The following is a 59310-nucleotide window of genomic DNA, read 5'->3' as shown; positions in this document are numbered from 1 at the left end:
TATTTAAATTGAAGTCACATATTTGATATCCCTCTGGTTCCCACAACTGCTGTTTTATGGCATAACTGCACACAGTTTGAACTGTTTAGATTGAACGTAGGAGAAACAGCGTATTCAAGCATAGTTTCTTATTGGGGGCAATAAAGCGTCTAGACAACACTCCCCTCTTTTTCACCTTCGTCCAGTCCGGCCCCTTGAAGAGCATTTGTTTATCTGAATATAGCGGATGGCCTCAGCTGTGACATTATATAACGCATGCTGAGGCATTTTGAATTGGACAATGACAGAAAAGACTTTTGAATACAGTATATAAAGGACAATGGAGGTTTATTCATGCAGAATTGTCTGATTTTGTATAAAGTCTTGATTGATCTTTTGATTCTGCTTTTTATTACGTAAAAAAATTATCTATAAAATCCTATAAAAAAAAATTCCAAGATAATGACAGGAACTAAGCCCATGCTACTAAAGTGATCAACAGTCGTTTGCCTTATCTCAGGAAGAACAAAGAAGTATTCAACTTACAGTCATATGATACACATTTGAGTAGCAGCCATCAGAAATGACTGCATTAAATCTTTGAACATCAATTGTCATCTATTGATTTTTGGTTGATTGATTTGTTTGTTTTGTCTGAGCCAACTCTAAAATGTTTATATCCTTAAATATATGCAGAAATATATTTTCTTGCTGAGGGCCAGAGGGCCAGAGGTACAGGAATATGTTTTGAATATGTTACAATATATAGTTTAATTCTTTTGACATTATCATTTCATATATTTCAACATATTGTGAGGAGCATGATAAATGTATTACTTCCATACAGAAGTCCTCTTTCCCTTGAATGGAACTTAAATGACCCCTCAAAGTCTGTACAGTAATATTAGTATACAGTGACAATAATCTGTATGTGGTAATCTGAGGGAATATGAGATAAAAGCCAGAAAGATTTTACAATATGTCCCACTTAACTGCACACATACATCTTGTTATAAAGCGCTTTTCCTAAAATCAGTGAGCGATTCGGTGCTTGAGTTTGATTCTATGTAAAAATGTAGCTGAATGAATAGAGCATCAGATAACTGCAACCTCTCATTGTGTGAGGGCAATAAATACTTTCTCTAAGATTCACAACAATCCCAGGGGCAAATGCAAACAAATGGTTTCAGCTTCTGTGTGAAATAAACTGTGGCATGTGAAGAAAAATGCAGATTATCACTGTTGCGTAAAACATCAGTATTTTCCTCTATACTTTTTGCAGTACTACTTGTGATCAGTAATTACAAATAATGATTTTATATCTCACCTGTCTAATGTAGTGATGAAACTGATTTTAATAGAGCTAAACATTGTGACTCTTCTAGTTGGTTTTTCTCAAAAGTCTGAGTCATACTTAGCCATGTTTGAGTACGGCTTCTCACATACCAGTTCGATTTCAGTTGATGATTATCAGTTATTGATACCAGAGATCTATTGAAGAACACTCTGATTTTTATCATTAAAGTAACTATGAACATACTATATATTGCTTGTCCTCAAGAAGTCGTATATTTCAGCTAAAAGCCATCAATGTGAATATTAATGTGAAGCTGTATCAACATTAAGTACTCCAGTTGTGACTCGGTTTCTCTACTGTTTGTTACTTACAGTCACATCATAAGTCACATAATTTATACCCAACAGTGGTGAAGACTTTCTTGAAAGTATGGAGGGGCCACATTGATTGCAGCAAAGCTTCCAAAACTCAAGATTGGATATTATAAATATATGTTTTTAATAATAGGCACAAACATTGTCAGACAGGGTTGTTTTAATGCAGAGGATCTACAGCTTTCAGTCAGAAGTCTGTGAGACAGTAAGATAAGCAACAACCAGGCTGAAACAAGAACGTGTTTGTCCTGTAAAACACCATCCTGACCCCCCTCTCAAGTTTGATACAATATGCTGTAGTGGCTGTAATACAGACTGTGAACTGCAACATCAGACTTATCAGTCTATAAAACACTTAAACACACCCTGTTTACACCCCAGACAATAAAAGACAAAACTACTCTGTCTAATATCTTAATTTGGGAGACTTGTGATAAAGTAATACTAATACTTATGTTATATATGTCGGCACAGCCTCCTTCCAATCACTGAAGCCACTTTATCTCCACAAAGCCACTTTAAAGTTTACTTTGTAGTAACCTTATGTGTTTGCTGCTTTTCTAGTTTTTTAAATCATGTAAACATAATTTTATTTATAAATATTGCTTACTTTAATGTATCTAATTTTATCTATTTTTGTTGTTAAAGTTGCACAATATCAACCAGCAAGCCTCTTATTTCTCTACATGTATGAATGAAAGTTTATACAGGTATGTGACAATTAAACATCTTCAGTCTAAAAAGCATGAGGTAATCAAATTGATTCAGTATCGAAACTGATGTACAGTGGGGAAACATTAAGACAATTCGAAGTGCTTCACATTATGAAACTGTAAATAAATAAATAATTAGTTAAACGGAACTGAAATATAGCAGTACAATAACTCTTTGTAGACGTATAGTATCATAGGTGTCACTCTAAATATTACTTCTGAATAGTTTGAACTCAGAACACCACGGAGTCGCGACACTTTCAAAGGACAAAAGTGTCGTGGGGTTGCCGGTAGTTTCCCCCACATTAGCAGCAGTAAAAGTGTGGCAGAGACAATGTATTTCCATGGAGGAGGACTGGAAAGATGAGTTGGGTGTTATTAACCCTCCTCCGGCCAGCGCTCCGTCCACTCGCAGGCCTCCCCCCGCCCCCTCACGGCGCCGCGCTGCGCTCATCAACAGGGACACATTTGAATAATGTGTGAGCACTTGGACTGGAGCCAATCAGCTGTCAGAGCACCGTGATAAATCGCAATGCATTATTGATAATAATAATTACGTTGACATGCGCATTTCTACTTCAGGGGCTAATTTTCCAAGCCGAAGATTTTGTTGAAGACGGAGAGGAAAAATAGTTTGGAAGTCTTTTGCTCCTGATGGTTGTACCATGTCGAGGCGCAAGCAATCTAAGCCGCAGCACATCAACTCCGACGAGCCCGGGTCGTCCGAAAATGGTAAGTTTACCCACCAGATAATGGAGTGTTGCTTCCCCAAAACCTCTACGTGTAACCCCCCGCCATACTGCGGGGCGAACTATCGATGTTTTATCTCTTAAAGTTACTGCTCCTGACTTCTACATTGTTCCCCTTTCGCTCTTTGACCTGTTTGATGGGAAGTGACCGGGAGTAAGAAGTTCATTTTCGCTTCGTGATGTAAAAAACGACGAATTCATACGAGATATTTTGAATTACGTTACGGATCTTCAACGAGGGTCGCGGTACATTAAATGCAACATCATAAGCCTGTACTTTTCCCATACACGAGGTCCAGTCTGGGGCTGAATCACATCCTTTATTTATAACTTTGCGTCCGGTTATGTAGCCTGAGAAACATTTCAACCACAATATATTAAATGTTAATTCCGGATTCCATATTGGTGAATTAAAAGAGTACAGGGAACTCTGATCTTTGGTTTCAGAGGCATTAGTTTCTACCTGTTGTGTTTGTTGTTTCGTAGACTGTAGAATATTGGAAGCTGCGCATCATAGAATGCGATATTGAATTGTGATTTCATGCTGGCCCTTTCTTTCATTCATATATGAATGACTGGTCTCATGTTAGCAAACTTTTAATTCATAGTTAGTTTCATTGCTCACTTGTGATTCGATTGTCATTGTTGCAACTGTTTGCATTGTAGTTTTGGTTCTCCTAATTCTACTCGGTGCTCAAGAATAAGCCATAACTTGTATAACTTTGAGGTTATGTATGTTAAATGGTCGAATTGCGTGTTTTGTGTTGGCTTGAGTTAATTGAGGTTTTAAACAAAGGCACCTAGAAAGTGTATGAAATGTGAGTCAGGAGTAAGCTGACCTAAAGGCAATAAATCCCCCAGTTTAATGCATGACTGTTTCCTTTGGTACATATGTGCAGAGGTGGGGGATGGAGCCCTGGCCTTTTTGTGGAGACGAGGTGGGGGTGCGTTTTTGGTGTTTGCCATATGCAAGTTCCGCAGTGCCAGTGAGCACACCTTATAATTAGAACGCTACGATAACGGTGATTACGGAGTAGCACTGTTGATTGTGATTTTGTCTGCTCGCGTAGATGCCGTGTAACGTTTAATGTCCCACACCAGCACCATGAATTAAATGTGAGGTCTGACCTCGTGTCATCTACCCCACCAAAGGTGATCAGATGCAGGTCATGTGCCGGCGAGCTGTAATCCAGTGCGCTACCTCCTTATATTAACTATGGGCCAGAAATTATAAATCATTTTGTTGCAACGTAACGTTCAATGTATGAAGTTTAAAGCATATTTCTGAATCAATGGGTGCCAAAAGAGTTTTTTAATCGCCAGTTGTTAAAGTTGTCCTGATTGTCCTTTATGGCGTCAAAATGGCCGCATTTTAATGTAGCCATGGCTTACTGTTTCTAATGGATGAGACGACTGTCTCTGCAGTGTAATTTGCAACTTTATGGCACAGCTTCGTGCTTCCTGGTGAGCAATTAACACGTCCAGCAGTTTCGTTGTGAATGCAAACAGGTGGTCTGCCCCCCACTCTCCGAGGCATTAGCATTTGACAATACACGCAGTTGTGAAATGGCCCCTTGGTTAGCAGACAAATTAAAATTCAGACTTTGAGCACCTATCGGACTTATAACACCTTTTTGAAAGGGGGCTATGCATAAAAGAGAATGCTCCAATCTGAATGCAATTTGCACTGATTTACCTCAAGAGGGATTATGATAAACTGTGCATGCCTGGATTTGTAAGGATTTACCCCACATGTTGATTTACAAATAAACTTGTTTGGCTCTATGGATTGCAGTTTACTTTACCAGGAAAAAGAAAAGTTGAAAGCGTTTTGTCTCTGCGGACATTGTCCCGGGTACAGCTGAAGGTAGAAGTTTGCCCTCTGCTGGTCTTGTGGACAATAGGCAATACAAAGGTGGTTCAACAGTTCAGTGCAATGAAACACAATGATATACCAGTTTCAGCAGAAGTTTACACAGGTCTCTCAGGCAGTGTGTTTTGCTGGACTATTTAATTCATATTATGACATTGTAAAGTGGTCCTGGTACACAATTTTTTGCCATTTTGAAAAAGTAGTCCATTTCAAAAGCGTTACAATTTTGCTGAAGTGTGCAATGCTCTTTATTACTTTGATCATTGCTGCTATCTGTTTTTTTCTGATGTATTTAAATCTCAATCTATCAAATGAGTAAATGTAAACTTGTCGTCCTATAGGGCTTGCCCGAGATGACCCAGGGGAGGAGAGCGGGAATGAAATGAAGAGGTTCCGAAGAGACGAGACCAGGGTCTGCAACAAGTGCTGTGCAGAGTTCTTTGATGAAGCTGATTTTCTAGAACATGAGAAAAACTGCACAAAAAGTCAACAAGTGGTGATCATGAAAACTGGAGATGGTCAGGAAATGCCTGAGGAGTACACAGGTTCTCCCGAAGGGCTTACAAGTGACCATGATGACAGTCAGTCCAGCAGTCACTCTCTGTCAAATGTCCATATAGACCAGCTGGACCGGACCGAAGAAGAGTCCAGTGTGAACATGGACTACTCTGGCCACCAGGATCAGACCGAAATGCCTGGCAGCCCTGAGTTTACATTCCATCATTCATCCAAAATGCAAGATTCAAGTGGTACTCATACCATGACTGTCAATAAAATGGCCGTCACCCACCATTCTTCAAGCCGTTCATCTCTGATGTCACAGGAGGCCATGCAGGTCATCCCTATGATCTTGGAACAGTTGGTGTGTCTCCAACAGCAGCAGCTACAGCAAATTCAGATCACTGAACAGATTCGTATCCAAGTAGCAATGATGGCACCACAGAATCTCCATTCATCAGTAGGAGCAGTAGTGGATCCACTCAAAGCCCTTGGCGCTCATCTCTCTCAACAGCTCTCTGCTGCAGCAGCTCTGATCGGTAAAAGGACCGGCAGCCAGAGCCTGTCTGTGGAGACGATAAAGCAAGGTAAACTACCTCCGGCCACAGGCATGTCTTCCTCTCTGAATGGAGGGCTTGGGGCAATGAGCACAAAAACAGACATTTTGAAGGGCATTCCAGATCTGGCCAGCCGTTTACCAGCACTGCTGCCCCAGTCCCCAGGTGTTGTGGGTTTCCCCAGCACATTCAATGGTATGCAAGCAGGGATTGATTCCTCTAAAAAAGTGAAGACAAAGATGCTGAGCATGCAGACGGAGTCAAAGAATAGTGAATCCTTATTCAAGCACAAATGTAAGTACTGTGGAAAGACCTTTGGCAACGACAGTGCTCTCCAGATTCACCTGCGTTCACACACAGGGGAGAGGCCCTTTAAGTGTAACATTTGTGGAAACCGTTTTACAACCAAAGGCAATCTCAAAGTGCATTTCCAGAGGCATAAAGACAAGTATCCCAGCATCACAATGAATCCTCACCCTGTGCCAGAGCACCTTGACAACATCCCCACCAGCAGTGGCATTCCCTTTGGCATGTCTGTGCCCATGGACGAATCAAACCTGACAGACATTAAACCTGTGATAGGCCACCCATCCACTGGGTTCCACTCATCCCTACCAGGGTTCAAGACCAGTTATGATGGCTATGGAAGTGACGCATTTTCCCAGAGACCTTCCCCATCAACAAGTGACGGCTCTCCATCAGTTCCCTCAAATATGTTCAGTCAAGAGACGGTACTGGATCCAAATCACAAAGAATCTAAGGAATTGATTGGAGCGCTACATCATCTGAATGGTAGTTCTCTCTCAGGAGAACACAGCTCTGGAACCGCCAAACTTCAACAGATGGTGGATGGCCTGGAAAAGAGAACCAATGACCCCAATGAATGTGTGATCTGCCATCGGGTGCTCAGCTGCCAGAGCTCACTCAAGATGCATTACCGCACACACACTGGCGAGAGGCCTTATAAGTGCAAGATCTGTGGCCGTGCTTTCTCCACCAAAGGTAACCTCAAGGCCCACTATGGAGTGCATAGAGCTAACACTCCTCTCAAAATGCAGCACTCGTGTCCCATCTGCCAGAAGAAGTTCACTAATGCTGTTGTTCTGCAGCAGCACATTCGCATGCACATGGGCGGGCAGATCCCCAACACCCCAATGCCAGAAAATCAGTTTGAGCCTGCTGAAGCCATGGATTCTCCTTTACCTGATGAAAAGTCAATGGATGCCAACTCGTTTGACGCAAGCATGGATGACCACGAGGCAGAGCTGGACGCCCTGAAGCCAAATGACAGTTCAGAATCTCTTCCCTCTACCTCTGAGGAACAGCCACAGAAAAATGATCCCCCAGCCGTGTTTTCCAGCCTGGATGTTTTGAAGAATCTCACCTCGGCCCTTGCACTGAAACGCCAGAGTAGCACAGCCTCAGAGAGTGAGGGCACACCCAAAGAATCCCTCTCAGCCCCCAGGGAGCAGGAATATCTGAATGGTCGTAGCCCTGCCATTTCTGATTCAGCCACGTCATTTCATGCCTCCTCACCAGTCAACACCATGGGTAGTGCCAAGTCTCCTGAAACTCCCATAACTGAAGATTTTGCCCACACTGGCTCAAGACCCGACCTGAATATTGGCAGTCAAGATGTTGCCGAGGCAACTGGAGCCCTTGACCTCACAGCCTCCAGCAGCTTCACTCCTAAAGCGATAAAAGAAGAACCTGGTCTGTCCTTCACAAATGGAGATTACGGTGAGTTTCTTACTTTGTTAAAGCATGTGTGATGTTGAAATCTTATATCATGCTTGTATCTAATCTTGACCTCTTGTATCAACAGCTCCAAATAGCATGGCCTTCATGAGGATACCTTCAAGCCTGGCAGGTCTGGAAATGAAGATTCCTCCAGAGAATTCTTTGGGGCCCCATGGTTTGTTTAGCTCCCACTTGCCTCAGGGAACAGGCATGTCTTCATCCATGTCAAGTGCGTCACGACGATCGAGCAAACAGCACATGTGTAACGTCTGTGGCAAGAACTTCTCATCCGCCAGCGCCTTGCAGATCCACGAGCGCACTCACACAGGGGAGAAGCCCTTTGCCTGCAATATCTGTGGCAGGGCTTTCACCACCAAGGGAAATCTAAAGGTAAGCATTGAGTTGACATTGCATTGGAAAATCCTAACTATGCCCTTATGCTTATTGTGGAGAAATGCAAGAATCTGGGTCTGATTATGGGAGAGAAATCACTGTTTTTCTTTTTTAAGGTGCATATTGGTACGCATATGTGGAACAACTCGTCGCGCCGTGGCCAGCGTCTGTCTTTGGATAATCCCATGGCCCTGATGGCATTGAGCGCCGAAGCTAAAATGATGCCAGAAATGATGCAGCCTCCCCAAGACATGACCACTCCACCTATGAACTTTGACACCTCTCTGTGGAACCAGTACGCGGCAGCATTCAGTGGAGGCCTGACCATGAAGACCAATGAAATCTCCGTCATCCAGGGCGGTGGGATTCCCATCCCCGGAAGCCCCGCCGGCGGTCCTATGATCGGATCCACTGGAGGCCTCATGAAGATGGACGGGTCCCATTCCGGCCTGCCTGCTGCTATGGCCGAAATTGAGAAGAGCAGCTCAGAGAGTGGGCCCAAGTCCCAGTTCCCACATTTCATGGAGGAGGGTAAAATTGCAGTTAATTAGACAGTAACTGGTTTCTTGTGAATTGCATTGGATGTTTTCATTTTGAATAAGGTACAATCAATATTCAGAAGACCTTTTTTTTTAATAGAAAAAAACTTCTTAGATTGGTGAAATCCAGTGAGAACTTTGCAGGTCCCTCTCTTGTTCGGAACAGTCAAGTGTTATATTAGTTGAACTTGATATAACTACTGTAGTTGTATTTTATTTTTTATATATATATGCGGGTATTTCTTGTCTGTGTTTTTGTTCGTGTATCCGGAAGCTGAATGTATAACTTACTTGAAACTGCTTTAATTCCAACTCTCCCTGATACATTTTTTTGAAGGATTTTTGACTTTGATTGGAAAAGCTTCAGGGATGCCTCTTTGATGGGCGCCATGTCTTGGTGTTCTCGGAAGAAAATGGTGTAGTTAACCATGTCTGTTGATACAAGACTACTTATCCTCTTGTTGTGTGCCATAGATTTTATAACATTGTACATTTTTGCCGTGGTAAATGTAAATTGACATGTTTCATTTGGAGGATTTTGATCAGTCTGGAGGCCTAAGTTGTTTGAAATGCCACTTAATTGTGTCATCTCAACGGGCTGTAGCTCACATCACTTTCTGTGAATGCAGACTGAGAGGCTTTCATGGATGTTGCCTGGGTGTTGCAATTCTTTGCCAAGCGCCGAACCCTGAATTGTACACATTTCTGTTGTCTTTCACTGCTCCATAAGGTTGTGATGAAGGCCCTGTTGGTGATAATCTAGTATGTTGTACTTTGTAGCATCAAATTTTATATTGTCATCCAAGTTTACAGACATGTAGGATTTTCCCCTCTCACATATTCCATTTGTAATCATGCAGACTCGTTAGTTGGCTGAGCTCCGAAGGCTGTCGATGCTTAATTTTCTCATGCCTGCACTTTATTTCAGGTTTTTGTTACATCTACACTTTCCAGTTGCATATGAAATCATTTGCTTTTTATATCATGGTTATAGTGGGGAAAATAGCAAATCTACAATTTTGCCATCTTCTCCTGTCTCTCTTCGAAATCCGTTTCTGTTTGACTGTTTTTGATTTAGCATTTCAGAGTCTGAGTAATGCCAGACAACTTTCTAGGTTACTTTATTAACTGTAATAGCATAAAGTTATTTATTTATAATACACTGCTTGAGATTTTGGGGGTCACTTCTACCTCGTTTTAGAATTTAGTTGTTTTCTATGCCTCCTGATCTTAATGCAATTCTCTGTACATTTCCGATACATTCTTTGGTGTGCGATAAATGTCTTTCATTCTCAACCTGCTGAGTTGAACAGTAATGAATGTATCACTGGACACTTTACACAACTCAGAATAGTCAGAGTATTTGTGGGCTCCTGCTGTACATTCCTCATCGATATGCATTTGCCAAGTTGTGCCTTTCTTTACCAAACCATGTCAAAACTGCTTTCAAGTTGTCTCTTCAATTCAAATGTTGAGCCAATTTGGCCTGAGCCAATTTGGCCTGTTTACAATGTAAATGTTGTCTTTCAAATGTTTCCTTTGCATTCATGTTTTCTGATTTTGAAAAATAAAATCAGGGTGACTTTTTCCAAAATTTGTCATACTTGAACCACTGAGAATTATTTTAGTTGAACTTGATTGTGTCTGATTTGAGGTTTGTTGATCTAGGGTTAGTCCCTGCCCTGATGTTGATGTATTACAGAGACGGCTGTAAACAAAGACAGGCTTCTATGTTAGTACAAACAAGTTTATTTAAATGTGTATAAAAATCCCTCATTTCCATGAAGGCACCTTCAGATGTGCAACTGCTTCTCATGATCCGAGTATCTCCCAATAACATGCTTATCCATTAATCCCTCTTATTTTTGCATCCTCAACGAAAAATAATTTGCATCCACAGTACAAACCAAGCTATCTGCTCATGTCTGTCACACACACAACCAAATGTGGATACTCAACTACGATGGCCTTTGCTTTTCAATTTTTTTTAAAGCAGTCCATTAGGTAATAATTGTTTAGGTGTCATCAGCAGGTCATCTCGCATGACACGGGGGATTTGAACCAAAAATGAAAGTCAATAGAGATTCACAGGTATTTGAAAACACATGGCACAAAGTGTCAATGTTTGGATGAGGAAGGGTGTTGTTACTTGTGCCATGTCGTCAATGTTGGCACTGTTCAGAGCAAGAAATTAGAGATTTCTTTCTGATGTTATACTCTAAACACAACCTGGTCTGTTCCTTCATCAGTCCCTAATGTTGGGATGATAGTGTCCCTAACATTCAATTTAAGGGACTAGAGCTCACCCTTGCGTCTCTGACTGAAATGATATCAGTTAGTTTATAGATAAACATTATTTGATCCATTTCTTCACTACAGGAATTAAAGTGTAATGTCATGAATAAGTGATGTCATGTGACCTCACACAAAGCCAGTAAGGGATGTGATGTGTGGATTCATTAAACTTATCGGACTCCCTCTTCCCTCTCTCAGTTGATGTTACAGAGACAATATTTTGACTTTGTTTTGGTCTGTTATATTTTCCATGGGTTTTCCTTTAATTTGTCGCCAGTGTGGTTGCACTGAGAGAGCTCTGTGTTCTGAGTGACAGCTGAAAGCCTCCGCCCAGCAGCACCGGGACATCCAGGCTTGCTTGCCCATGATACAGCGTGTGTCCCCTACTCGGCCGCAGGAATGACCGACAATATCCCTCTACAACCCGTGAGGCGACCGAAAAGGCAGGACAGTAAACACAGGAATGGGTAAGGACGGTGAACAGCGCGGAAATGTTCGTAGCAAAACCGTTTGTTTTCGTATTTGGCTCGTCGGCTTCTCCTAGCTGCCTGTCAGTGTGATGCGTTCAGTGTTTACAATGCGCGTCGACGTTATTGTCTGTAAAAACCGAGTGGAGGCGCGTTTAAGGAGGAAAAACGTCAACTGGAACAAAACAAAAGCTCAATCATAGATGCAAATATGTTAGCGTACACGATTAAATCGTTCCTTGGAGCGAGCTAGCAACGAGAGCAGCGGGACACATCCTTGTTCCGGGGTGCTCTGGAGCAAGTGCAACTGACGCCCATATCAATGTTTACTCGGGATGACTGTCAAAGCACGAAACACGTAGGAATGTAGACAAGAGGTCACAGGAATGAAGAAGACTTGTTTCCTTAACGACATGTCTCCGTGCCAACACGGTGGCTCTTTGTTTCCTCGATCGGCATCGATGCAGGCCTAGCTAAAGATGATGGAGACATGCAGCCCACAGTCTGCCATGATGATGACACTCCCTTATCAACCACGTACACATCCACACAACAACAAAGGCATTTAAAGTGTGAAATTATTAGATTATAGACATTTACATATACGAATAAAGCACTAAATTAACCACATCTGCGGGGGATTCTTCAATACACCATATTATAATCTACCTTTCTGTCAGTCAACATTATGACCTGGCAAACACAGGTGTAATAAATCAGTAGGATTCAGTAATTTTATTGTTATATACGCAACCACACTGCTGCAATCAACCCATCTGGACTTTGAGCTACCCTGATCAGTGTGTGGCAAAAGGCAGTGGTTCTCAAGCTGTGATACTTGTACCACCATTGTTACTTGAAGAACCCCCTAGTGGCAGATGAGCCCAACCAATTGAAATGGATGGAGCTGCTGCATTTACAGGAAGAAATAGCTTTGTTGTTGTGCTTTAGATAGGATGTTCCCATGCTGGGGTGACCTGCCTCTCTGACATATATGACATTGAAATCACCCGGTGTGTTGTGTGTCTCTCAGCCCTCCAGTTTGACACCCTCCTCCCCTCCGCCCTGGGCTTATGCATTGGCAAACCTTAATGGAATGGAGCCATCATTAACGTCATTAGTTCCACCAGCGTTTTTCCTACTAAGATCATTTTCGTCCACTTCACCTGTCCATCCTATTTCATGTGTTGTATGTGTTTGTATATGTGTGTGTCTATGTATGTGTGCATCTATATATGTTACACGATAAACATATCAACAAACTAGATATTATACATGTTTAGATCATCACATTCTGAACACTGAAGTCCAAGTCTAGTTCAAATACCAGGCCTGAATGCTTCTCTACATGATGAGGCATTTTTATTTTCAAAATCACATCTTTATGATTTTTCTTATTTTCTTATTACTTTACATCATATTCTTTATTGTAACATAAAACAACCCACATCAGACTTTGTGTCGTCTGATACTCATGTACAGCACCTGTCCTACTGTACATTCAGTTTCCCTCTGCTGTTTGTTGTCTCCTACACCGCAGGGCAATCACACTGTAAAAATTAATTGCAGCAGTCACCAAGTTATCGGCTCTGGCAAACAACCGGCTCCTTCATTGTTACAGCGTACAAGAAAACTGAGTCATCTATCCCTCAAATGTGACGTTGCCTTAGTCGGTAATTTATTAGAATCATTTGGTCAGACTTTGAAAAAGTCAAAATAAATGCCAGAGCTGTGAGAGGCTGTATTTTGTTCACAATCAGTTTTTGAATGCTCGCACAGTAAGGCAGTTGTTGATGGGGCAGTCACTGGCTCTTAGTTAATTAATATAGAATGCTCTGTTTGGATAGAGCATAGGGAGTGACCAACCGTGTCCAGATGTAGTTAATATTTATTCTGGAAGGCAAAATCTCCCTGGTCTGGATTGTCCTGAACCTTTAGCTCAGCCGCTTGTGAAATAAGCAACACATTAACAAAGTTAAGTGTCAGGAAGTTCATTAAGAATGGAGCAATTATCGCTAGAGATATACAGTACAGCAAAGGGTTAATAGTACAACTAAGCGTCAGAAATTTAAAAATATGGAATATGTTAACTTAATCAACATGATTTCTATTTGTATTGTGTTATTATGTTAATGAATTAGATGACATGGAGTTAGTTAACCCTCCCCGCCTGTTCCCTCAGGTGTTGCCCGTGGTCGCGATGCTGTGGCATGGGCGACTTCCGTCCCCGCACCGTGTGGCTCGGCCACCCAGAAAAGCGGGAGCAGAGGTACCCGAGGAATGTCATTAACAACCAGAAGTACAACTTCTTCACCTTCCTGCCTGGGGTGAGTGTCAGTCACAGGTCACCCACCCTCCTCCACACTCTCTAACCTCAACAGCACCACCCACCTCTATCAGCCTGCTCCTGATTCACTCTCTACATGTACATGCACATTAAAATAGATGACGCTCACTGTAGTGTAGTCTGGATAAGAGCCTGTCTCAAAAGTATATATGAACCTTAACAATTCCACCACATATTGAAATATTTTTAGAAGCACACGTCTGATTTTAGTTATAATTCATTACCACACAAAAGATTTCATAGTCAATACACTTTTTGAACCATTCATGATTAATGGCTACTTAGTCTGATATGTCTGATTATTCTTGACACATTCAGATCCTCCGAAGAGAAAGGAACAGATGGACAGATGTGACAGTGGTTGGAGATGCATGCAACACAACATACAGCTGTAACTAAGCTGTGTGTTTTAGTCTTCGAATTTTACCAGACCTGATTTACATATCCATTTGTTTTCCAGACATTCAGTCGTCTTAAAGTCTTATGGCTTTTTTGTATATATGGTCTTACATTGAAAGTAGGAACCAGATTTTTGCATTGCAAAAATGTCCTGCTTTTTATTTTCTTCGCGTCATGTCAAGAAGGTCGTCTACACAACATACTACTCTGCATGTTTATGGGCATGGTTTGCTCGTGCTTTAGTCTCCTCTTGGCAGCAGTTTGGGAAACAACATACAGGAGCAATGAGAGGACTCAAGTTTTCCCTTCGTAGTAATCTTGCACCATGGTGGTAATGAAATTGAACAAAGGTGCGGCACGAGTGTTAAATGTAAGCCTGATGCTAGTGCAGGAAATGTGCAAATATGTCTTCCATATGTCACAAGTGTGTTTGGTTCAGTATGTGAGGAAATAAATGGGTTCTAACACTGACTTTGATCCCACTGTTCCCTGCACTGTGATGGCACATTGGGTGTAATTATGGTCCACATAACAACTGCACTGCAACTGAGGTTTTATGCATTGTCAGTGATTTCCTCTTGAATTTGCTGATTAGGTTATGATTTGTACGTGTCTATGCCAAAACAGAGATATGCTCATTTGATTGAAAGAATAAAAAGGTTGAGAGGATGTCATAAATAGATTTTATTGTATGGCAGTTTTAATAGTTGTTTTTAAAAGTTGATTAATTAACTAACCACACACAGACTTGTTAATTTGTGTAGTCAAAATAATCTCTGATACCAACAATCAAATGAAATTAAAAAAAATATGGTTACATGTTTCCCTGCTCTGTGATTTTAAATGTCCTTGTTTCTGTTGACAGGTGCTGTTCAATCAGTTCAAGTACTTCTTCAACTTGTACTTTTTGCTGTTGGCCTGCTCCCAGTTTGTCAATGAGCTGCGCTTAGGCGCTCTCTACACCTACTGGGTCCCCCTGGTATGTAACATGTCACAAAGCTTTATTTCCCATAACTGTTTTAATTGCACATGTTGATGCATATGGTGGTAAACCTTATTATGGAAATGTGCAAGCATTTATTTATTATGTGTGAAGATGTTTTAAAACTGAGCTCCTAATTGTGAGTTTTCTCTCTCCAGGGCGTTGTTTTGATTATTACTATAATGAGAGAGGCAGTTGAAGAGATAAGATGCTACCTCCGGGACAAAGAAGTGAATTCACAGATTTATAGCAAGCTTTCAACAAGAGGTAAGAATGAAAATATGGGACTGGGGACTTGGTTGTATTTTGTCTGAGTTGATATATAAACCACATTGCTTATTTTTTGACATAAGCGTCCATTAACTGTAGGAGGTTGGTCCTATTAAAACTTATAGGGGCCAGGGGAAATGGTGGGTAATTCAAAGCAGAGATGTAAAAGTGTACATAAGAGGCCTTGGTATAAAGTGCTACCAGCAATAAAATGCTGGAGACCTCTTGTGGTTTCCATCACTTTGTCCCTTTGATGTGGCAGCTTGTTTTACCCATAAACACAATGACTGGTTGCCTCCATGATAGCGCCCCCCCATGCATAACTTGTGGTTTATGGAAAGTTTATGGTGTCACAACTTGTTGTATGGTGTTCTTAAGTGAGGACCTGGTAAAGCTCTTTGTCCTCTGCTTAAATTTCAGATTAAATCCAAAGCTTTCCATCTTTTCATCATCCATTTTAGAACAAGCATAAGATGTTTTGCCATATTTTCCCCCTGAAAGTTAGCTGTAAATTTGGATTATTTTCTTAGTTCAAGAAAAATGGTATTGTTAGTGGAACAGAGCACAATGTGAAGTCCCCTGATCCTAATGCACAGCAATATTAATGTGCTTTAATGTCTTACATATGCAAAGCCCAGAGGTCATGGCAGAGGCCAAGGGTCAGTGATCTCTTCCAAACAATTTTGCCTGTTCAGTCCAAATGGAATGAGAGAAAAGGCTCAACTCCCCCAGCATTCTTTCAAATCTGCCAGGAAAATGACTTTCCCAAATCCAGCGGGGTGACTGGTGGGGCACGCTGAGCACCAGTTCAACCATTTCCATGTTAGACAGACGATGCCTACATATCTGATTTAAACAAATAAGAGTCGTTTTTTTATGTATCTAGTTGAACTCAACAGTATGTGTGTGTGTGTGTTTGAAACATGGTAGTGGTAACAGTTGTAACCATTCTCAAATGTTTTACTTTACACAATCATCCATCTAAAAGCAGATTACTTACTGAGTTGTTTAATTTGAATTGCACATTTTACAATACGTAATGCATAAAATACTGTTCAATTATGAAAAATTGCACTCTTTTTCTGTATTTCAGGAACAGTCAAGGTTAAAAGCAGTGGAATTCAAGTGGGAGACCTTATTATTGTGGAAAAGGTAAGCAGAAAAGAAGAAAAAGTATCAATTGTCTCATCCACATATGTGAACAGACTTAATTTTTTGTGGGATTGTCAAGTTGCCATTTCTATGACAGAGCATAATGAGGGGACTGTTAATCTCCCCTGCTAGACTGGTGACTGAGGTGAAAGGAGTTAGTAAAGATTTTGTAATCTTTTGATCAATGCTGAGCTTCAGCCTGTCAATCTCAATGCATACATAGGAGATTTGAGCTTAAGATGCCTTTAATTGGATCTGGGACACAAATTGAATTAAGTATTATTTACTGAAATGATTGTTTTCATTTTTAAACCGTGTTTATGGTTTGTGATTGTCAAAAATGTTTTAATTTTGAGGGTATGTGAGTTTTTTAAATGTCTCGCTCTCCATGTGGAACGTGTGGATTCTCTAAGGTCTTTGTACACGAAATATGAGAAGAGACTCTTGTCTTTAGTTTCCAACTGGGGGCTTCATCCTGAATCACTCATTTCAACACAGCTGAATGAAAGGTCACACATGTTGGTCTGCACATTTCACTCATATGACTGTGATTTAGTAGTTTGTGTTTTAAAGTTCAGAACTCACCAATTGAGGTGAAACCAGTGGCTGGCAATAAAAGAACTTTCATTAGAAAATAATTCCCAGAAGAGCCATGACACATACACAATAGTTTGATTATTTGATTATCCAGAAGCCATGTATGAGTCAGTGTTTGGAAAACTGATCAACTGAACAATGGGGAATCCATCTTCCAGTGAGAAGTGTAGTGGTTAGAGCAGGTCAAGCAGAGTGTAATACCTGGTCAGGGTCCCGTTCAGGCCATGGCAGGATGATTTGCTGGAGGGCTTATTATTTTGACTGACTGACTGTGTGTAATGTGGCAGATGAATAGCTAAAAGTCTTATTTTCTGCCCTTAAAAAGCATTAGTGGGAGGAGAAGTGCCGGATCAGGATGTGATGTTGAAGTGATGTTTTTCTTTCTGCTTTTCTTTGTAGAATCAGCGTGTTCCTGCTGACATGATCTTTTTAAGGACCTCTGAAAGAAATGGTAAACATCTGCTGATCATTCATCCAGATTTCCACCACAGGCTGGCTGGCTGGCTGACCGGGGAAATGACTTGTTTAAAAAGGCGCTGAGGTGCACGGATTAGCCCTGAGCCAGGACAGGAAGTCCTACAATGTCTAAATTGTAATTGGGTCCAGTACTTAACTATCACTCAAAGCATAGTGTGGTGGGGATTTTCTGCACCATGTAATGTTAGAATGGGAAAGGGAAGAATCATTGTCCTCCCTTATCTGTGTGTATGACATACACTCTGACTAATTTTGTCATTCAAATGAGAAGGTAATGAAGTAAAATCCAGCACAGGCACAAAAATAAATAAAATGCAAAAAGAAAACAAGACACGAAGGAGAGGAGGATTGATGCCTCATCTGAATAATCAAATATGGATTAGGGCAAGATTTGTCAGTGATAACAGAAAGTTTTTGCACATATACAAAATACACATAAGTCCATTCAAAATAACCTACAAGAAGCCGAGGCACAACACATCATGGAGAGCCTCTGTTTTATTTTCAGCCTGTAGCATTCAAAATGAGACGCTGGAAGAAAGGCTAGATGCGTGTTGTTGTTGCGTCTTCCTGTTGGGGGAAGAAAAACAACAGCTTTGTTTTACTGGAAATGCTGTGCTGGTTATCTCCCTTCCATGTGGAGGCCATTAGGTCAATTATGAAGAGCCTAGGCCAGGATTGGGAGTTGTGGCCAGGATGACTCATGCAGGCTGGAGGGGGGATGGGCGTTTAGTAGATGCCTTACTTCTGTCCAAGCTTGACCCCAACAGTAATATGCAGCACAGAGCCATTCAGAGAAGTCATTTGATGGAATTTAGCTGATTAACTGTTCATTTAAAGTCCCTTGTGTTGTATTAATTCAGAATGTATTCTCAAAAAGTCTTGTGTATTATAAAATATATTCTTATTAAATAATACTAAAGCAGAACCTGTCAAGAGCCACAGCAGCGTTTAATATTATTATTAATGTAGTTATTAATGCCACTATCAGCAATTGAGATAGTGGGGCCCCCTCCCTCAGCTCAAAGTCAATCTGTTGTTGCCCCCTAGGGGTGAATGTGTTCATCTGCCGTCAGTGACTTTGCTTGTCCTCCTTCCCAGGCTCCTGTTTCCTACGGACTGACCAGCTGGACGGAGAGACAGACTGGAAACTACGCCTCCCAGTGGCCTGCACACAGAGACTGCCAACTGCTGCTGTGAGTCCTGAAGTACAGACAGCAGGGTAGAGAGGCTGTGAGCAGGACCTGCAGGCTGCAACACTGGAAGAGGGGCTGCGTTTACCCTGCTTGTTTCCCCCCTACACAGTACCTGTGAATGTAGAAGACAGTGTGTTTACCACCTGTAGATGTAGGAGAGGCACAGCCTTTATTTTGACAGAAGATAAGTTTAGTTTTAGTAACAGGTTACATGAGTAACTGGTCCCAGGTTCAACACAGGCAAATGCATTTCCTCAGGCTCAGGGTGATGATTGATTGTGACTGAAAATTGTCAGTAGTAAAAAGGGTCTGCCCAACCCAAACAGTTTTCAACACCTTATTTTACTGCTTGTCATCTCTCTAACAGACATTTTCATGAAAGTCAACAGTTTGAGCCTCAGGGTGAGATGGGTAACAATAAGACAGTTGCTCTGTTTATTGAACATATTTGGCAATGTTAATTGTTTTTTTTATGAAAATTGCCCAACACACTGCGGCGTACTGCAGGCTGATGTTGATGTTCAATGATCTCTGATGTCTGTGCCTAGACTCTGATGTTAGGTAGCATATTCCTTCTATTCCAAATCACTGATTGCATATAAGGCACTCTGTTTCCTGGGCCTTTCACCCTTAATCATGTGGCCATTTCTTCACAGGACCTTCTCCAAATCCGATCGTATGTGTACGCAGAGGAACCGAACATTGATATCCATAACTTTGTGGGAACTTTCACCAGAGTGAGTTTATAATCTGTGTTTACCTGTGACAATGACCAATTTCTCAACACTGTTACTCAATTTGAATGTTTGTTTACTTTACCTTGTAGGAAGATGGAGACCCTCCGGTGAATGAGAGTCTAAGCATTGAGAACACCCTGTGGGCCAGCACCGTTGTTGCCTCTGGTAAATAACTGGGTGCAGCTCTGTCGATGAAGCAACTAACGGCCAGGAAATGTCCATGACAAGCCTTTTCAAGCGTTGCCTCCTTGTGCTGATGAGTTGTATAGACAAACACGCACACACTCACACGAACAAATGATGTAGAAGTCAATTTAGTCATTGAGGTAGCTCCTAGACAGCTAGCTAAACTGGGCTTCTCCAGTGGGAGAGTGAACGCACTTGAACATATGTAACATATGTGATCCATTATGTAATTAGAAATCTGCGTCCTATATTCCAGCTGACATTCTGCATTTGAAAAAGTTTTGTCAAGTCAAGATTAGAAGTCTGGGAAATCTCTTGTCGACATCCTATGTTTTATGTTGTTTCTTTATTATCGTGGCCTGAGGCAGTTTCCCCTCTTTTTTCTCCCTCTCCCTCACTCCAGGCACTGTGGTGGGGGTTGTGATTTACACAGGCAAGGAGCTGCGCAGTGTCATGAACACCTCCAACCCAAAGCACAAGGTACAGTAGTGTGAACCAGAGTGAGGTCTTACCGAGGGCCTGCAGTCACTCATTTAGTTATGGAGAAAAAGTATTAAGGCATAACATTTTGACATTTCATTAAACAGAGTGCATGTACTGACCGTTGTGCTGACACTGTGTGCTGTAACATTTGCGTCTGTGACTCACGACAGGTGGGTTTGTTCGACCTTGAAGTGAACTGTCTGACAAAGATCCTTTTTGGAGCGCTGGTGGTCGTCTCCCTGGTCATGGTGGCCCTGCAGCACTTCGCTGGGCGCTGGTACCTCCAGATCTTCCGCTTCCTGCTTCTCTTCTCTAACATTGTGCCCATCAGGTGTGAACTAAGACTCCTCTGCTGTGGTATTGTAGTCTGCAGTGTGGATAGTAGATAGTGTTAATCCTTTGTCTGTGCTTATTTCAGTTTGCGTGTGAATCTGGACATGGGGAAGATGGTGTTCAGCTGGATGATCAGAAGAGACTCCAAGATTCCTGGGATGGTGGTGAGGGCCAGCACCATACCTGAGCAGCTCGGACGAATCTCTTACCTGCTGACTGACAAAACAGGTTAGACTGCAAGACATTTCCTTAAGAATGACCCTGCGTTGTAGATTTATACCTGTGTGTTTGGGTGTGTGGCCAAAGCAGGCTTTAGAGTGGAGTGCTGAGGGGATCGCCATGTTAGCAGCTACTACCACCCAGTTAAGCCCTTTCCTTCCTTGGGGGTTGTTGCTCTGTGCTACTCCTGGAAACATGCTACTTATTGGACCCTTAAATCATAAAGAAAGCCCAAAGTCTCTCATCCATACACACCCTCAGAGCACAACACCTTCACGAGTGCACTTCCTCAAGCTCAAGGTGTTACCCATAAGATTTATAGCGCTTGTGCCCAATAAAATGATCAGCCATTTCCCCGTCCAGAGTGTGATAAGGCCAGTGGGGTCTGCAGGTCAGACTAATGTACGTGTGGGCCCCTGAGGTCTTTTTGATATACTGGCGGAAAATGCTTTTAAAGTGGAGTGTGAGGATACAGAGGTTGTGTGTAGTGCAGCCGGGAAGACTTCTGGCTTCCCAACAGTCGCTGTAATTAGACAAGCACAATCTGTTTTAAATAAATGATTCAGGCTTATATATCCCAACCCGTGGAACACACAGACTTGAAAGACAGCCAGTTCATTTCCCCAAAACATATTCATGCTGCAAAAATAACTTTGCTGACCACAACCAAATGTTTCTTTTATCCATGAAATAAAAAAATAATTTTTCCGGAGAGAGTTTATGTCTTCCTCATATTTTTGCCAGGGACCCTCACACAAAACGAAATGGTATTCAGGCGCCTCCACCTTGGAACCGTGGCATACGGAATGGACTCCATGGATGAAGTGCAGAGCCACGTGTTCAGCGCCTATACACAGGTAACGAACACGCACGCCGAGGCCCAGGCACTGCTGTGTGTGGAGAACGTGAGAAGAAGCCAAGCGGCTCGGGGCTTGTTGAAAAGAATTGCGGAGTGAAAAGAAAAGAATCAAATTCCAAATGCTTGGGAAGCAGTAAAGCAAACAGACGGGCGCATTGTTTTAAGTAACATATCAGTTTGTGATTATTGTTTGGTTGAATGCTTCCTGACCTCAGATGACACTCTTTGTCCCTTTGACACCAGAGGTTAGTGAAGCAGGAAACAGGATTAGCCCACTAGCGAGGCACTGACCGGACTTCTTTAATGACGTGACCATTAACCCCTGGAACGCACAGCCTCCAAAAATAGCAAGGCCACAATGCAAAGGCAAATTGCTCATATTTTCTTTACACATCTGGCTGTGCTTATAGTTTGAATAGATCTGAGGGAAGCAGCTAGTTGGGTTTTTTTCTGGCAAAATCCAAAACAACTTTAGCTACTAATTTGTCATTTCTTATTAGCTTTGTCTATGTCTATGTTTTTTATTTAATTGTGTAAATAATTGTTGATTAAGCATTTTTCTGACAACATATGTTCTCAGCCTCTGAAATGGGGTGAACGTTTAGTTTAGTTCTGCTCTGCACAACAGCCATCCTCTGAGAAAAACCCTGACCCCACAGAAAGAAATGTGTGTTTTAAGTATTATATTCAGAGTCTTATGTCCCTTATTCTGAATACATTACTGTCATTTATCTCTGTCAGCCCTCCCATGACCTTCCAGCCTCCAGGGCTCCAGCAGCCACTAAGGTCCGTAAGACCATCAGCAGTCGAGTCCACGAGGCCGTGAAGGCCATCGCTCTGGTACACAACGTAACGCCGGTATACGAGGCCAACGGTGTGACAGACCAGGCCGAGGCAGAGCAGCATTATGAAGACACATGCAGGGTTTACCAGGCCGCCAGCCCCGATGAGGTATGACACACACACACCACCATACCACACATGAAGAACCATAAGTGTGTTGGCACTGTTTCAGTAAAACAGTGTTGTGTCTTTAATATTATATCTGGAATAATTCCAACCAAAAATGCATCATACAGAATTAATTGTATAAATGTTCCACCAGGGTTCATAACAAAAAGGATATGTCATGTAACTAATTCAAAAGAAAATATACCTAAAGTTATGACTCTCATCATCATTGGTTAGGCCAAAAACAATGTATTGTTTTTATTTCTTTATCTTCCCTCCTTATGCAGACATTTTTAATATGTCGTTACCTAAAAATAAAGAACTTATTGCCAGCGTGGAAACACATACTTGGAAGTTTCCCACAGTAATTTCATTGTAAATGTATACAAACGACTCCGTTAGACAATGAAGGTAAATACATGTGCATGTACACGCAAATACCAATACAGTGATCTATATATAACAGGAACTGTCAGGAAATCCACCCTCCATCTACTATAAGCTCATTTTCTCAAGGTAGGGCACGGAAAGTCTGGTAGCAGAGCGGGCTTCCGATCTTAAGATGTAAAGTAAGGACTGTTATCTTGAATGTCTTTACTTCTTTCTTCCTTTAAGAGGAGCATTGAGAAGCCAAATGTCATTCCACATTCATATCCTTGATCATTATAAATTCTTTGAACATCAGGAAAAAGGCTGCAGAATTCGACTTGATCAATTTCCTGCTGTATAAATACGGATTTCCTTAATGTGCTTCCCAGCCCTTAGCGCTTATTCCCTTTGTATTTCCCCCTTGATGATGCATTTAAATACATCCCAATACAGCTGCCTTGATTAAACAGTTGGCTGAGCGTGGTTGCTGGCATTGTTTGTAGAAGTCGAAGCTTCAAAATTAAAAACGTCCACCTGGGCTGAATAACTTACAAATATAAATACAAAATGTGTTTTGCTGTAATGATATTCTGGCTCACTTTAAAAAACCGGCTGTTCTGCATCTATTTCCAAAGCTTCTGCGGATACATCAAATCGGTTATCAGATTTCACATTGAAAATGGTCTCGCTACCAAATACAAATCAACCAAACTGATGTGGGTGAAAACAGAAACGGCTTTGTTTGAGTTACTGCCCTTAAAAGGTGCTTTGTATCAGTTGGATATAATCTAGATTCAGTTGTCTTTCCTGTGGTCTCGAGAAGTCTTAATATAGATTTAGTTTTGCCTGTGAGCACCGACACAAACGTGGTTTTCTGGTTAGTCTACTCAACTATGTGGACTTTTCAACATGCTTGTCCCTCTGACAGCAATACAGCTGTTTCTACTCTTGGGTCCAATGATTATGTCTATAAAAAAAAAAAAAGATATGTATGGTTCACAGATGAATGTTGACGTCTGAATCACTTCCATTTTTAGCCATTTCTCGTAAAAGTTTTATGCTGTCTGGCATTTCTGAATCGAGCCACCTGGATGCAGCATCATGCAGCTCAGCAGTTCATTTGAATTCAGGAGTCAGTCCAGAGTCTGTAAATATAAGGTGGCGCTGTTGTGGTGGACAGCCGATCCAAGCATTCCTCCCCAGGGAATATTACTAGACTATGACTAAGCACAATCTTCATATTTCCCAAACTGGATGACAAACATTACCGTAGTCGGAGCTTTTCTGACGTTAAAACGCTGTTGGTCAGGAATTGTCAGACTACATGGTCATTTGTTGCCAAAACAAGTCATTTTGTTACCACAGACTCAGGGTTTAAAATTATAGCTGAAGTAGGTTATTCTTATTTTTCACTTTCTCTCGTCTGGTAGCTCTTACATCTACAATTAACTAAATTAAACTCAAAACTACTGTTTTGTCAGGAGATGATATAGAAGCTATCAGATATTAGTCTTTGTCTAAACACATACACACACACACACACACACACACACACACAAACATACACAAACATACGGCCGAACATTGCATCGATGGATGTTGTCTGTTGTGTCCTTCAGAAACGAACAAGTGGGCAAATTCAATATTTTCAATTTTAAAAAACAGACATCTCTACTAATCAATAGTCTAGAGTGCTGCTGAATATACCTTAGCTATTGATTAAGTCTGAACAGTTACTGTGCTTCCTTGACATACTCAGACCAAATTGTTCCTCTGTGTTTGTCTTGTAATTAAAAGAGAGGAACAACATGTTGACACAATGATTAACCATCAGAAGAATAAAAAAACAAACACATAAGCAGTTCAATTATCTGCTTTCAGTCGCCTCTGGTGACTCTGAATGAGTGCTAATGACATTAAGTGAAAACAAAAAATGGGATAAATAACACAGCCTATCATTTTCCTGCCAGTATTCTGTTGTGTATTTTTTGTGAGCCCCCATTAAAGCCCTTACATGTTGGGGTTGATAGGTGTCGCTGGTGCAGTGGACGGAGAGCGTGGGTCTGACTCTGGTGGGTAGAGACCAATCCTCCATGCAGCTGCGGACCCCTACTGGCCAAATACTGAACTTCACCATCCTGCAAATGTTCCCCTTCACCTACGAGAGCAAGAGGATGGGAATCATTGTTCGAGTGAGTGCCAAGTTGACTTTGTTATTATGTTGCCATGGTGACGGCTATTACGCATGAGTCAACATGCTTTATTTATATGCAGAAAGTGAACATCCTTACTTTCTGTACTGTTCCATGTATATCTACTAATGAGAGTCTTTGATGACCAGTGCTTGTTGCTGGAATACATAATGAGCCTCCACGTTGTTTGTAGGAAGATGCATATATTATCTGAGAAAAAGCTCACCTCATAATGAACTGTGACTAAGTCTGATGACTAACATTATTTTTGTTGGCTTGGCCAGTCTCCACAAGAACTCAGGAAGCCTGGGATTCAAACTTGGCTTCCTCGTGATAATGTTTTCAAACACTTTATACATCCCATGTGAATACCAAAATAAGTTCAACCCATCTAGGCAACGCATTATCATGAAAGTGTACATGTGCACCACGGCTCACGTGAGTTTGCACCGGGCAAATATTCAACAGATTAGCACTAGGTTTGTAAAAGTCACAATCATTGTTGTCCTCTAGGATGAAACGACAGGAGAGATCACCTTCTACATGAAGGGTGCTGATGTGGTGATGGCAGGCATCGTCCAGTATAATGACTGGCTGGAAGAAGAGGTACAGTTCCCACTTTTCAAAAATAACCTTGCTGTATTCGTAAACATTAGCGCAGATGATGTTTGTATACTCTTGAGTCCTGATCTTGTCTCTTGTTTTCCAGTGTGGAAACATGGCGAGGGAAGGCCTTAGGGTCCTCGTTGTGTCCAAAAAGTCCCTAACAGAGGAGCAGTATCAAGACTTTGAGGTGAGGACACTGACGGCCTCAGTCTGCGTCCAAAGAGCTGACAGTGTGCAGACGTGCCTGCTGATGGATATTGTCTGTATTTGTAAATGTCAAAGTATGTTATTGAAAATGTAGTGCCGCCACCGCCCTCCCATGCTCACCGACCGCGCCTCCAACACTCGGCCCAAATACACACACATTGCCTCTCATTGTTTGAGCAGGGCAGGGCAATGTCTCCCCTGCAGCCTTCAGCCCCAGGTCCATTACTGAAGTGTGTGAGCCGAGCTGGTGGGCAGCAGTGAGTCACTAACTGAGTCACACACAGAGGTTGTGTTCCTGCATGAGTCACACTCGGATTGTTTTTGCTTTATCTCATCCCCAAATTGCCTGGAGTTGGAGGGCCTGGAGCTGGGCTGGGTTAACCCTTTGATGTCTGTTCTGTTTCTCCAGCTTTTGGAGGTGCACACAGGCAACTACCAAGAACATGTATGGGTGTAACAGCGTGCCTTGAGTTGCATGTATTCATATTAAGCAGTTGAATGACATGCCATGGGACATTGCATTCACACTTCAAGAAAGAAGGGTTTCTGTTTATCATGCTTTTCTGTCCGTGTTTGTCTGTTGCCATGTTGATAGTTTCTCCTTGTAGTCCTGCCATGTTTACTTGTTTGGTCTTTTACTTTATTTATAGCGATCCATTCTCTCCCACTCTAAACGTTCCCATCCCTCACCTGTCCCCCAGGCGCGGTACGTCCAGGCCAAGCTCAGCGTCCATGACCGCTCTCTGAAGGTGGCCACAGTGATTGAGAGCCTGGAGATGGAGATGGAGCTGCTGTGTCTGACTGGAGTGGAGGACCAGCTGCAGGCTGATGTCAGGCCGACCCTGGAGATCCTCCGCAACGCAGGCATCAAGGTCTGTGGCAGTAGCAACAAACTCAAACGAGAAACATAGGAACAGGAAAAGTACATATGTTTTTCATCTTAGCTGGAACAGCGCGAGCCAAATCAGTTTTCTTGAACAATCCTCCTGCCCGTGTTAACGCTTACACATTTATACACTTTATTAGAATGAATAGAAAGGACATCACTTGAGACACTTGACATAAAATATTTGGTTACATGTTGGTTAAGTGGCTCAGATGGAGAAGATGACTCCTTGAGTTTATCTTGATTTGATTTAGATAACGAACACCAGATAATGGAAACAACACATGTATGTTTTCCTTTGTAGTGTAACTTCCCTTCAAAGGTATTAGTTAATGTTGTAAAATGTTATTCCTTGGTTTCTGTGTAGGTTTGGATGCTTACTGGGGACAAGCTTGAAACGGCCACTTGCACAGCTAAGAACGCCCATCTCATCACCCGCAGCCAAGACATCCATATCTTCAGACCCGTAAGTGCTGGAGGGGGGGCCGCCCTCTTCCTTTAATGCACACATGAAGTGGCTAATGTTTGAGTTCAGCGCCACATGGTTCATCATAGTTCAACAGGGCACCCACAGCTTCCTGACTAAGTCACCCCATGGGCATCCATCCTCTGAGCTGCACACGGCCAGTGGTCATACAGTCCCACACAAGTACGCATGCAGCCAAAGCCAGGATCCACAGATGAATAAATCACCTCCCACCAATGCAAGCATCCAAGCCACTGTCAAAGAGAACAAACAGGCCTCAAACGGGGAGCAGAAACCAGCTGAACCACTCCCAGAGGGAACATGCGGAGAGCTGACTTCCTAATTTGTTTTGCAGGTTTTGGGTTCTCTGGCTGCTTTGATAGTCCCTTTTGCCTTCCCCTCTGGAGCCGTGCCAGAGCAGCAGGAGAGGCTGCCATAGAGGAAGGTTACAACTTGCGCACAACTGTGGTTACTGGAAGAGCATAACAATGGCTGGCACGGCTTAAAAACCTCAGTCCCAGCGGACAGGGGGAGTGCTGAGTGGGCTAGCAACACATACATCTGGATTAGTTTCCTGATGGCCACCAATGGCCTGATTTGGATTGACGTATGAATAGTCAGCGGTTGAAGGATATTCATACCAGAGCATAACTCTTGTTGACAGATTAACACCGTGCCTCGACTTGTGTTGTAGTTTTGTCAAATTTTTAAGTCTATATTTGAACCTGACACAATTGTTGAAGCCCTGATTCGGGTTTGTTGTATATTTTTCTCCATGCCTGTGGTCCTTTTCTATGTAGAATAACACAAACGTTCAGCGGTTGGCTTTCGGTTGACGTTTCTCATCTCTGGCATGAAACGAGCTGCCGGTTTGATATGAATCTGCACACAAGACTGACTGATTCCGTGCCTTTCTCAATGTGGTTGTGACATAGGTGACAACGCGAGGGGAGGCCCACCTGGAGCTCAACGCTTTCAGGAGAAAACACGACTGTGCGTTGGTGATATCAGGGGACTCGCTTGAGGTAAACTTTGCATGGCTCACCAGTTTCTCCCTCTTACGAAACTCTCCTGTTTACTGTGTGATGTTTGATAATGGTGCTGAAACTGAAGCACCTCTGGAAGTGGTATCTGTGGTTAGAGTTACTGTCTTAACCGAAGTAACGAGTTTAACTGTAACTGAGGTAATGGTAATGAAGATAAGATAAGATAATTTTGGTCATCCCTGCGTTGTGGCGGGCTTCTTGCAGGTTTGTCTGAAATACTACGAGTACGAGTTTATGGAGCTGGCGTGCCAATGTCCCGCTGTGGTTTGCTGCCGGTGTGCCCCCACCCAGAAGGCTCAGATAGTCCGACTGCTGCAAGAACGCACAGGCAAACTCACCTGTGCTGTCGGTGAGTAGAGTCAAAACAGCCATGAAGCGATCATCAAACCTGCTCAACAGCTTTTATTTTGCTCAACAACTATTAAAGATGCGTTAAAGTTGTTTGTATGCTACACAACAGAACAGCATCATCTCAGCTACATGTTGCCTTGTAACTGTACAGCAATTCCATTCATGTACCCCCTGTCCTGTATCCATTGACAGTTTGTCTCATCTCATATGAAAATGCTTGATTTGAGATTTAGGCATTCCTTTGAAAGAAATTGCCAAAAAATATTTAAAAAATACCGAAATAATAATAAAAAAGTCCTGGATCCAACTCATTCATCGCTATTTACCTAGGATTTCTGATCAAATATGATGCTGTCCCCATGAGTTCCAGTCATTTACAGTTTGTATTTAGCTTCCATGTTTTGCTTAGATGATGTCTCTATTCTGTTATCTGGCAAACGGGCATTATGGGGTCGTGATCCCGTATTCAGGACAAATATGTGGGGAGTGTCCTGCCAACACAATCAGTAAGTGTGCACTGGCGAGTCACAGATGTGAATCCTGACACTTTGATGGCGTTTGTTTTCTCTTAGGGGACGGAGGAAACGATGTCAGCATGATCCAGGAAGCCGACTGTGGCGTGGGAGTGGAGGGCAAAGTAAGACTCTTCAGTTCATCACCTCACAGTTGTCGCTTTGCGTTTCCTGTCAAGATGGTTGTCACATTCACAGAGATGCAGAGGGACACACACACACACTCACACACACACACACGCACACCGTTCCTCTCTGCCACTATGAGGATCTGTCCTGTGCAGAGAGGAAACAAAGATGGCACGATGGCATTGTGCTCAAGTTTAAGTCAGTCACTTATCGACCCATCCTTTGTCCTTCTCTTGGGTTTCCTGTCAAGGTGGGAGGTTTGCCCCCTCGTGGGCCTCTTGCATGTGAGAGCAGCGATGCCACTTACACTGCTAGTTGACCTGTCAGGAGGCCTTTTATAACTCCAGTGTTCATATTTGAATACACCCCACCCATGCTGATCTATCTTGACAGCTTATGTTTTAGAAATGCCAATGTCAAAATGCTGAGCCCCCAGAATGTCACCAGGCATCACAAAATCCCCATCAGGACCTAAATGCCAAGACTCTAAAAGTCTTATTTTCTCAAGTGAACCAGTTTTGTTGATGCGCTCGATTTCTTTTCACCTTTTTTTCCCAAGCCATTTCATTTTTAACAGGAAATTGTCGTCCACAATTTGAGACGAGAGCCGTTGTATTATCAAAACATCTTGATTCTGAAGTGTTTTTGAAAAAAATTGGACATAATGAAAACCGTGTGAAATAATAGACAATAATGACGAATGAACAGAAGGTTATTTGTATTTTTATTTATTCTTTTTTATCTGTGCACTTTCGGTTTCTACAACATAAACATATCCCTTAAAATACAGAGATCATGACTGAGATCTACACAGATATTGTGGAGATCAGTCTAAGGCATCATGCAGAAGAGCTTAGACATGTGTGCTGTGAGTTTAATGTACATTTTAAAGAGGTCAAAGGCCATGGTCATAAGAAATGGCTGTAAACTGATGGGGGAGATCTATTACTTTCAAAATAAAGGTTATGTTAGGAGAAGTAAGGGTGTCATGTTGAATATAATTCAAACAGAGTTAGGAGTGATCTGTGGTCCAGTGTGGCATCTTTCTCTGTTGTTTATTTGAGGAAAATCTTTTGATTTTGTACTTCAGGGACTGAATGTTTATTTCTCGAGACCTGAGCTTCACACATCTGTCACCCAGCAACAGTGAACACTGAATCTGTTCACCATGTGCACACATAAACATACATTTCAGGTTATCAAAGGCCGCTTGTAGAATTTGCCCACTGTTCTGTTTGCTGTGCGTTTGACAGGAAGGAAAACAGGCCTCCCTGGCTGCCGACTTCTCTGTGACTCAGTTCAAATACTTGGGTCGTCTCCTCATGGTGCACGGCCGCAACAGCTACAAGAGGTCTGCAGCCCTCAGCCAGTTTGTCATCCACAGGAGCCTGTGCATCAGCACCATGCAGGTATAGTAGAGCCAAGACGTTTACATCTGTGCTCCTCACTTTTTGGGAAATGTATGGATCCGTCTATAAACACTTCATCCATACAGCAAATGAGACTAACATTTCCAAATCTGAAGAGGTAACACACAAAGTAGTTTCAGGGGTGGTTATGGAAGGGTGGGGTCCAAGATGAGTCAGACAAGTGCGCCAGTGGTGCCCTTCTGAGCCCCCACACCCCTCCATACCCAGTTCAAATCCAATGTCCCAGTCCAAAACCAGCCCCCGCCATGGAGGCAAGGCCTGTGACTCACTTGGTCATGGACTTTGGGGTTTAGGGAGGCTCTCGTCCACATGTCTCGCATTAACACCGACCACAGCCACAGCTCTGACCTGCTTGGTTTGGGGCCACCTAGCTGTAGGCTGAGGCTGAGGCTGACTAGTTTGACAGCTCAATGTTAGCACCATCCATACGCTGAGGAGGAGAGTTAGACTTGACAGCTGTGTTGCATCGTTGTGACTGTGGGGTTCTCTCTTGTGGATGTCATACTTGTTGAATGGGGTGAATTGATTAGTCAAAGTGTTGTTTTTCTGATTGCTCCTTCATTTTCCTTTATCCATGTGATTCTTTGGTGATTTTCCGTCTGGAGTGTTTGGAACGTGATGTCACTGATATGTTCCATTATGGTCTTTAATGTCACCAGAGGACTGATATAAAGGGCTGACGAAACGATGACTCATTGACTTTTTCTTGCTTCCCCCCAGGCGGTTTTCTCCTCTGTCTTCTACTTTGCTTCAGTCCCTCTCTACCAAGGATTCCTGGTTATCGGGTGAGACGCATGAATGAATGGTGATGACTTATCAAGAGAGCATTCGGCTTCCTTATTTCTTTGGCATGTCCTTCGTGTTAAAGGCCCGTTGATCGGCGAGAAGGGAAAATATGAAAGCAGATAATACTGGAATAATGTGCTTATCCAGTCAATGTGAGAAACTCTTTGTCTGAGTGTGTCCGATGCGTGATCCCTGGGTTTCAGCTACTCCACCATCTACACCATGTTCCCCGTCTTCTCCCTGGTGCTGGATAAAGATGTGAAATCAGAGGTGGCTATGTTATACCCTGAACTATACAAAGATCTCCTGAAGGTATTTATTGAACGTTCACATCCAGAGCAATACAGAGCACAAATCAACACGAATAATGGTCAATCTGACATTTTTGTTCTGTTTTGCTTTCCTCACAGGGCCGACCGCTATCGTTCAAGACATTTCTAATATGGGTCCTGATAAGTATCTACCAAGGTAACCAAGAAGAAGGCAGGCAAACGTATAGTAGACAAGTCACTCAATAGAGATCCACTGTTCATTCTTTTGGTACAATCCCAGCATTTCACAGCGTAAAAGCATGTTTACATGTCAGCTCACACACAAGGACCAAGATCTGATGTTGAATCTAAAGTTCTGCCCCTGCCTTCTGACTCATCATGTTCTCAAACAGACCACGTATTTTCTGCAAGACTTCATTTAAGTCTAGGGATTGAGGTTGTTAAAAAAACCTGAGGTAAGTTTTAGACACGGACCATTTGCGATGAAAAGACGCCCTGAAAGATATTGGTCCAAACTCAAATGTCCCGTTTTGTGACTGTTTTGTTACATATTACTCTGTATATTTGGCGAATTCCCTTCAAATGTGGTAATTTCCATCAACAAAAGCGTTTGCATCATTCTCAGCTCGTGCTCCGCCTTTTCCTCCTCAGGGAGCATCATCATGTACGGGGCGCTGCTGCTCTTCGAGTCTGAATTTGTCCACATCGTCGCCATTTCCTTCACGTCTCTCATCCTCACCGAGCTGCTCATGGTGGCCCTGACCATCCAGACGTGGCACTGGCTCATGATAGTCGCCGAGCTCCTGAGCTTGGCCAGCTACGTCGCCTCGCTCGTCTTCCTGCACGAGTTCATAGGTGAGCAAACACACACTCCACACGCTCCAACAAGCGCACGGAGTTTGAGAAAACAAACGCATCCTTTATTCATATCAACATGGCCTGTGCATGATTGATGGTATTATGATTTTCCCCGACCTTGGCGTAGTACGTCAGCGTTCATCAGTACAGGGCTCCTGCTCAGTCACAGCGTGCCTCTGGTGTACAGTAAGCTGTGGTATGCTGGATGTTAGGAAGGCTAAAGGTGAGCGCAGTGACAAATGGTCCTGATGAGGAAGAGGCACAAGCACGCCGTCGTATCAGAGAGGAAATGCCAACGGCTCTGTTGGTTTCCTGTGCCTGTTACCACGGACCGCCAAGGTCCACGTGTTAACTAGAGAATAGAGGTATTCGATGGAACACAAGGGCAAAATAATCAAGTGTGTGTTAGATAAGAAATCATAACGACAAATGAGCTTTATTGAGTGTGTTATTGGTGTGTGTGTTACTGTGTTGCAGGCTTGTTGCCAGGCTGTGTGAGATGTACAGTATTTACTTGACCCGGCAAAAGCACTTCAGTTTTAGTTCTGCCAAATTAAGACTAGTGAAATACAGTACACTACAATCTAAACTGGAGCTTTCCAAGCCTTTATTTGGGCTTTATGTGGGGCGTGGAGTTCCATTTTCAGCCTACAATCAGACCACTGAGGGTCATGACTGGAATGTGGTCACGGGTACTCTTTTTGGACACTTTTCCTCCCTCTTGAAGCCACACTAGAATAGACTTTAACAGCTATTCTTCTTGTATAATTGACGCACTTGTTTTCCATTCCACTTTCTAAGTAATTTGATTTATCAAAACTGTCTTTTTCTACGCCCGAGATTTACACACAGCCTGGATTGATAAAGTTCCACAAACTACCACTCCTGGTGAAGATTATATTTGACAGTTAAGATGTTGTACTTTGTCATAGCAACATCATACACATGTAGTGCCAGGTATGAAACGGAAAAAAAGGTTGTTTATAAACTTGTGTCTTCCTCCAGCTCATCCTCACTTCCCTCCCTTTGTCTTTGTCAGATGTGTACTTCATCACCACTCTGTCGTTCCTATGGAAGGTGACTGTCATCACGCTGGTGAGCTGTTTGCCTCTTTACATCCTGAAGTACCTGCGGAGACGCTTCTCCCCACCCAGCTACTCCAAACTGACCACTTAGAAAGCCAGAGGAGCTTCCTGCCTTGTTTACTGCGGGCAAAGAGCCGCCTAACCCTCCGTCAGCTAACCTATGAGTCCCACAAGCAAACCCACAGTGGACTTTGATGCTTTTTCATTTGATTGGACAGGTTCAAGTTCTTTGAAATATGAACATGAACAATCAGCGCTGCTACATGTGTTTGACGCAGATACTCTGCAGAATGTCTGCAGTGAATTATGGGTTGGATTTGTCATGACTGGTTCAATAGAAAACATGTGTAATCAGCTTTCCTATAAGGATTATAATAATAAGAATGTCCGGGATCATAAATGTAAATATGTACAACAGAACCAGTAAAAGAGAAAAAGAGTCACTCAGGCCTCTTCAACAGATTGTAACTTCAATGATATCTGAGTGAGAAGATGAAGATGAACTGGAAAGTGTTGACGGATCTGACGCCGGTTTAGTAATGTGGGTGTGTCATTTGGTCTGGAATCACGTTTTCTCTCATTTCCCACTTGATCTTAAACGGGAAAGCTGTTTATGTGTTCATGTTAAAGTGACATGGCGTTGTCTCTCTCAGCAGTTGATTCACATACTCCTTAAACGCCGATTTCTAAATGGAGTTTGAGAATTATGTGGTGAACCAGCGTACTGGTCAGACTTTGCATAAAAAGCACGTCTGCAAGTTAGTGTATTTGTTTATGCGTCACCCCAACGCTGCAGCCCAACATGACGGCGGTGGTGCGGTTATTTATTTTAGCACGATGACCCACGGTGTCTGATGTTAAATCTGTCTTTGTCTCCTTGTGAGGACTGTGAATGGTAAAGTTGTTAGTGTTTGTGGAGCGTGGGCAGAGCGGCCACAGAGGAGAGTCGGGTATTTGCAGCCAAACCTTCGCCGGCTCCCCTGATAGACTGTGTGTGTGTGTGTGTGTGTGTGTGTACGTGTGTGTGTGTGTGTACGTGTGTGTATGTGTCCACATCTACTCACGTGGCCGCTTCGTAGGCCAACACTGGCCGCACTTTAGCATTGCATGATGACTCATTGTAGCAGTGACCTGAAGCCATAACTGAAAATACCCCGCTGACCCAGAGCGTCCAGCCGCCCCCCCCCCCCCCCCCCCACTCCTACCCTTCATCCTCCCTAATCCCAAGCCCCCTCACTTCTCACTGCAAGAGCAAATTAGTCAAATGCAGTGTGAATACTGTCCAGTCACGCTGTATTATAGCTACAAACAAAGCTACAAACAAAGCTACAACAAACCCACTCCTCGTCATTCATTTCATTAGTTGTTGGTACTGTAAATAACACGATTACTAGAAGGAAACAGCTCCTTTTCCCTGTTTTGTAAAATTATTTTGAAGCTCAGTAAAGCATAATGCTCGCAGTTTCTGTGACTGGGTACGAGTGTCAAACAGAGCATGAAGGGTGCCATATACGTATTTACATTATGATTGAACTCCCAGTGGATCTATCCAGCTGTTTGCACATGATTTTATTTTGTACTACTGATGATAATTTTTGTTATAATGGGATTGCAAAAAAACAAATATGACACTAATGAAATGTTTTTGTTGCTTGTAAATAACATGTTTTTTTATTTATTAACCTTTTCATGTTGCATTTATTGCACTCAGATGAGCAGAACAAAAAAAAAGGGAGAATAGTGTTGATGTGAATGTTGTGATGATGATGATGATGATGATGATTAATAAATCTCATGTTTTCTTGTCCCGTTTTCTCATTATTGTGATGTTATAAAAGAGTAGAAATTAGAAAACAAATTAGCAGGGCACTTTTTAGAACACATACCTCCAGCAAGGCCGAGCAAGCCTAGACTAAAGTTGTTTTATTCTATAACACAAGCCTAAAGAAAAAGAAAACTTTTAATATTAATTTGCCTTTGTTGTCATGAGAAACACACTTTCCACAGCAAAACATTCATAATGGGTGGGACCATGTGAGTAAACTGATATGAACATGAAATGATAACCAGTTTTCCATCATGTGGCTGCTGCTGTAGTATTACAACAACAAATACAAGGAAATATATTGTTTAAATCACAAAACTGGTGGAATTTACACTTTTTTCACACATTAATCAGCAATAATTAGTGTGGTGGTTCTTGGTAAGGTGTGTGTGAGCCTTTAACAGCACACAGACGACTCTTCACACACTGAGCTGTTTGACCCTCTCACCAGAGGAGGGCGTCGTTGCCTCTGTGGTTTCTGCCAGACAGCCATGAATTAATGAATTCATAATGGTAAGTAACGGTTTATGACTATTCATAAAAGCTTTAACTGCAAGGAAAACATTTTTTTATTCCTCTAAAATAACCTACAATGCGTAGTTTGACTTTGGGTTTTTAGAAGTAACCATTTTAATTGACCATGTAGTCCACAAGTTAGGAGTGTTGAAGCTTAAATGGTGTTGCTTCCCATAGATGGTTTGAGTTGGACTTGGATTCTCAGTCATAAATTCCTCTCTCTCTCTCTTTCTCTCTTTTTTACATGCGCCTCAGTACTGTACGTTCATATTAAAACTATCCAACTTGTTTTCTTGTTCCGTTGCCCACATGCGTAAGTTCGACCATTAAAAGAAACCATTTCACTTAATCAGTCCCAGGAAAACTGAAATTCCACTCCAGAATCAACAGAGTTGCCTCCTAACCTTAACATTCGTGGTCTTTCCTTCCTCCTGACTGGAGGCCAACCATGGAGCCCCTATTGGTTCACTGCCAAAGTCGCAATCCAATCACAGCCAGGACCAAAGTTAAAGCTAAGTTTTTGAAATTCACTGTGGATTTTACTAGACTCTGAAACTGTAAAAGAGGTAACTTGCAGCTCTTACGTAACAGATCCAGCCTAATTATCACAACGACGGCGGATTTTATCTTCAGCACTTTGAGACATGAATTTGTTTCCAGCTTGGAAACATCATACACGCTGCTCCCAATGGAAGAGAGAGAGAGCGAGTGAGCGAGAGAGAGTATAAACCACAAACTGTGGCAGGGTCTTGACTCCAGCGGTTAATCCAAATGATACCATGGAACCATGTGGGATCCATAACCAACCTCCAGGCCAAAGCAACCACATCAACATGGGTCTGCCGGTCCCATACGCTAAGCTCAAGTACGGGCCTGAGGTCAGCTGTGTTTCCGTGTCACTTCCACTTGGTTGAAAGCCTAATGAACTTGCGCCTCACTCCCAGTAACTCTAATTTGTAGGATTACGTGTCATATTAAATCCGTCTGCTTGGAGGCTGCGTGTTGTTTTGGCACAACACAACCCCAATCAGCCAGATTGTGGATGACATAGAATAAGGAACAAGTCATTCCAGTTGGATTGTTTACTACATCATGTTATTAGCCTGTGTAAACACTGAACTTTGTCTGCGCTCACAAGCATTGCTAAGCTCGAACATGAACACACACCCTCCTCTGACACTATTTATAGCTACGTGAGGCTGGAATGCTTTGATTTGTCTTAGCACCCATGGCGGTTAAGGAAGGGCTGCAGATGTGTTGCCCTGCCTCTCCTTATGATCCCCAATGACACTGATTAATTCCTCCCAAAACAAACCCAGTTCACCTCCAGAGCGACTGGATTAAATGCATTTTTCCACACTAAAGTGTCAGCGATGGACTCAATGGTGCAGCAAGTGATTAATTGTTATTTTTAAGGTGGAAATGCAGGCTGTTGTTCCGTGATGGGACGATCCGTGTTGTTTTGACGACCAACCTTGCGTCCATATTTTGCTGATAATAGTCACAGAAAGATGTTAAAGTCATGAAACGGGATGGAAATGGAAAACTGGATTAAGACAGAAAATAGTGGCAACAAGGGGGGTGATATTGTTTCATGGGATTTCATAAGACTGCGCTCAAAAGGGAAAAATCCATGAGGTAGTGCTTTACTTTCCACTGGACTTAACGCAAGAGAATTCTTTCTACAAACATTAGCGTATCGATCAGAATCCCGTTACATAATGAGGTCGTTTCATCCAGAGTGGATGTATGGAGTTTCCATGTTGGTGGAACGTTTTACTTCATACGATTCGGAAAAAGAAGGAAAATGTTTTCCAGAGATCACAAGTTGTGGCAGGAAGGAAATAAGATTCCTTATTGCACAATGACATACCAGCACTGCCCAGAGTGCAATTCTGTGAGTGGTGGTCTGCCCTGCTTGTGTAATATCCACTGATCACTATCAAACACAAACTAATAGCTGATGGATCATTAAAAAGCAATACACAAATTCCGGAGTAATGTGATGTACTCCTTTTTTGAACTCAAACTATAACTGCGTTTGGATTAAAAAAGTCCAAATCTGTATCTAAATGTAGGTTAAGTCTAAACATTAGATGAGGTGAGTTCAGACAGACATTGTAGCTTCTATTCCAGGGCACATCCATAGATCTAAATGGAGGCAGATTCCCATTGCCCCCTCAATTTCCTTGGAAAGTTTTCCATGAGACACGACACAATGTCCCATTTCCATATCAAAGTTCCACTGCTTGGATTTAAGAGCTCAATTACACACGTTACACTTGGAAAACTGAACTAGGGCAATGCGCTAACCCAGACAACGTTCCCTCAATGAGCTGTTTTACAGTGATGGAAAATACTGCATGAACTTGGAAAAAGTGGACTCTCATAGCAAAAAGAACCCCCCCCCCCCAAAAAAAAAACGGAAGTGCAAACTGGGCCGTCTGGACACAGGCACTTTTCCTTTCTCGACCGTGTGCTGTATTCATTTACTCATTCATAATTTGGGTTGCATAAGAGTGCCGTAAGAGTGGAGGAATTTACATCTGGTAGACGAGGCCTGCTGCATGGTTACCCCTGAACGTAGACTCAGGGCCCTGCGGTTTCACAGACTCATCGCAGTCACCTTGTTCCCCCGGCAGTCTACGGACTCCCTCGCTCGCACTAATCCATTTCTCAATCCAAAACAGATCCTCTGATTACCACCCTTCCCTCTCACAAGCCCCCGAGAACACAGATTTTCCTACGAGCGGCCTTGAGGGGCCGAGCACGTCTGATGTCACACTGCATCACTGCGGCACAGCGGGGAAGAGTCACAGAGATGTTTCAGGCTTGTTTTGGGATCATTTAATTAATCCTAACTGAACCTGTAAGGAACTGTTCCACCATAAATGTGTCTTATCTCATATCATTTTCAGCTTTGTTTAATGTTACTACCTCTATCAAGGAGGTAGGAACAACATCTTTTGGTTTATATCTTCAGTTTTTAGCAGGTTTATTCAAGAAGTTTGGAAGTGGTTTTGAAACAATTTGGTCAAAGTGAAAATAACCACACAGTTGTCCAATGATAGATGATCAAAAGGAACAGATTCATCCAGATGTATTTTTAGAAGTGATCGTCTCTTATGACTATTAAAGCAGTAAAGTAACTCCTTATAATTTGGACATACATAAAGGGATTAATTGTGGATGTAAAAGTTTTGATATGATTCTTTTGTAAGATGTAAAAAGTTAAGAATTGTATAAAATATTATGGGATGCATTATTAAAGATACTTTACTGTAAGAAATATCACCTTCACTCTAATTCAAGAAACACTGGAAGTTCAAGTAATCTGTTCACAGTCTCACACACTCAGTGACCTCAGGTGCCGTTTGTGTCTGTGTGTTGACGGCGGCTTTTCTCCACAACACAACTAATGAAGTTTCTTGTGGAAATGAAAAAGTGAGTGTGTGTGTTAGTGTCTGACAGGAACCGACACACTTGAATGAGCTGCACAGACGCATCCAAAATATCAATATTCTTTTTTTCCTTGGATGCTTCCCTATAACATCTACTGCAATGGAGAGTTTCTTCTCATGACTGCTGGGGTCACTTTTTTGTAGGTGTGTGTGTGTGTGTGTGTGGGGGGGGGGGGGGGGGGGGGGGGGGGGTGTGTGTGTGTGTGTGTGTGTGTGTGTGCGCGTGTGTGTGTGTGTGTCCCAGTCAGGAATCAGACTCTTAAAAAAATAAAAGTTGCAGTTTTCCATTAGGAAATAGATTGTAGCTCCCCCAGTGGGAACAAAGGAATTCTCTATATTCCATGATCAAAATGCAGGAAAGTTATGAGCCTGAAATGAACTGAGCTCAAATAAACATTTAAACATTTTTGGACTAAAGTGATGTTGACGGTGCTTCCCTCAGAACAGAATCTGCCAAATTGTAAAAGTATATTTTTATTTAGTGTATACAGCAATCAAACATCAGAAGTATGTCTCTCTCTCTCTCTCTCTCTCTCTCTCTCTCTCTCTCTCTCTCTCTCTCTCTCTCTCCTCTCTCTCTCTCTCTCTCCTACAGTGTCCTACAGTAATTTCTTCATCCCTACAATGAAGTTCTTGTGTGCTACTGTCTGAGAGAAGCCGCAGAAATGCCTTGGCGCAGGACCCGGAGACGTCATGGATTCCTGAGTGTGGGGCTTTGCAGGAAAGCCCTGAGTCTCCGACATGGACCCGCTCCAGGTTTCCATGGCAAAGGCGCACAAACAGGAGGAAACACTGAGGGAATCCCGTTATTTTACAGCATTGGACCATTATAAACACCCAGAGTGGGGAAGGAAGCCGCTCTGGATACTCAAGTAATCCTTATAGAGCTCTAGGAAGGGGACTTTCATACCAGAACCATCGCTGAAGCTGATGCGGCTACATGCGTTTTGAACAGAAAGGGAATTTTGCGCGCAGCTGTGTCGCAGCTTGAACTTTTATGAACGAGTTTCTTATTTTCGCCTTTCGTCTCGTTTCGACATTTTTCACCGAAGACTATGGTTGTTAGAGGAGCGTAACTTTTTCTTTTTCCTTTTCTTCTTTTGGTTCCTTTTTTATTTATTTATTTGATTGTTTTTACGCGTTCTCCAGATGTTTAGAGAGACTTGGATGCTGGCACAGTACCACACCATGAGGTCGATGGATCAAGGTACTGCTGAAGTGTTGTGATTATCTGGTAATCAACCCATTTGACTTTTTATTTGAAAAATTAATCCTTGAATCACTGGTGTTATAGTCAAGTTAGTCCAGTAGTAAAGTTAGTTGTGTTAAGAGACTGTAGTGATGTAATGTGTCAGACACGCTGCTGAAGTGTGCTGAAGTCACACTGCATGTCCACCGCTGTGTTTAAAATCATTTATAATAATCTAAATGATATATTAGTTTGTAAAATAAGAACAATCATTTATTTCCAACTGTCATTATAATAAGGATTTGTCCCTTGTCATGTTCTGTATTTGCGTTCTAATGGCCTAATATGCCAGTGTTGTGGTTGTTGGGGGGTCACAGGTCAAGTTTACAATTCAATCAGTGTTTAAAACTATGAGTTGCCACATATACTATAGTTTACATTGGACATAAGCTGTGGGCTACATTATGCACCTCGGATGATTTTTTGCTGAGTGAGCAGGGTGCAGCCCACTTGGTGTAAGGTCACCAGGGGAACAGGAACACCCTGATATGCTTCGATAGTAATTCAAGGATTCTCTCTGTGCTCCCCACAATCTACATTCACTGCCAATACAATATGTTGTGTAATGGGGTAAAAGCATCATTATAGTAATATTGAAACAAAGTACGGCGCAAACCTATGTCTGTATGTATGTGAGTGTGTGTGTGTGTGTGTGTATGTGTAGATGTCCAGTCTAGAATCGAAGTACATAGAGTGCATAGGGGCGAGTTTAACTTTTTTCAACAAAAACTTAAATTGCAACTTAAGAGCTTTGAAACGTATTTATTAATGAAACCAATGGTATTTGTGAATACTTTTGCCACAATTCGTCTTAAGTACCACCAGTGGGCACTTTCATGTATCGCCAGTGGTGCCGGCACCACAGTTTGAGAACCACATGGTCTAAATAAGTCTTCTCACTACATAACCGTGCACGCGCGGACGCCCTTCCGTTAAAAAAAGAATACAGTGGTGCGTTTAATGCGGCTCTGTTAAAAAGTTAATTACGCGCGTGACGGTTGGGGGAGAGAGTCCCTTGAACGTATCACCGCTCCGTGTCTGACAGTCGGGGGCAGCACCGGGCAGGCAGAGTGACAACAACAGCCTCTGTCAAATAATTCATCACTCCAAGCTGCACTTTGCCTCCCTTTTCCACTTCTTCGTCGTCATCTTCATCTTCCTTGACGTCTTCTTTCGTCGAATCAGAAAGCGCGAGTCCGTCTTCTCAGACATGATCTCGAAACATCCAGCGCGCGGGGTGAAGCACGGACCCGCCTTCGCTCGAGAGTGGCTGCGCCTCAAACAGGAAACTCACGCAGCGCGCTTCTTCTTCTTCTTCGCCTCCTCGCAGCTCACCGATGCATCGCTTGACACTCGAGCAGGTTCTCCCCAAATCATCATCACCATCACCACCAACACCGCCGTCGCCCTCATCTTCATCACCACGCCTGAATCTAAACGTTTCAACTGGATTTGGTAGAGCGGAGAAAGTAGACAGATGAGCAATTTTTACGACGAGGATTTGGAGGAAGAGCTCAGCCGAGTGAACTGCCCCGATGAAGATTTGCAGTTTGAGTACTTGTTTGAATTTGAGCAGCCTTACAACGACTTTGCGGGGGGCCAAGGTTTGTGCGAGTTTATTTGTGAGGGGACTGTCAGTGAACTACTCTTCCTCTTTGCTTCTAAACACATAAATCATAGAGCAGGTGTCAGGTTTGTCTGCTGTGAATGAATTGAAAATCAGGAAGTTCAGTATGAGATTAAAGGTGTGCTGTTATGGCCGCGTGTGTGTGTGTTTGTGTGTGTGAGTGTGTAAAGGGGGGACTTTGGTTCAGTTGAAGAAAAAGAGCATTATCTTGTTGTAATTTATTATAATTCAGGTCTCTCACTTGTTAGGTGTTTGATTGTAATAATTCGGTCTTCTGGCTTTGACAACATTTCTGTTTGTCTTACTCCTTATGTTCCATCGTCTCCTTTCAGATGACCCAAACCTCGCATCTCACAAAGTCCTCAGCCCCGAGTCTGAGCAGGCTTTCCCTCTGCAGGAGGCCTCCACATACGGCAACAAGTCCTGCAGTCCCTCCTACAGTGAACACAACACTGAGGTTCTGTCAGCGTACGAGAACCAGGAGGCCAGGAACTACCTGGACAGCTCCCGGGCAGTGGGTCTGGTTCCGAGCCCGCGGATTGAAATCACTCCCTCCCGCGAGCACTACAACCATGGTCGGGACTCCCTGCAGAACCATACCCTGAACATTAGCCCGAGACCGACCCTCACTGTGCCGGGCCACCATGAAGGTCTCGCCTACCGTGAGCCCCAGTGCCTGAGTCCCGCCAGCAGCAATTCCTCCACCAGCTGGCACTCGGAGAGCTACTCCCCCTGGGCTTCTCCCTGCGTGTCACCCAGCAGCGGCCAGAACGCCAGTGACCTCTGCCCCCGTTTGCAGAACATCCATACTGGCTCCCCTCACACCTCTCCAGGTACCTCCCCACACACCAGCCAGACGGAAGACTACCTGGGACCCCGCTCGCCTTCTCCCAGGCCCGGCTCCCGCTCCACCTCACCGGGCAAACGCACCTACGACATGTACCGGAATCCAGGCCTGGTCCCCGGGCACCGGTCCCGCAGTCCCTCCCCCCACAGCGGCCACGAAGAGCACAACATGGGAGCCCACTATGGCATGCACGGCAGCCTCACTGATGCTATGAATGGCTTTGTTCAGCCAGGACTGCTGCCCACTAAAATAGTCAGGAAGGTATGCAACCAGATTTACACTTCGGAGAACCACGGAGACGGAAACTACTTGGTGTCCTGCGACCAGGACATCAAACTCAAACAGAGTCCAGAGCCGTTCTACGTCATCCCTCCCATCTGGCCCAAGCCGCTGGTTTCCAGCATCTGCAGGTAAACTGGTGGGAAAGTCCAGACACATTTCCATCTTTCAGACAGAGTTTTCTCATGACTTTTTATTCATTCCTATCCTTTTCCGCAGCATCCCCGTGGCTTCCCTCCCCCCTCTGGAATGGCCAATGCCCAGCCGCTTAGACCAGTACGAACTCCACATTGAGGTGCAGCCCAAACCCCACCACAGAGCTCACTACGAGACGGAGGGGAGCAGAGGTGCCGTCAAAGCCCCCACAGGAGGACACCCCGTTATCCAGGTATGTCCAGCAACACCAATAAACCGGAGATGAAGCTGTATTTTTAGGTTTTTAGGCCATTAATTTGGCGCTCCGGTGCAAAGTCTTAACGCCTGGGGCAGCCATGATGGGCGGCCTTGAGTTTAATGGTATTTCCTACTCATTATGAACTAACTGCTATTATTGCCCAGAGCCAGTTGTATGAAAGTGACTCTAAGTGAGTTCCTCTGGCTATTTTCATCACACCTATCCCATTTCTAAGCATGTGACACACTGTCACCGGTCTGGACCTCGGTGGCAAACCCTCAGGTCAGTGAGCAACACAGCCTCACTGATTTTGTAAGATTTATTTTTGCCACCCGGCTTAAAAATACTTGTGCTGTTGTCTGGCCTTGGCCCCAGGGTTTCAACCACACACAAGCACTTCTCTGTGTGTTTGGTCCCTGACTTCCCTTTTCAGCGGTTTCCTGACTGTCTCACAGTAGAAAGTTGTCTCAAAGTACAAAACTCCTAAATCGAACGGGCCACCTGTGATGATAGTGAAATGAGCCCCAGGCAGGAGAGTGAATATGGCACAGTGTTGCCATTTAGTGAGTAAGTTGTAGTTCATCCTTCAAAACATGTTGTTAGTTTTGGGTCACGTCTTCATTTTGGAGCAGCACACTCTCGAGAGGGAAGGAGTCGATGTCTCAAACGAGGGGGATCGATCACACTCGCAACATGCAGCAAAGACGAGACGTGTGTGTGTGTGTGTGTTTGTGTGTCAAATTCCAAATCATCACTTTCACATCACCACAGAGGGAAACGCGCTGAAACGTGTTGTGACAACTTTACGCCCGGGCAATATTGTCTAATTACAAGTTTGACTTCCCCTTTTTCTTTATGTCGCCAAGGCAACGCGTTCAAGCCGTTTTTGTTGCTGGCATTAGCGACGGGGGGACTTGATGGAAATTAAGCTGTTCTCACTTCTTTTCCATTTTGCTGTTCGTCCCCAAAGGCCTCACCCTGAGGTCAGCGCTGCCTGCTCTGCCAGGCCAATCAGATGGTCAGGCCTGGTTAGCCACGGCTGCACTCCTTCACCTCCTCTTTCCCTTCCTCCACTCCACCCCTCTCTCTCTCACTCTCTTTCCTTCCTCCTCTTTTCTTTTCTTCCTCCTCTCCTCTCGTAAGAGCGTCCCCTCCACTTTACTTTTCCTACGCCGCTCTCTGGTCATGACTCACTGCTCCTGCCACTGCCATGACAACCAGCAGACTTGCTCACATGGCCTGGTGAGTGTTTGCAGGCGGCTTCCTCTGTTTCACGCACTGTGTCAGCTACCTGGATATGGAGCCAGCAGCTCATTCATGTTGCCATAGTTTCTGCTCACATTCAACAGCTGCTGTGGAGTTTGGAGGTCACACCCACTAACAGCATCATGTCTACAATTAGACGTGCAGATGCTTTTTTCTTTTGAAAGCATGACAGAATACTCCATTCATGTTACTTTAACATGAATAGATGCGTCACTACCAAAGATTAACCATACAGAGCAACAATATAACTTTTAAATGGACTCTGTACTTACTGGGCCAGTTACTGTGACGCCCAGTGTCGGAAGAATTGGACAAAGTCGTACAAGTCGTGGAAAAAAACTCTCAAAACTCAAATGCACCCAATGTATGACAATGTAGAAAAGGTGTGTGTGTGTGTGTGTGTGTGTGTGTGGGTGTGTGTGTGTGGGGGGGGGGGCGTAGAGCAAATACAGGATAGTTAAAGGAAGTGAAAGAGAATGAAGACATTGCATCATTAAATAAACTACATGTGGCGAGAGGGAAGGAAGCAAATAGGAGAAAAAGTTTGAAGGGAAGAGAAAGGAGGAAGATAACAAACAGAGATGTTAGTTGTGATGACATTATGTAATTAGTGAAGTCACTAGCACAAGTAGTTTCTTTTCCCTCTATGAGAAGGAAGCAGTGGAAATACTCGTGCAAACATCTGCTACACAAACGCTTGAAGAGTTAATCTGCAGAACTGTGAAACTCCAGAATGTGTTTGTCTGAGCCAGGTATCAGTCAGAGTCCACTTCAACCTGGAATGCACAATAAATACACTCATGAAAACGCAGAGGAACTCTTAAAATGGATTGACACCTATGTTGATAGTAGCAACGCAGTAATGTGTGTGTGTTTGCACAAAAGCATCTAGATGCAAGTTCATGCTTTGTGGTTTTTGCAGGTTTCCTCAGGAGGCAGTTCAGAGTAACATCTCTCTCTCTCTCTCTCTCTCTCTCTCTCTCTCTCTCTTTCTCCCTCTCTCTCTCTCTCTATCGTGTTACCCTGCAGTCATTCTTTAACTCACGACATCGGCCATTTGCTGCTCTTCTTTGCAGCAGCAGGGTATCAAAGTAGATCAGGTGTCAAGTGAGTCAGTCAAGCTGGTTGTTTGTGATGGTTTCAGTTCTCTCATTCTGTCAAGCGTGGCAGTGAAAGGCAGCACGCCCGCCGAGTTCTTTGAATTCTTCAGTCAGGGTTATCAGCCAGCAGCACCGCACAAAGCCGGAGGATTGAGTTCTGCCCTGGCTTCAGTTCAAAAGCTCTGATTAGTGATCAACATCAGAGACAGCACAGGATCAAGAAAGCTTTACCAATAAAAGGCGTCCCATAAATCTATCTTAGGCAGTGAGAGAGATCAAATCACAACACACCGGCGCTCATATTCCTTTTCCCTTTCTGTGTCTGCAGTTACACGGTTACAGAGGCAAGGAGCCGCTCGGCCTGCAGATCTTCATCGGCACGGCGGACGAGCGCATCCTGAAGCCGCACGCCTTCTACCAAGTCCACCGCATCACCGGCAAGACGGTCACTACCACCAGCTACGAGAAGATCGTCAACGGCACCAAAGTCCTGGAGATTCCTCTGGAGCCAAAGAACAACATGAAAGCAATGTGAGAGCGTAAAGAGTTTGTATTCTGTCACTGAGGGATTCAGGTCCAAGGCCCGAACACACACCACCTCAAACGCTTCATTCAGAGCTCTTACTGCCAGGGTAACATGTCTTTAGTTCCTCAGCAGATGAATGGAAAGTACTGAGGTTTCTAATATGAGCTGGCAAAGAATTCAGTTGTAGCGTGGGAGGAATCAAAAAAGCGCTGCAGACTTTTTCTTTTTGCCAAGTTTGCATTTGTTCTCAATATAACTTATTGCTGGAACCACTTTTTTGAATACAGCCACACATTTGCATATCACACACACACACACACACAGCATCACACCAAACAAATAACAAAGGACTGTAACTTCTTTATTGAAACCCTCCTTTCTCCCCCGCCTTTCTACCCCCCCTCCTCTCCTCACAACAGAATCGACTGCGCCGGGATCCTGAAGCTCCGGAACGCCGACATCGAGCTGAGGAAGGGAGAGACGGACGTGGGGCGGAAAAACACCCGGGTTCGCCTGGTGTTCCGCGTTCACATACCTCAGCCCGGAGGACAGCACGTCTCTCTCCAAGCCGCCTCGCATCCCATCGAATGCTGTAAGCTGCCCGCACGCGAAACACCGACTTTATATCCGTAACACAAGAGCTCATATAAAGCAAAAGTGGTTTGAAAATAAAGAAGCCACATTCAAATGAGCCGGGAGTCAGGCTCATAGTCCAGAGTCCTGCACACAAAGATGTCCTTATGCTACCAGGGCCGCCATCCAGTGGGTGCACGCTGCCTGTGTCAACGTCTGTCTTCCTGTTTGTGTGTGTGTGTGTGTGCTGTAGTAAATGTGTCTGGGTACATCAGCCCGCGTGTGTGTGTACACAGTGTTATTACAGCACCTGTTATAATCAAACCTCAAACAAGAAGCACCTTTATCGAGCCCTTCATGTCGGTGGATTGCAAGAGTGCACACACAAGACAAAGGAAAGGAACGGTAGTGATGCAGTTTAACGAGCGTAATTGTCATTTCCTGTCACAATAAGAGCAGAACAATAGTCGGTATCTGCCCGTTGTAGCGACCCAACGTCAGAACAATTGGCGCGAGTGAAGGCCGAGCGAGCGTGAAGCGGCGCACATGGACACTTATGACAACATCTGTCAGGCTGGCTGATAAGCACGGTGTGTGTGTGTGTATGTGTGTGTGTTTAAAGAGACAGGGCCCCCACTGGTCAGTCTCATCCTCTTTGGTTTTTTTGTCCCCCGTCCAAAGGTCACAGGGTTGTTTGTCGACACCTCAGCTCGCCTCAGTGCGTATTGAGTTTCAGCCCAACTAATGGTTGATAATAGGCTGCAATATGAGGAAACACAGCTCATTAAAGTGGCCACAGTGTGTGTGTGTGTGTGTACAAAGCAGGCAGCCGCAGCGATATCGCTCACATTAAAGCACGAGCGAGCGGTGAAACAGTCATTATCATGTTTCATAAAGTCGAAGTTCATGCTTTAACTTACAGACTTTAACCTCTTAAACTCCTGAGTGTGAAATCCTCAGCACTAGTGGAGCTTTACTCTGCAGTGTGTGTCTGTGTTGTTCATCTGTTATCGTCACACCTCAGTGTAAAGGCCACTGCATTTGTACCCTATAGATATATAAGTGTGCGATCCTGCTGAACCTCTGAGGTCGCCCGCTCGCTCGCTCGCTCGCTCGCTCACTCGTCTTTCTTGGTTTCTCATTTGACGGGGCGTCTTTATTGTAAAACGCAGCGACTTCCTGTAAATTCTGTCGTCGTGCGCTTATGGAAAAATCCGTGCACCTCCAGCAGAGGACGTGAAACATTACACGTCCTCTCACCGTGCATCCTCTCACATTTAACATGCTGGTTCATGTGCATGTGTGTGTGTGTGTGTGTGTGTGTGTGTTTCCCCGTGTGGCAGTACTCAGAGTATCATTTGTTTCTTTCCCCTTCTGCAGCCCAGCGCTCGGCACACGAGCTTCCCATGGTGGAGAAGCAGGACATGGACAGCTGCTCTGTGCTGGGAGGACAGCAGATGATTCTCACCGGGCAGAACTTCAGCTCTGATTCCAAGGTCATCTTCATGGAGAAGACCCAGGGTGAGTGACAGTGAGATGCTGACACGTCTGACAGATAAGAAGCTCCACACCTGGGAAACACATTCAACCCTTGACTGATAACTAATGAGCCCTGAGTCTGAACCTTAACATTCACCTGTAGTGGCACAGCAGGACTGTGATGGCTTGTACAGATGCGGCAGGCACAGACACACACACGAACACACACAGGAGTCATTTGCCTGATCCGAACGATAACGCCGATGCCTCACTTCCCTCTGCCCTTTGCATCCCGGCTGACATCCGCCGTGTCTCTTCTTATCACCAGCATCGGTTGTGGCCTTTTGTTGTGTGATTAATGATGTCGCCTGTCACTTGGAAACAAATCAGGACAGACACACACGCGACAAACACACACACGTGTCACTGAGATGATGCTGAGGCACGCGGAGGATTTTGATTCATCTTTGTTATTAGTCTGAGCTTCTAATTTGGAATTTGTGAGATAAACTGAGCCCAACCCCGATGATCTGATTAGAGTCTGGACTTTGCCTCAGTCATTACTTGGCTCTCGTGTGTGTGTGTGTGTGTGTGTGTTAAAGCTCACTTGACAGAAATCATGGCAGTACAGTAAACCCGCTTAAAGGTTCCCTGATGTATCTGTGGGAGCGACAGTCATGCTAAAACACGTCGTATGTGTGTGTGTGTGTGTGTGTGTGTGTGTGAACGTACAGTGTTGTGACTCACTGCCTCCATTGCTGTCTTGAGTTTCTTGGCTTTTTAAATTCGGGCTCTCCAGCGGACGCCCTTGACTAAAAGTTGGACCCGTTCACCCAAGGCTTTTTTTATTTTTCCCCCCCTTTTTCTTCTCCGGGGTTCCCTGCCGCTATGTTACGAAACAGCAACAGTAACGGACAGACGGAGACAGAGACGGAGACGGAGACGGAAAAAAGGAAATCTTGTGAAGAGGGATTGCTTTGATTGTTTTGGAGAGTGTGTGTGTATGACACAAAGTGCTGGACCGGAGCAGCTGGGTGAAATCCCTCTGAATGGGAGACAGCTGACTCTGGTCCAGCCCGGTTCAGCCCGTTCCCCCCCCTCCTCCCCCTCCCCAGTGATCTCCACAGGGACACACACACACACAGCAGCCGGGGTATCCCTGAGCGTAGACTTGCAACAAAACGCAAACAAAAGCACCTGCCAAGAAAGCAGCAGTCATCACGTTTGTGTCTGTGAAATGGAGAGAGCCGATAATGAAAATAAAAGCTTAGAAACCAGAGAAAAAATTGGCAAGATGCGTGGAATCCCCCCTTTTTTCTCCTGCTGACTCATTTCAGCCATGTGTGTTTCATTTGCGACTGGACGGAAGGGTTTCCCACCTCACAACAGAGCAGAACTCGCTCGGCTACACGCAACGGGACGGACGGAGCGTCGGGACGGACGCACACTCCCGGCTGTTACACAACAAGTTGTTTCCGATCAGTCAGTGACGCGGGCGAGGACGTGTCAGGTGTGTGTCTTCCACAGGATGTCTTTCTGAAATGCGCGTGAGAGGGGCAGATCTACTGATCAGCCATCAGCTCAGCGAGGGAAGAGGAAGTGGTTTTCAAAGGCTGATATGATCCCCACGCACAAACAAGAACCTGTTTGTCTCCATGTTGAATTTGAAATCACAGGGCACACACACACACATTACCACAGACACTGTGTATGTGACATGTCGGAGCAGCTGAAAATTGCTGCAGACGTCGCTGTTCAACTCCACGTTCAATGACATCATCTGCTTTTTATCTAGATGGGCAGCAAGTATGGGAAATGGAGGCGACGGTAGACAAAGATAAGAGCCAGCCTGTGAGTACTCTTCCTCAACATCATGTCTAGTCTGATGATTTAGTAGCTCAAGATACAAAACCTAATCATACGCGTCCCGCAGAATATGCTGTTTGTGGAGGTGCCGTCCTACAGAGACCCGTCCATCTATCATTCTGTCAAAGTCAATTTCTATGTTATCAACGGCAAGAGGAAGCGCAGCCAGCCTCAGCACTTCACCTTCACACCACTGGCATGTAAGAACTGCACTTGTTTGTGGCAGATAACATGACCTATATGTGTTTAAGATCAAAACAACCACAAGAAAAAGTGAAAGTTGAATAATAAGTCTTCCACCTCTTCCTCTCCCCACAGCCTCCTCCATAAAGACCGAGCCCCTAGATGAGTACGATGCAGACCACATGGTCTTTGCCATGCCTCAGATTTTGGGCATATCCCCTCATTCCTACCATCAAAGCCCCCGCGGCGTCCTCCACCCAGACAACGGCCTGGTACCCGGCATGGCCTCCTGCCAGCAGGGGCGCCTCAGCTCCAGTCTTCCGGGCCAAGACCCCCGTTTCCAGCAGCAGAGCCCGGCCATCGTTTACTCCCGCGGGGGGAAGAGCCTTAGCGGCAGCCCCGGCCTTTATCAGCAGGCGGGAGGGATGATCCCCGACCCCCACCGCTCGGTCCTGGTCCACACCGGCTCCCCGGCTCAGTCCGTAGGCCCCGTCGGCGGGGGCCAGCACCATTCCATCATCCAGTTCTCCCCCACCAACCATCCCCTGCTCCGGCCCGGAGACCCCCAGCCGCTCGCCGCCCCTCAGCCTGACAATCAAGCAATCATTTACTGCAACAGCTACTCCCCGCAGGGAGCCGCCACCCCCTCGCCCACTCCCCCCCAGGTGGCCCTGACCCACCCTCAGCACTACCCCACTGTGATCCAGCAGCAGCCGTACGTGCAGAAGGGCCCGCAGCAGAAAGTTAGAGTTCCCCCGGGCTCGGGACAGATGGAGAGCGCCGGAGACGCACAGAGGAGGGTGACGGTCAAGGAGGAGAACCTGGATCAGGCCTACCTAGATGATGGTGAGTGTAAGTTCATGCTTTTATACTTGGACGTTGAAGAAATGTAAGACTTGATGAGATGAAACAGATTGATGTGCAGTTGAAGGTGTGTGTTCCAGGCACAGGCGCAGGAAAAGTGATGAATCTGTGTAACTGCCTCTGTGAAGTGATGGATGATAAGAGCTGTCAAACAGAGATATGCCTCTTCCTCAGAACAATTCAAGGATATTTACAATAGGGTCGCCATCCCCTTCTCACATATTCCACGTCCAGTCCGACCCAACAAGCTCGCACTGTTCAAACAATCCATGCCAGGAGGTGCAGCTCAGTTCCACTCAAGGTGGAAATAACAGGGATCATGACTCATATGTTTATACTTATGCTTGTCAACCTCATTACCCTCTGGCAGAATTAATGTCAAACCACATCCAGCAGCAGTCCAAAGGTTGAACCTCCACCTCTAAGCTGTGTTGTGTTTGATCGTATAGGAACCGGGCTTGGTCTTCCTCTGCTCTTTGCCCCTCCTCAGCCAGGAGAGCATTGAACGTGAGTGTGAGTGTGTGTCGTTGCCGATGGGTTCGCCGCCGCTCTCCCTCCTGGCACGGCCGCACGGCAGGAAACCGGCCTTTTTTTCTCTTTCTCTCTCTCTCTCACACACACAAAAAAGAGAGACAGAGAGAGAGGGAGGGAGAAGAAAGTGTCACTCTCCTGACCGCCTGGACATGTTGACACTGTTATGAAGTGAAAAACAACTTCCATGGCAACCATTGTCAAACAGTGGAACTGGGCTGCCTGGGAGAGCTGGGGAAAGCCTCTTTGTTTGTTATACTTGGCCGGGGCTTCTCCTTGGCCTTACGCCCCTCGATTCTGCGGGGGAACCCAACAGAGGATTTGCTTTTTTTCCAACGGCGGGATTCTGCCAATCTGGCACAAGAGATTCCTCCTCTGCAGCTGCTCTCCTCCACAAATCCAGCCTGATCCCTGTAAGATAGCGGAGGAGGGCGGGGAAGGAGTTTTGCCGGAAAAGGGAAGGGGACTGTGCGTATGCGTGTGTGCGTATGCGTGTGTGTGTGTGTTTGAATGGAAAAAATGAAACGGAAGAAAAAAGGAAAGCGATGGAATTTGTGTTTTTTGGATGGAACTTGCCGGCCGGGTTTCCCTCCTCGGTAAACAGCAACAGGCTTTAGTGCTGATGAATTAACAAGGAGTTTAGAGGAACCCCGCGTGTTAAAACCTCCCGCTTGATCCTCCCAACATCAAAAGCTGCCCATGGTTCTGTCAGCTTCCCGAACGGCCGCTGCACTTCCACCGTATTGTTCAAACAGCACTGTCAGGATCAGTGCTTACTTCTTTCTTTCTTTGACCTCTTTCATCCAAAGACCCGGCGCCTCTGTAACGCCACCACATCCCTGCATGTCACTGGTGTTCACCCATCCCACCCAGATCATCGGTAGTGAACCCTGACCCAGACAGAGGAAAGGGGGACGCCCCCGTGTTCAAAACATTCTGTAACAAATCATAAAAGAACAAGCAGAGTCTTAAAAAAAAATCCCGAGGGGTTTCACTGCAGAGGCGTGTGTGTGTGTGTGTACGGCCGCCACCGCAACGCAAACACCTCAGACCGTCCGAGACACACAAACGAGATTGTCAACATTACTCATCCGGACCTCTCGCAGTCATTTTGGAAAGAGAAGCGTGGCCACATCCTGGTGTCGTGGCAACGCAGAGGCAGACGACTCACATCTCAACCGTGTCGGCTTACAGCAAAGAGACGGCAGGTGAAAGTCATTCTGGCTGCGTGTGTCTCGCCCACACTCAGTCTCACACACATTTCCTGACAATAGCGAGGGGAGGCCGCGGCCCCGGATCGACCGGAGCTCAAAGTTAGTCCGCAAAAGTCTGAAAGTGTGTGTTTGAGCCGGTGTGGAATAAAGCCCAGAGGCAGTGGAGCAGGTGAAACTGTTCCAGCGGGCAGAGATCGGCGTGAGAGAGATAAAGCACACAGCACACACACACACACACACACACACACACACCTGCTGGAGCCATTAGTCTCAGCTCACTTCCATCCCGTTCAAAAGGCCGACATCCAATACGCAACCCGGCTCCTATCGGACACCGAGGGTACTGCAGCGCTACAGACAGACGAGCGCATGAACGACCTCCAGTCTCAAGTCTCAGTATTTGAACCTAGACGTCCTTAATTTATGAGCTGAAGAAGAAAGTAGTAACATAAGGTATAGGGTATATAAAGTAATAATCTTAGTAATAAGTTTAGTGCCTGTGCTTCTGAACCCTCTCCTCTCTTTATTATCGGGGATTTTTGCCCCTTGTTTTCCTAAAGATGGACGTTGCCGCGGCGCTCCCTGTGTTTCTCCCTGTCTTTCTGCTCGTTCAGCGCAGTGAGACCCGGTGTGAGGTCATCCCCCACATCCATTCTGACGACTTCCTCTTTCCCTTCGTCTGTGGTTTTGGGCTTTGCGTTGTCATGCTGATACACCAGCACACAATCCATGACACACACACACACACACACACAAACACACACACACACACACATTCCAGCTCTCAGCAGGCAGTGTGAAGGGACTGAGTCAGCTACTGTACAAGGTGTCTCCCTCTCTCCCTCTCCCTCTCTCTCTCTCCCTCTCTCTCTCTCTCTCTCTCTCTCTCTCTCTCTCTCTCTCTCTCTCTCTCTCTCTCCTCCCTGTCGGTTAGTAAACAGTCCAGCAGCCAGACACTCACCCATTGAACAGACTGGCCCGAGTGTTTCCCTACAGCCAGCCTCAAACGACGGGTCGGTGCCAACCCTTCATTAGCCTGAGCAAAGCCCCAGTGTGTGTCGCCCCCGCCGCGGCGCTCCCGCTGCTTCTCTAAGCCGAGTTTATGCTCAGGAAAAAGCGGCGTGTGGCACCGCTGGGGGAGATGAAAGTTCCTGCGAGGCATTAGGTGTCAAGAGGGAATTCCAGCAGAGACTAAAATAAACGGGCACGTTGAGGCGGTGACGACAGCAGCGCAGCCAGGTGGCGAGGTCCTGCCGCTTGTGCAGATGGAGCCCCGGCTATAAAACGCTTTCAGTGTTGGGCCTCTGTGACGGCTCCTCTCTCTCTCTCACACATCTGTGAAGCATTAGGGGGGGGAGAGAGACCTGAGAGAGTGACACTGTATCACCACTCTCCTGCTGAATTACCTTTCAAACCCACACGTCTTTAACCTGCTTCAACCAGCGCAATGAGAGATTGAAGAAGAAGAAGAACCCACACAGCCATGTTTCACAACGCACAGAAACAACGTGATGAGTAAAGCAGAGCCCCTCGCTTCAACTGCAGCTCATTTAAATGAAGTGTAGTCAAAATGACGTGTCGCCTTATTAGGATCGTCCTCATGTCCTCATTCAAGTACACTTGGTGTGTCGAGAGAGAGAGAGAGAGAGAGAGAGAGAGAGATACCTAACTGCTAAATGCACAGCTGGGCTGACAGTAGCAGTGTTTACACAGTGTGACACCTCAGTAGCGGCTACATAGGTTCCCCCCGTCCGTCCCCCCCGTCAGTCCCCCCCGTCCCCCGCCCTCTATCCTCTTAGTGTTAATGGTTCCTGTGAGTTATTGTAAAGTGTGACACAGGTATGTCCCCCACACATCCTCCTCCTCCTGCTATTTTTAGAAGCACAACACCGCAGAAGTTTCCATTTAATTCTCACACCCCACTCTTCTCGCGTAAACACCCACTGCTGCTCTGCTGCTCAGCCCGAGGAACAGGAAGTTGTCGCTCATGGGTAATCTTGCACGGCACTGCCTCTAGTGGTCAATCGGCATCACTGCGCCGACTCGTCTGCAGCAAAATCTCAAGCAAGCTCTGTTTTACTGAATTTGTTTTTATTGTTATGATGTAAAACATTTTGATTCCGCTGCCGTCTAACGTTCCCTCTTCTTCTCTGCTTCACAGTGAATGAGATCATACGGAAGGATCTGACCGGTGTCCAGGCCCGAGCACAGACATAGAGGAGGGGGACTAAAGCAGGAAATGACATCACACGCCTCGCCACCCTGTAGTTTTCAACCATTTTAGCACGGAGATCGCCGCCGCCGCCGCCGCCGCCACCTTCTCTTCCTTATTTTCCTTAGCCGCCAAGGGAGAAATCTCAGATCCCCGCCGTCAACGCTGCAGGATGAGTTCATGCAATAAAATGGAGAATGCAGCCCGTAACCTAGCGACAGCCAGCAGGTCTCTGAAACCACAACAAAAAAGTGCCTTATTTTATTACTTTTCTCTTCATGTTTAAGCAAAGACAAGAGACTCAATCGATGGCAAAAATAGAAGATGGCTCCTTAATGTCCTGGATTAGAAAGATTAGAACTTCCTGTACTAAAAATTGACCCCCAAACTAATTCTCAAACATTTCTCGTGGCCAAAGTTTTTTTATAATCTCTTCATGTTGTTCTCCTCTCCCACAAACTTGCTTGGTCTGCCTGTATCTTAGTTTGCAGTTTGACATGAGAACATTGGCCTGATCTCACACGTCGATCATCTCATTCTAATGGAAGTGCTGCTTTCTGAGTGAAAGGAAGCGCACACTGCCTTAACAATGTACAAAGGAACTTTTATGAGACCTCCTAATATGCACTGTTTTCAAAAACAGGGGGTCAGTGTTATTGCTTTTTTTTTTTTTTTTTTTTTTACAATATTTGAGTCGTGTGAATAACGTATTTTTATATTATCAAAATATATATTGCATTATATTCAGGAGAGATGCCAAAGAGGCGTCCCTGGCCTGTGATGCGTCAGTTACAACCCGAGGTTTTTACAACAATCCACAACAGACTCTTCATCTCATTGCAAATCAAAGTTGTCTAGTTGTGTGAGTGTATGGAGTGTTTTGCATCCAGAAGGCCTCACACTTGGATTTCAAGTGGCTGTTTGCTTTTATACCAAATTGTGCTTTCGTGCCTGTGTGTGTGTGTCTTCACAGTCCATACACAGGACATCCAAAGTGTGTTTCCATGTGCAGTTTAATGTGTGTAGTTAATTGAATTGTGAGTCTATCCGTCATGACAATCAGTATACTCAAAGCTAAACATGCCTATGCAGAAGCTCCGTGCTTGAAGAAGTAATGTCCGTTCATTTTGTGTCAGAATGTCATTATACTTTATATGCACTGTCAGCACATGGAGACTAAATGTTCAAGAGGGATTCCACCAATTTTACACATCAGATTCACTTCATTGACTGTAGGGAGAACGAGTCAGCGTGTGAGAACAACTGGATAAGAGGGGAAAGAAGGGTGCTGTCAACTAGATGCTGAGCAGCTGAATCACAGAACATTTAGAGGAGGAGCTTTAGTCGCTGTTTAGCTTTTAACGCTGACAAAAAGTAAATCTTGTAACGCCTCAGCAGTCACATCAGGCTTTATAAAGTTGTTTTCACGTGCTCTTGATGACCGATAAACAAAATTGGTGGTATTGCCCTTTAAGAAGACGTTTACGACTCATGTGTCTATACAGTTTGCATTGTAGGGAATAGAAGTAGCTTCAAAAAATGGTTTTGATAGTATTTTGTAATATTTCACAGAGTGAAAAGGGAGAATATTCAAATGTCAGGTGACATTTATGTATAAGGGAAATCCGGACATGAAAGTAAAACAAGGACTGAATCTCCATGTTTCCTTTGCCATGTGGGCCTGTTTGCTAGAGTATGAGATATTATTTTGTAATATTAGCAAAGATCTGTAAATGATATTTCCCATTGAGCCAGTACAGCACAAGTGTATTCCTGAATGTAATCCATACTGAATTATTATTCCCATTTCTGTAAATAAGCGATACAAAGTGTTTTTGTCCCAAGTTTTAGTAGCCCTGAAATAGAAAATATTTGTTATCTGTCATGCATCTTTTATCTTTCTCTTTATAATATAGCGTACATCATGTTGTAGTTAGCATCATTTATTTTAGTCTGTTTTATTACAAGGTAAAGCTGTTTCCATGGAATTCTTCTTTTGTTTATGATTTATGATTATTTTGCAATTTAAGAAAGTAGTTGTTAATGAAGGGTTATTAATAAATAGTATCTTATTTTATTTTTCCGTGTTGATACATATCTATTTGTGAGTCTACTCGACTTTGTGCCTCTTCCCTTCCTGTTTCCTGCTATTTTTGTATCCTTAAAAAGTAGCAATAAAGAATAATCATATAATGAAACCATCGCTGCTGTCCTGTTGAAATGTATTCATCCTTCACAGCTACTTTTCCAAATGTTACATTTAATGAATCCATTACCAATATACACTACGCTCCAGTTGTTGCTGTCGCTCACGTCTGGATTTTGTCATAGAGTAGTGAAACATTCCCTACATGGTGCAAACACTGACTGCAGTATGGAAAGACAACTGAAAATGAATGGAGCCACACACGCATCAAGTGTCACCTTTTCACCCCACCCACCCATCCTGAGCCCATCAAAAACAAACCCACCCACAGTGACCATCCAATATGAGATGAGAGAGATGGTTCAGATGAGTTTATGCAGTCAGAAAGTATTCAGAATTAATACTTTAACCTCTTCAATTCTGCCAGAATATCTTAGTAAACTTGTTTAGCTATATTTAACATCTCGAAAGTTTAAAAAAAATCCATATATGTCAGGTTAAATTTGGATGTCAAGTATATAAATAATGCAGCAAACATCCATAATAAGAAGTTTTATGTCTTTTAAAGTTCATCTGTGTCTTTCATGCACATTTCTCCAAACTCCTCTCGCCCCTCAAACAAATAACAACAAGGGGGGGAACTCTCATGCCCAGCGGCCCTCGTTGCTATGGAGACGGCTTGTTTGGAGCCTGGTCGCAGTCTGTGAATGAACCCTGTGTTCAGGAAGTCCCTGGTTATGACATCACCACCACGTGGGCTGGCGGCCCACTCGTACAGATATGCCACGGTGACTCACTCGGCCTTTAGCACCCGGTGGTGTAATGTGTTCGGCCTGCATACAGAGTCACTGTGTCAAATTGAACTAAATGAACTAAATGAAATGCATGATGAGGTTAGCATTTTGCTCAGTCGGCTTTTGTGTTATTTCAAAGTGCGCTGAGCTCATCGTAACGTAGAAAGATTAACATGCCATTTGAGACTGGTCACCACAATCACACACACATTGGGATTTCAACTGGATACATGCAAAGTTCCTACATTTTGTTCAAACTAGTCACAGCTTGAGGGGGGGGGGGGGGGGGTCATAGAAACATACATTGTGTCAGGGTCAGCTGCAGAGCAACAGCGACGGGCAGTTTGTGTGGAATAAAACTTGGCACCGTCGGTTTGCAGACACTTCAGAAAAATCAACATCATTTATTCAGAGACATGAGTCAGTTTCCTGAGCTTCAGGTGGCTGGACCTCAGACGTCTGATTGAATAGACTGGGCAGAGATGGAACACAGACTTTTAC

At 44.2% G+C, this 59310-nt stretch overlaps 3 protein-coding genes across 4 annotated transcripts; all 3 read left to right on the top strand.

Moving 5' to 3' along the window:
- Window positions 1–3028: 3028 nt before the first annotated feature.
- Window positions 3029–10249, top strand: sall4 (spalt-like transcription factor 4). The gene is made up of 4 exons (XM_076166851.1): window positions 3029–3095; window positions 5327–7780; window positions 7866–8170; window positions 8290–10249. The coding sequence occupies exons 1-4, from the start codon at window positions 3029–3031 to the stop codon at window positions 8722–8724; spliced, it is 3261 nt and encodes a 1086-aa protein (XP_076022966.1). The 3' UTR covers window positions 8725–10249.
- A 1088-nt stretch (window positions 10250–11337) lies between these two features.
- Window positions 11338–35663, top strand: atp9a (ATPase phospholipid transporting 9A). The gene is made up of 28 exons (XM_076166752.1): window positions 11338–11474; window positions 13657–13801; window positions 15086–15199; window positions 15361–15469; window positions 16566–16624; window positions 17621–17672; window positions 18800–18894; window positions 19551–19631; window positions 19721–19796; window positions 20221–20297; window positions 20471–20631; window positions 20719–20861; window positions 21597–21709; window positions 22453–22662; window positions 25062–25223; window positions 25737–25829; window positions 25933–26016; window positions 26738–26908; window positions 27290–27388; window positions 28324–28413; window positions 28639–28783; window positions 29358–29422; window positions 30680–30835; window positions 31577–31641; window positions 31846–31954; window positions 32053–32110; window positions 32566–32769; window positions 33812–35663. The coding sequence occupies exons 1-28, from the start codon at window positions 11407–11409 to the stop codon at window positions 33946–33948; spliced, it is 3141 nt and encodes a 1046-aa protein (XP_076022867.1). The 5' UTR covers window positions 11338–11406; the 3' UTR covers window positions 33949–35663.
- Window positions 35664–41944: 6281 nt separating this feature from the next.
- Window positions 41945–58023, top strand: nfatc2a (nuclear factor of activated T cells 2a). Of its 2 annotated transcripts, none has more exons than XM_076166740.1 (10): window positions 41945–42512; window positions 42868–43792; window positions 43881–44049; window positions 46750–46952; window positions 47367–47539; window positions 48901–49041; window positions 50795–50850; window positions 50933–51065; window positions 51184–51894; window positions 55819–58023. In XM_076166740.1, exons 1-10 carry the CDS (start codon window positions 42386–42388, stop codon window positions 55872–55874), a joined length of 2694 nt encoding a protein of 897 aa, XP_076022855.1. In that variant the 5' UTR covers window positions 41945–42385; the 3' UTR covers window positions 55875–58023. The 2 variants fall into 2 exon arrangements, with proteins under 2 accessions (XP_076022855.1, XP_076022854.1); XM_076166739.1 differs by having other exon boundaries at window positions 51184–51900.
- Window positions 58024–59310: the final 1287 nt, after the last annotated feature.

Source organism: Genypterus blacodes, unplaced genomic scaffold (assembly GCF_046128005.1).
Source record: "Genypterus blacodes isolate CSIRO-AG114 ecotype Tasmania unplaced genomic scaffold, CSIRO-AGI_Gbla_v1 ptg000156l_1, whole genome shotgun sequence".
Taxonomy (NCBI): Eukaryota; Metazoa; Chordata; class Actinopteri; order Ophidiiformes; family Ophidiidae; genus Genypterus; species Genypterus blacodes.
This window is presented reverse-complemented; position numbering and strand designations above follow the sequence as displayed.

What these genes read in the sequence shown, in the direction of transcription:
- sall4 (XM_076166851.1), top strand. Translation starts at nt 3,029, where the DNA reads ATGTCGAGGCGCAAGCAATCTAAGCCGCAGCACATCAACTCCGACGAG. An exon ending in GCCCGGGTCGTCCGAAAATG is followed by an intron (nt 3,096 to 5,326) that starts GTAAGTTTACCC and finishes GTCGTCCTATAG; the next exon opens with GGCTTGCCCGAGATGACCCA. An exon ending in CCACCAAGGGAAATCTAAAG is followed by an intron (nt 8,171 to 8,289) that starts GTAAGCATTGAG and finishes TTCTTTTTTAAG; the next exon opens with GTGCATATTGGTACGCATAT.
- atp9a (XM_076166752.1), top strand. Translation starts at nt 11,407, where the DNA reads ATGACCGACAATATCCCTCTACAACCCGTGAGGCGACCGAAAAGGCAG. An exon ending in ACACCTACTGGGTCCCCCTG is followed by an intron (nt 15,200 to 15,360) that starts GTATGTAACATG and finishes TTCTCTCTCCAG; the next exon opens with GGCGTTGTTTTGATTATTAC. An exon ending in CCTGATAAGTATCTACCAAG is followed by an intron (nt 32,111 to 32,565) that starts GTAACCAAGAAG and finishes TTTCCTCCTCAG; the next exon opens with GGAGCATCATCATGTACGGG.
- nfatc2a (XM_076166739.1), top strand. Translation starts at nt 42,386, where the DNA reads ATGAGCAATTTTTACGACGAGGATTTGGAGGAAGAGCTCAGCCGAGTG. An exon ending in AAGAACAACATGAAAGCAAT is followed by an intron (nt 46,953 to 47,366) that starts GTGAGAGCGTAA and finishes TCCTCACAACAG; the next exon opens with AATCGACTGCGCCGGGATCC. An exon ending in ACAAAGATAAGAGCCAGCCT is followed by an intron (nt 50,851 to 50,932) that starts GTGAGTACTCTT and finishes CGCGTCCCGCAG; the next exon opens with AATATGCTGTTTGTGGAGGT.